General features: G+C 36.3%; 2 protein-coding genes and 1 long non-coding RNA gene across 7 annotated transcripts in view; 1 reads left to right on the forward strand and 2 right to left on the reverse strand.

The window, feature by feature from the left end:
* The first annotated feature begins 26,983 nt into the window (after positions 1-26,983).
* PSMF1 (proteasome inhibitor subunit 1) lies at positions 26,984-53,357 on the forward strand. Of its 3 annotated transcripts, XR_004232218.1 has the most exons (8): positions 26,984-27,274; positions 34,475-34,627; positions 35,909-35,991; positions 40,580-40,765; positions 45,854-46,046; positions 50,060-50,113; positions 51,485-51,643; positions 52,127-53,357. XR_004232218.1 is itself a non-coding variant. In XM_031954159.1 (7 exons), exons 1-7 carry the CDS (start codon positions 27,146-27,148, stop codon positions 52,176-52,178), a joined length of 816 nt encoding a protein of 271 aa, XP_031810019.1. In that variant the 5' UTR covers positions 26,984-27,145; the 3' UTR covers positions 52,179-53,212. The 3 variants fall into 3 exon arrangements, 2 of the variants coding, with proteins under 2 accessions (XP_031810019.1, XP_031810020.1); XM_031954159.1 differs by lacking the exon at positions 45,854-46,046 and having other exon boundaries at positions 52,127-53,212; XM_031954160.1 differs by lacking the exons at positions 45,854-46,046; positions 50,060-50,113 and having other exon boundaries at positions 52,127-53,212.
* LOC116421724 lies at positions 33,105-40,164 on the reverse strand. The gene is made up of 4 exons (XR_004232219.1): positions 40,011-40,164; positions 35,459-35,593; positions 33,804-33,911; positions 33,105-33,135 (listed from the first exon to the last, which is right to left on the reverse strand). It is a non-coding gene; the product is annotated as an uncharacterized LOC116421724 (long non-coding RNA).
* A 12,301-nt stretch (positions 53,358-65,658) lies between the features above and the next one.
* TMEM74B (transmembrane protein 74B) overlaps positions 65,659-72,089 on the reverse strand; it is a 7,630-nt gene continuing 1,199 nt past the window's right edge. For 2 of the 3 annotated variants that reach the window (XM_031954163.1, XM_031954162.1), the window contains exon 2: positions 65,659-68,064. In XM_031954163.1, coding sequence (XP_031810023.1) covers positions 67,239-68,021 — 783 coding nt within the window. In that variant the 5' untranslated portion in view covers positions 68,022-68,064 and the 3' untranslated portion in view covers positions 65,659-67,238. The remainder of the gene's footprint in view (positions 68,065-72,089) is intronic. The other variant, XM_031954161.1, reaches the window with a different exon arrangement.

A 72,089-nucleotide genomic window follows, 5' to 3' on the forward strand; every position in this document is an offset into this window, starting at 1 on the left:
AAGAAATGATAAAACAAAATAAAAAGAATGGAAAAAAATAGAATAAAATGTGAGATATTTCTTTGGAAAAACAACTGACCTGGAAACATATTAAGTAGAGATATTTAAGAATTATTGAGTTACATGAACGTCATGATCAAAAAAAGAGCTTAGACATCACATTTCAAAAAATTATAAAGGAAAACTGCCTTGATATCCTATAGCCATATGGTAAAATATAATTTTTAAATTTTATTTTATTCTGAACTTAAGAAATAAAACAAGCATTTCATTAATATAGTAAAATGGCAGGGGGGGTGGAACATGATTGCACATGAAACTGCAAATCTATTATGTACAACTTGCTATTCCTTTCAGATATATAATATAGTTGTCATGTAACTTTCTCCTTTTCTCCTTTTTTCTTCTCTCTCCCTACCATATCCTAGATATAGCTATCATTATCTATCTATCTAACTATCTATCTATCTATCTAGATATCTAGATAGATAGATAGATAGCTATCATTAGCTATCATATATGATATGATATCATATGATAGATAGCTATCATATAGATATCTATATAGATAGATAGCTAATGACAGCTATATCTATATCTATCTATCTATCTATATGTATGTATACATATATAAAATCATTCTATATATAATTGTTTTTATCAGTTCTTTTTCTAGATGCAGATAACGTCTTCCTTCATAGGTCCTTTGTAGTGAACTTGGGTATTTATAATTGTCAAAATAATTTAGTTGCTCAAACTTGTTACTGAAATAATATAGCTGTCATTATATATAAACATTTTCTTGGGCTGCCTATTTCACTCCATTATTCTGAGCAAGTCTATATATGTTTTTCTAATATCAAATTCATCATTTCTTAGAGCACAGGAGTATTTCATCACAATCATATACCACAAACTGATTCAGTCATTCCCAACTGAAAAGAATCCCTTCAATTTCTACCTCTTTGCTAACACAAAGAAAGCTGCTATAAATATTTTAGAATATATAGGTTCTTTTTTCCATAATCATCTTTGGAAACAGACCTATAATGGTATTGCTGGCAGTTTAATAACTTTTGGGGCGTGATTCCAGATTGCTGTTCAAAATGGTTGGATCAGTTCACAGTTCCACTGAGAGTGAATTTGTGAGAGGTGGAGCCAAGATGACAGTGTAAAGGCAGGGACTCACCCAACCTTTCCAGTAAACTACTCTAAATTTCCTTAAATAATAACTCTAAGCCAATTTTACAGTATCAAAACACACAAAAAGAAGATGTAGAACATTTTCCAACTGAAGGCAACTTAGAAGGTCAGCATAAAAGGTCTGGGTCTACAGGATAGGAATCCAGCATGTAATTCCAGAGCAGGCTGTGCCAAAACAACCCCAGCTTCAGTGCCAGCAACACAGGACTCTGTTGCTTTAACACACTAAATCTACAGTGGGGCAGGGAATTCCTAATAATTCCAGGGCAGAAAAGAGTGCTTGTGCTCAGATCCCTGGAAAGATCTCTGAAAACAGTTGTGCAAAATCCCTAAATATTGGGACAGTATTCCCTTCACCATGGAAACAGAATCCTACTTTAACAAAAAGTTAAAAAGTTAAAGCTAGGAAAATGAGCAGACAAAAAAAAGTTTCTGATCATAGAAAGTTGCTATGGTGACAAGGAAGATCAAAACACACACTTGGAAGAAGATAACAAAGTCAAAATTCCTACATACAAAAGCTTCCAAGAAAAATAAGAGTTGGACTTAAGCCATGGAAGAGCTCAAAAGGGATTTTGAAAATCAAATATGAGAGACAGAAGAAAAATTAGGAAAAGAATTGTGGGGCAAAAGGAAATTTAAAAAGCTAATGAGGAGAAGAATGCCTGAAAAAGCAAAACTGGCCAATTAGGAAAGGAGGTACAAAAGCTCACTGAGGAAAATAATTCCTTAAAAATTAGAATTGAGCAAATGGAAGCTAATGACTTTATAAGAAATCAAGACACAATAAAGCAAATCCCCCCAAAATGAAAAAAATAGAAAACATTTCATTGGAAAAATAACTGACCTGGAAATAGATTGAGGAGAGATAATTTAAAAATTATTGGTTTACCTGAAAGTCATAATCAAAAAAAAAAGAGCCTAGACATCATCTTTCAAGAAATTATCAAAGAAAATTTTAAAACTTGGATATTCTAGGAAGTGGAAGAATCAATCAATCATCTCCTAAAAGAAATCCCAAAATGAAAATTCTCAGGAATATTATAGACAAATTCTGGAATTCCCAGGTCAAGGAGAAAATATTACAAGCATTCAGAAAGAAACAATTCAAATACAGAAGAGGCAAGAGAACACATGATTTACTAGCTTCTACATTAAAGGACTAGAGGGTTTGAAATATAATATTCCAGAGATCAATAGAAGAATCACCTACCCAACAAAACTGAATATAATCCTTCAGGGAAAAAGGTGGATATTCAATGAAATAGAGGATTTTCAAGTATTCATGATAAAAAAAGCCAAAGGTGAATGGAAAATCTGATTTTCAAATATAAGCCTCAAGAAAAGCAGAAGGAGGTAATTGGGAGTATGATATCATAAGGGATTTAATAAGGCTTGTCTGATTATATTCTTACATGGGAAGATGATACTGTAACTCATCAGAACTTTCTCATTATTATGGTAGTTTGACGGATTATATATAAACAGAGGGAACAGGTATGAGTTGAATATGAAAGGATAATACCTTAAAATTATGAAATTAAGGGGTGAGAGAGGAATGTACAGGGAGAAAGAGAAAGGCTTTTACAGTAGAGGGAGAGAGAGGAAGGACAGAGGGAGAAAATAAACCTTACTTCCATTAGAATTAGATCAAAGAGGAAATAACATTCAGACTCAATATAGTATAGAAATCTATTTTATCCTGTAGGAAAATAGGATGATAAAAGAGAGGGCATATTAGGAAAGGGAGTAGTCAGTAGCAAAACACTTTTGAGGATAGATAAGCTAGATAGCAATAGTAATTGTAAAAAGAATTTTGAAGCAAGTTTCTCTGATAAAGTCTCATTTCTCAAACATAGAGGGAACTGAGTCAATTTATAAAAAATAAGAACCATTCCCCATTTAATAAATGATCAAAAAATATGATCTGTGCTCAAAGGGCTATAAATTCATTCATATCCATTGACAAAACAGTACTACTTCTGGGTATTAATACAAAAAGAGTATAAATAACAAGAAAAGGGACCTATATGTAAAAAAATATTTGTATCAGCTTTTTTCTCAGGGCAAAAAATTGGAAATAGAGGAGAGACCATCAATAGGGGAATGGCAAATAAACGGTAGTATATGATAGTCATAGAATATCGCTGTTTTATAGGAAATGATGAACAGGATGCTCTTAGGGAAAAACTTGGAAGGTCCTCTATGAACTCAAGCAAAATGAAATGTACTGTATACAAAGTAATAGCAATGTTCTGGAATGACTAATTATAAATGCCTTTGCTTATCCTTGTCAATACAATTATCCACAATTACTCAAAAGAACTTATGATGAAAAATCCTATTGATACCCAGAGAAGAAACTGATTGTGTCTTAATACAGGTTTGAAGAACATTGTTTCTCTGTGTTTGTCTGTCTCTCTAACTCTCTCTTTCTCTTTCTTTCTCCCTCTCTCTCTCTTAACCTTATTTTTCTTGAGGTTTTTTGGTATTAGAGTGAGAGAGCTGTTTTCTTTTATAACATGACTTTTATGGAAATGGTTTCCATAAGCAAAGGAAGGAGGTTTAGTAGTACCAGATCTTAATATTATAAGGCTATAATTATCAAAACTCAGCTGAGGCTGAGAATAAGGATAAGAGAGAATCTGGAACTCAAAATGTTTAAAAACAATTTTTTTTAAAAAATGTTTTAAATGTAATTGGGGAGAATATTAAATAAATAAATTTTTAAAAAGAAAAAAAATTTTACCTCTGGAAAAAAAAGTGAATGTGTCCCAATTTTTTTTCATATCTCTTCCTTTTTTCCCCATTTATTTATTTATTTTAAACACACATTGCTTTATGAATCATATTGGGAGAGAAAAATCAGAGCAAAATTGAAAAACCACGAGAGAGATAAAAAAACAGGAAAAAGAAGTGAACACAGCATGTGTTGATTAAAACTTTAATTCTCATTAGTTCTTTTTCTGGATGCAGATGGCATTTTCTGTCCAAAGTCTATTGGGATTGCTTTAGATCACTGAACCATTGAGAAGAACCAAGTCCTTCATAATTGATCATCACACATTCTTGCTGTTATTGTATACAAAATATTCCTGGTTCTGCTTGTTTCACTCAGTATCAGTTCATGTAAATCTTTCCAGGTCTTTCTAAAGTGTTCATCACTTTTTAAAGAACAATAATATTTCATTGCCTTCATATACCACAACTTGTTCAGCCATTCCCCAATTGATGGGCATATTTTTCAATTATTTGCTACCACAAAAGAGCTGTTACAAACATCTTTGCACATGTGGGTACTTTCCCCTCCTTTATAATTTGCTTGGGATACATTATTTACTTTTCCTTAGGAACCAGTATTGGTATTGATGAATCAAAGGATATGCACAGTTTTATAGCACTTTGGGCATAGTTCCAGATTGCTATACAGAACATTTTTCATTATCTTTTTCTGTCATCTTAACCAATCTCAGAGGTGTGAGGTGGTACCTCAGAATTATTTTAATTTGCACTTCTCTAAACTATAGTGGTTTAGAGCATTTCTTCATATAACTATAGATGACTTTAATTTTGTCATTTGAAAATTGTCTGTTCATATCCTTTGGCCATTTGTCAATTGGGGAATGACTTGTATTCTTATGAATTCGATCCAGTTCTTTATATATTTTAGAAATGAGACCTTTATTAGAAATGCTGGCTGTAAAGATCTTTCCCCAGTTTTGTACTTTCCTTTTAATCTTGTTTCTATTGGTTTTATTTGTGCAAAAATTTTTCTAATTTAATGTAATCAAAGTTGTCCATTTTACCTTTCATAATGTTCTCTAGATCTTCTTTGGTCATAAATTCCTCCCTTCTCTAAGGACTTGATAGATAAATTATCCCTTGTTCTCCTAATTTGTTTACAGTATCATCTTTTATGCCCAAATCGTGTTAGAGTCTGTTTTCATATTTGTTTTACAATTTCACAATTGTTTTGATTTCTTCATTGGAAAACTGCCTATCCTTATCCTTTGGACTCTGATAAATTAAGCAATTTGATTCTTATTCTTATAGATTTGAAAAAGTTCTTTATATATTTGACATGTGAGACCTTTATCTGAGAAACTATCTATAAAAAAATTCCCCCAACTTTTTGCTTTCTTTCTAATATTGGCTACATTTGTTTTATTTGCACAAAATCTTTTAAATTTAATGTAATAAAAATCATCCATTTTATCCCCACGCTACTCTTTATCTCTAATTTATTCACAAATTGCTTATTGTTCATTTATTTATTCATAAATTGTTGCTCATTAGTATGATAAGTTCTTCATTTTTTTTTGGTAATCTTTCTCTTTATATTTAGATTATGTGTCCTTTTTTATTTTATTTGACCTTATAAGATATTGGTCTATGCCCAATTTCTGCCAGACTACTTTTCAACTTTCCCAACAATTTTTCCTCACAAAATGAGACTTAATAATCAAGACTTAAGTCTCTACACTTTACAAACACAAAGTTACTATAGTCATTTGCTGCTGTAAATTGTAAATCTATTCTGTTCCACTGATCTATTATTCTATTTCTAAACCAGTAACAGATAGTTTTGATAATTACAGTCTTATAATATAATTTAAGATCTGGTACTACTAAACCTCCTTCCTTTACTTTTTTTTATTAATTCCTTTAATATTCTTGACCTTTTGTTCTTCCAAATGAATTGCTATTTTTTCTAACAGTAAAATATTTTTTTTGGTAATTTAATTGGGATGTCATTGAATATGCAAAATAGTTTAGGTAAAATTGTTGTTTTTATTCTATAGGTCCTGCTTGTCCATGAACAATTAATATTTCTGATTTTGCCTAAAAATTTTTTGGTTTTGTTTTTTTATAACTGTGTTAAAATAGTTCCTGGATTTATTTTGACAAATATACTCCCAGATATTTTATACTGTCTAGAGTTATTTTGCAGGGTTTTGTTTGTGATTTAAATAAATGCTGATAAATTATATGGATTTACTTTATATCCTGCTACTTTGTTAAAATTATTGTTTCAAATAACTTTTAAGTTATTGTTTTGGGGATTTTCCAAATATGTCATTATATCTGCAAAAAGAGACAGTTTTATTACTTCATTTCTATTCTGATTCCTTCTATTTCTTATTTTTATCTTATTGCTATTACTAGGATTTCCAATACAATATTGAATAACATTGGTGACAATGGACATCCTTATTTTACATCTGATCTTATTGAGAAGTTTTCTAGTTTATCCCCATTACAAATAATACATGCTGATGCTTTTAGATAGATACTTTTTATCAATTTAAGGAAAAACCCATTTATACCTACATTTTCTAGTGTTTTTAATAAAAATGAGTATTATACTTCTCAAAAACTTTTACCACATTTGTTGATATAGTCATGATTTTGGATTATGAATTATTTTTGTTATTGAAATAATCAATTATGTTAAGTTTTCCCTATGTTAAACCATCCCTGCATTCCTGGAATAAATCCCACGGTATAATATATAATCTTTATAATATATTGTTGTAATCTTTTATCTAGTATTTTATTTAGAATCTTTGCACCCATATTTATTAATGAAATTGGTCTATAATTTTCTTTACCTGTTTTTACTCTTCCTGGTTTAGGCATCAACATATTTGTTTTATAAGAGGAATTTGCTAGGAGCCTTCTTTACCTATCATTCCAAAAAATTTATGTAATATTAAATTAGTTGGTTTTATATCAGATTGTTTGCCTTTTTAATGAGGACAGAAGGGAAGGAGGATGAGAATTTGCAACTCCAAAGTAAAAAAAAAAAAAAGTTAAAAAATTTACATATACTTATAAAAATAAATATATATATATATATATATATATATAAAAGCAAAAACTAATTAATTGGTTTTTAATTGTTTGATAGAAAAGGGCAGCTAAATGGTGCAGTGAAAAGAGCCCTGGTTTTGGAGTCAGGAGGATCTGCATTCAAATGTGGTCTCAAGACACTTAACATTTACTAGTTGTGTGACGTTGGGTACGTCATTTAATTTCCATTGTCTCTTTTAAAATCCTCACCAATGTTTGATAGAATTTCTTTGTAAATCCAGTTGATTCTAGTGTTAAAATTTTTAAGGCAGTTTATTTATAGTTTGTTCAACTTCTTTTTCTAAAATAGGTCAATTTAGATATCCTTTTTCCTCTTCTGCTAATCTAGGTAGTTTATATTTTTGTAAATATTCTTCCATTTCATTTAAATTTCTAAATTTATTGGCATAAAATTGGGCAAAATAATTCCTTATATTTGCTTTGAATTGACCTTCATTAGTGGCATAGTCACTTTTTTCATTTTTAATGCTAGTGATTTTGGTCTTTTTAAAAACTATATTAACCTATGGCTTTTCCATTTTACTGGTTTTTTCACAAAAATAACTCCTAAACTTCAATGACTTCCTTACACCCAGTTTTATTAATATCACCTTTAATTTTGGGGATTTCCAGGTTAGTGTTTAATTGGAAGTTTTAAGTTCTTTTTTCTAGTTTTTTTTCCTAATCATTGCATACCCATTTCATTGATCTGCTTTTTCTCTATTTTATTGATGTAAGTACTTAGAGATATAAATTTTCCTTTGATTACTTTTTATGGTAAAATTTTAAACTTAAATACAAAATAAGAAAAGAAAAAATGCCATGTAGATAGCAGAACATAAGAGATGATTCAATATAAAACTAAATTTCCATTTTAAGAAAACTACATAATGAATACTATAGATTGTTTCAAAGTTACACAGCTTTTCTTTGCTTCCTTGCTGGGTTTTTTTGGTTTGTTTGTTTTATGCTGTGTGCTTTTTCCCCCTCCATCTTACCACCATCCTACAATTAAACATACACACACACAAATCCTTCAATATCTATAAATGTATACATACACACACATACAAATCCATCAATATCTATGAATGTATACATATACACATATACATGTATACATACACACACATATATAACTTTCCTATGCTTATTTTCTTCTATCATCTCTTTCTCTGAAGGTGGATAGCATTTTCTTTCATAAATCCAGGTCTTTCTATACTTTTTAATAAATCAACCAACTTATTATTTTCTACACTACAGCAATCACATTTTATCTGAAAGATTGTCCATGAAAGTTTTTTTTCTGCCAATTTTCTGCATTCCTTCTATTCTTGGCTATATAGGTATTATTTATGAAAGAAAATGTTAATTTAAAAAAATCAAAATTATCCTTTTTATACATTAAAAATGCTCTCACTTTATAATACTGTTTAAGGTCTGATATTGAATCTACTTCCCTTACATCTTTTTCTCCTGGTTTCTTTGAAGTTCCTGACCTTTTTTTTTTTTCTTCCAAATGAACTTTCTTTTTTTTCTAACTCAATGAAATATTTTTTAATTGACCAAATGGATTAGTTAGGTGAAGCTGTCATTTTAAAAGTTATATTGGCTTTACCTACTCATGAACAATAAATATTACTTAAATTTTTTAGATGTGAATTTATTTGTTAAAAAGTTTTATATTTATATTCACATAATTCCTGTGTCTGTTTTGGCAAGTATATACTCAGGTATGTTTTATTAAATATTTTAAATGGTCTAAAACAATACTGGAAAATACTGCTAACACATAGTGTTGTTTCTCTACTTTTCGTTTTTGATTAAATCTATTTTAATTTTAACTTCGTTTGAGATCATGATTACTATTCCAGCTTTTTTGTTGTTGTTTACAACTAAATTCTACTCCTTAAAGCAACATATTGATGAATTCAAATTTTTAATCTGCTATTCATTTCCATTTTATGGATAAATTAATCCCATCACATTCTAAGCTACAATTACTTTAGTGTATTTTCCTTCTTCCTATTTTTTTTTCACTATCCATCTTGCCCTATTTATCCTATCCACCCTAGAAGTAAACATGGACACACACACATACACACACACACACTCCTCTGCTTTATTGCTACCTGATACCTTACCTTCCTATTCCTTAACTTAACTACCTGCCTAAAGAATCCCTCTCTTATGCTCTTCCACAACCTTGCCCTCTTATTTCTTTCTGAATTTAGAAAATTTTTATATTTTTCTAAATACATATTGTATCCTCTTTAAACCATTCCTGATGAGAGTCAAGTTCTAATACTAACTACCCTTCCCCCATTAGCTTTTCTGTATTATTTTTTCTTTTATGCCTCATTTATGAGATAATTACTCTGTTTTATCTTTTAATTTTAATTTTTTTATAATTTTAAATTTTTTTTAGAATTTTAATTTTTTAGAATTATCTCATCATAGTCAGCTCAGCCCATGCCTTTCTTTCAAACTAACCAAATAATGAAAACAATCATAAAAATACTGCTAATATTTTCATATATGCAAAATAAACAATTTGACCTTATTGAGTCTCTTATAATTGGATCTTAATGTTTACCTTATATAGCTCCTGGATGTTTAACATTAAAATTTCCTTTAAGTCCTGTTTTGTTTTGTTTTTTTTTGTCACCTGAAAGTCTTTGAGTTCATTAAATATCTTTTTTTTTTCATTCAGAATTATACTTAACTTTGCTGGGTAAATTACTTTTGGTGGTAACCCAGCTCTTTTGCTCTACAGAATATAGTATTCCAAGACCTATGGTCACTTCATCATAGTAGCTGCTAAGTCTTATGCAATTACAATACAGCTACAATAAAGTAGATCCATAATAAGTAAATAAGTAAATTTTTGTTATTGTTGTTGTTTCCAATATTTTCTCCTTAACTTGGCTATGATTTTCCTGTAAGTTTTCCTCCTGTGATGTTTTTCAAGTGGTGATTGGTAGACTTTTTTTCTATTTCTACTTTGTCTTCTTGTTCTAGAACTTCAGAGTAATTTTCCTTGATAATTTCTTATAATATATCAAAATTTTTTTAATCATAGTTTTCAGGTAGTACACAATTTTTCTTGTATTATTTCTCTTTAATTTGTTTTCTAGATCAGATGGTTCACTTTCCCTTCTAATTTTTTTATTCTTTTGCTTTTGTTTTATGATTTCTTGGTGTCTTAGAACATCAGTTTTTTCCTTGCCTAATTGTAGTTTTCTTCCCTAAGTTTTTGATTCTTTATTTACAATTAGTTGACTTTCTTTTCAATTTTCCTCTGATTAAATGTTTTTACTGTAATTCATAGGTTTTGATATGTTGTCTCATTATTGACATTCTCCTTAATGAAATTATTTATTATTTCTATAACTTGTTCTTTAACCCACTCATTCTTTAAGATTATGTTATTTAGTCTCCAATTAGTTTTTAATCCATGTTTTTGTGATCTCTTATTAAATTTAATTTTCATTACATTGTTATCTAAAAATATACTTTTAAAATTCTTACTTTTCTGCTTTTCACTATAAATTTTTTCTGACCTAATATTTCATCAGTCTTTGTAAAGGTATATTAATCACTGAGAAAAAGGTATATTCTTTTATATTCCCATTAGATTCTCTCCAGATACCTATCATATCTAGCTTATCTTAAATTCTATTCACTTACTTGCCTTATTTCTTCTTTATTTTTTGTTAGCTTTATCTAGATCTGAGAAGACAAGATTAATGTCTTCCACTATTATAGTACTATTATCTATTTCCACTTGTAATTAATGTAACTTTTAAAATTTTAGATGCTATAGTATTTGGCGCATATAGCTTTAGTATTGATATTGCTACATTGCCTATGGTATCTTTTATCAAAATGTAGTTATGCCTTTTATTTCTTTTAATTAAATCTATTTTAGCTTTGTCTGAAATCACAATTGCTATCCCTGCCTTTTTCTTGCATCAGCTGAAGCACAATAAATTCTACCTCAACTCTCTATTTTAACAGTGTCTATCTCTCATGTTTAAATGTTTCTTGTAAACAACATATTGTCAGATTCTGATTTTTAATCTATTCTTCTATCCATATCTGTTGTAAGGGTAAGCTAATCCCATTCATATTCAAAGTTATGATTGCTATTTGTGTATTTCTCTCCATACCATTTTTCTTTATTTTTGTCCTTTTTGACCTCAATTTTTACCTGTATTCCTCCTCACTTACTTCTAACTACTACCTCCCCAATTCACAATCTTTTTTATTAAAGAATACCCTCCTGGAAAGGGTTTCACATGAGCAAAATTGTTTGTGGCAGCCCTTTTTGTAGTAGCTAGAAACTGCAAATTAAATGGATGCCCATCAGTTGAGGAATGGCTGAATAAATTGTGGTATATAAATGTTATGGAATATTATTGTTCTGTAAGAAATGACCAGCAGGATGATCTCAGAGAGCCTGGAGAGACTTACATGAATTGATGCTAAGTGAAATGAGCAGAACCAGGAGATCATTATACAAAGCAACAACAAGATTATATAACGATCAACTCTGATGGATGTGGCTTTCTTCTACAATGAGATGATTCAAACCAGTTCCAATTGTTCAATAAAGAAGAGAATCAGCTACACCCAAAGAGAGAACTATAGGAAATGAGTGTGGACCACAACATAGTACTTCTACTGTTTCTAATATTTTTTGCTTGCATTTTTGTTTTCCTTCTCAGGTTTTTTTTTCTTTCTAGATCCGATTTTCCTTATGCAGCAAGATAACTGTGTGTATATGTATGTATACATATAATGGATTTAACATATACTTTAACATATTTAACATGTATTGGACTACCTGCCATCTAGGGGAGGGGTCGAGGGGAAGGAGGGGAAAAGTTGGAACAGAAGGTTTTGCAAAGGTAAATGTTGAAAAATTACCCATGCAAATATTTTGTAAATAAAAAGCTATAATAATAATAAGAATCCCCTCATTCTTTCCCCATATCTTGCTTTTTCTTATTCTACCCAGACCTCTAAAAAACCCTCCCTTAACATCTCCCCCTTACTCTCCTAAGTCTTAATCTACATATTCTTCTAAAAAATCCTTCCCTTAGCCTGTCCTCTTGTCTTCTTATTTCTTTATAAATTTAGAAGACTGTTAAACCCTTTTAGATACTTATGTTGTTCCCTCTTTAACCCAGATGGCTCCAGCATTACCATCCCTCCATCCCCAATTGCTTCCTCTATATCAGTTCTTCCTTTCATGCTCCATTTGTATGAAATAATTGCTCCTTTTCCCTTTTCCTATCCAATTTTGTTTTTTAGAATCACTCCATAATGTTCAGATTAGCCCCAACCTCTTTTTCAAACTGACCAAGTAATAATAACAGTCTTTAAGAATACGAATAACATTTTCATATATAAGAAATAAATAATTTGACCTTAATGAGTTCCTTATAAATAGTCTTTACTGTTTTCCTTATATTTTTTCTGGATCTCATTTATTGAATTTTCTGTTGAGTTCTAGTCTTTTGGTTACAAATATCTGAAGGTCATTCAGTTTGTTAAATGTTTATTATTTTTCCATTAGGATTATACTCTAATTTGCTGGGTAAGTAATTCTTGGATGTGATCCCAGCTCTTTTTCTCTTCAAAATATAATGTTCCAAGACCTATGGTCTTTTAGTGTAGAAGTCTTATGAAATCCTGATTGTAACTCCATAGTATTTAAACTGTGATATTTAATTTAAATTTAAATTTACTTTTTTTCTTGTTGATTGAAATATTTTCTCCTTAACCTGGGAGCTTTGAAGCTTGGCTATAATATTCCTGTAAATTTTCCTCCTAGGGAAAGGGACCCACATGTGCAAAAATATTTTTGGCAGCCCTTTTTGTAGCGGCAAGAAACTGGAAACTGAATGGATGTCCATCAATTGGAGAATGGCTGAAAAAATTATGGTATATGAATGTTATGGAATATTATTGTTCTGCAAGAAATGACCAGCAGGATGATTTTAGAGAGGTTTGGAGAGACTTACATGAACTGATGCTGAGTGAAATGAGCATTTATTTACATATTTATTAAATAAGAATAAATAAATCTTAGTTATATTGAGAAATAAAAATCTCAAGTTATTTTATGAGGACAACTGCTTTACATATACCTATATATATATTATATTCACTGCTTTACACCTTTATTTTTGCCACGCTATATTAATTTTGAGGTGATGGTCTGACTGTGGAAGAAATTTGGAGAGCCTGGAATTATCTGACCTACTTTGGCATCTTCTTGGAATCCCCTTATAAAATATAAATTCAAAGAATCCACTGTTCACCTCCTGAACAAGATCCAAAGTGAAAAATCCCAAGCATATTATAGCCAAATTCCTGAATTCCCATGTCAAGGAGAAAATATCGCAAGCAACAAGAAAGAAGCAATTCAAATATTTTGGAGCCACAATCAGGAAAACACAAGATTTAGCAGCTTCTATGTTAAAGGATAAGAGGGCTGGTAATATGATATTCTATAGGGCAAAGGAGCTAGAATTGCAGCCAAGAATCACTTATCCAGAAAAACAGTATAATTCTGCAGGAGAATAAATGGATATTTAATGAAATGGAACACTTACAAGAATTCCTCATGAAAAGACCAGAGCTGAATAGAACATTTAATTTTCAAATACAAGAATCAAGAGAAGTATAAAAAGATAAACATGAAAGAGGAATCATAAGAGATTCAATAAGGCTAAATGTTTTATATTTCCATATGAGATGATACTTATAACTCCTAAGATCTTTATTATACTTGGAGTGATGCTTAGAAAGAGTATACGTAGTGTCACAATAAAGAGAAAATAAGGCACAGAGTTCTGAGCATGATCAATTTATTAGCTATGCTAGCTTTGCCAATAAAAGTGAACCAAGGCTGGCAAATCAGAAAATTTTTATAGTATAAAAACAGAATTAATTAAGATTACCCCTACCTCCCTCCCCTAGATGGCAGGTAATCCAATACATGTTAAATATGTTAAAGTATATATTAAATCCATTATATGTATACATACATACATACACACACACACACACACACACACACACACACACACACATATATATATATATATATATATATATATATATATATAATATCCATGAAATTGATAGATACTCATAGTAGTTACAGGAATAGGGAAATAGGAATTGATTTGTAATAAACTACTTGGTATGTTGGAAGAGTAGCAGTATAGAGCAATAAATACCCCTTCTTTCCTATTGGTTGGAGTATTACAAAGACTATGACACATATGATGCTTGACATCACAAAAATCTGTGTCATATAAGGAGTCTGAGTTGAAACTAGTCAAAAAGGTGAATTTAGATCATCATCTTTTTTCTGTAGGAGATCAGCTTTACAGGAGTTCAGCTCTGTAGCAAAAGGAAAGTTATCTACAGCCAATACCCTGCTATATCCTAATGTGATTTATAAGAGCCATACAAAATCAATTGATTAAAAGAAATAATTAATTACAATTTCACAACAGACAGAAGACATGGGTATGCACTAACTATGATATGATGATTTTAAAATAATAAAATCAAGGGGTGAGAAAGATGAATGCACTGGAAGAAGGTAGAAGTAAAAGGTAGATTTGGGTATATAAACTCACATAAAAGAGTCATGAAATAAAGGGCTTTTACAATAGAAGAGAAGATAAAGGGGTGATAGGCAATGTTTGAACATTATTCTTATAGGAATTGACTCAAAAAGGGAGTAGCATACATACTTAGTTGGGTATAGAAATCTTTCTTGCCCTACAGAGAACTGGGAAGGAAGGAGTATAAAAGAAAGGGAAGAGCCAATGGAAAGAAGGATGGATTGAGGGAGGCAGTAGAAAGGAGAAAAAAATAGACTCAAGGATGAATAAAAAGAAAAAAAGATATGGAAGGAAAATATGACAGGAGAGAAATACACTGTTAATCATTATACCTGAATATGAATCAGATGAATTCACTGATAAAACAAAAGCAGATAGCAGAGTGGTTTATAAACTAGAATCCTACAATATGTTGTTTACAGGAAACTTGAAGCAGAGAGACACACACAATATAAAGGTAAAGGACTGAAGCAGAATTTTTATGCTTTTATGCTTCAGCAGCAGTAAAAAACCCACAAAGCAAAAGCAAAAACTGATTTAATTAAAAGACATAAGGGAAACTACATTTTGCTAAAAGGTAGTATAAACAATGAAGCAGTTCAAGTACTAAACATATGTGCACCAAAATGATGTAACATCTAAATTCTTAAAGGATTACAGGAGAAAATAGACAATAAAACTATACTAGTGGGGGACTGCAATTTTCCTCTCTCCAAAATAGAAAATCTAACCCTCCAAAGAAGTCATTAAGGAGATGAAAAGAAATTTTAGATTTATCAATCAGACCAGATGGATTCACAAGTGAATTCTACCAAATACTGGAAGAACAATTAATTCCAAAACTATTTAAACTATTTGGAAAAACAGGCAAAGAAGGAATACTACAAAACTCCTTTTAAATATGGTATTGATGCCTAAATAAGGAAAAGGTTAAGAAAGGATGGCCATCATCCCTACTATTATTCAATATTGTACTAAGCATACTTATCAACAAGAAAAAAACAATTGAAGGAATAAGAATAAGCAATGGGGGGAACAAAACTATCACCCTTTGCAGATGATATAACAGTATAATAATATATGATAACATAATAGCATAATAATATAATACTTAGAGAATCCATCAAAAAAACTAGTTGAAATGATGAACCACTTCAGCAAAGTTACACGATATAAAATAAATCCACCTAAATTATCAGCATTTCTGCATTTTACTAACAAAGTCTAGTAAGAAGAAATAGAAAAATTCCATTTTGAAAAATTACATTTAAAATAATTGTAAACAATATAAGATACATGGGAGTCTACCTGCCAGGACAAACTCAGGAAGTATATAAACACAATTAGAAAATATTTTTCACATAAATAAAGTCAAATCTAAATAACTAAAAAAAAAATCTGAATTGTTCATGGGTAGACTGAGCCAATATAATGAACTGTGCAATTCTACTTAAATTACTTATTCAGTACCATAAAAATCAAACTGTCAAAAATTATTTTATATAGCTAAAAAAAAGTAACAAAATTCATCTGGAAGACCAAAAGGTCAAGAATATCAAGAGAATCAAAGAAAAAAATGTGAAAGAAAATGGCCTAGTACCACCAGATCTCAAACTTAATTACAATTACCAAAACAATCTGGAAGTATTGGCTTACAAATAGACTGGTGGATCAGTGGAATGGATTAAGTACATAATACCCAGTAGTAAATGACCATAGTAATCTATTATTTGATCAATAGAAAAATCCAAGGTTTTGAAACAAGAACTCATTATTTGACAAAAATTGCTGGAAAAACTAGAAAGCAGTTTGTCAGAAACTAGGAATAAACCAATATTTGACCAATAAGGGCAAAATGAGTATATACATGATTTAGACATAAAAGATTATCACCTTTTCATAGAAAATTAAGATAGCATGGAAAATTTTTTTATCTGTTAGAGCTCTGGATAAGGAAAGAATTTATGACCAAACAAGAAATAGTGAGTATTACAAAATGTAAAATGAATAATATTGACTATATTAAATTTAAAAGGTTTTGCAGAAATAAAACCAATTGTGAAATCCTAGTGAGTCTCAACCATGCCCTTTGTGTAATTTTTTGCTGAGAAATGAGAATATGCTTGCAGTTATTTGATGGAATTCCAGGAAGCATAGAAAGGGAAAGCCACCCTCTTCATGGACTAATGAGCTTCCTTTGTTGCTGATATGTCTTTAGTTTGGAAACCTGGCTAGTTACTTGAGTAAATGCAGTCATTCTAAAGGAATGAACACATATTTTCCTTGATGATGGAGCACCCTATACCTGGAAGACTGCTTTGTCTCAAGAGTCTCAAATTAAGTAAGAATATTTAAAGTAGTGTTTTCTTTGTTCTCACCGTATAAATATCCCTTAGTGAGAAATCTACTTTGGAATCTGGGAGGACACTTTGCCTGGAACCTTCCCACCCAGGACACTGAAAGCTGTGACTCAGGATACCTCAGCCAAGAAACTCAAGTGTTGGTGCTTCCCCAGAGTGGTGATGTTATATGTTGCTTGTTTACTTGTTTGCTTGTTTTTTATATTGTCTTTATTGTTATAGTTATCACTGTATTTGTTGATTGTGTATTACTGTTATGTTATGTTTCCTCTTCCTTTGTGTCTTGTTTGAATCAAGGTTATGAGCAGCAATAAACTTGTACACACACACACACAATTTTAAGTCTACCTGTTGATTGCAAATTCCAAGCCTAGATTAGCCTTACACCAATGCAGCCAAAATTAGAAATACAGCAGAAGATTGGAAATTTTAGCAGAAAAATTTTCTAATAAAGATCTCATTTATTACAAAAATTTTTCACACAAGTAAAATTAGATCTACACAATTGGAAAAATATTAATTGCTCATGGGTGGGCTGAGCTAATATAATAAAAATGACAATTTTGCCTAAATGTTGGCTCTTCTCAACAATTCGGTGATTTAAGATAATCCCAATATACTTGGGATGGAAAATGCCATCTGCACCAGAGAGAGAACTATGGAGACTGAATGTGAATTAAAGTGTAGTATTTTCACCTTTTTTGTTTGCTTGCTTAGTTTTTTTCCCTTTTGGTCTGATTTTTCTTGCACAACATAACAATCATGGAAATATATTTAAAAGGATTATACATATTTAATTTATTTCAAATTGCTTGCTATCTTGGGGAGAGAGGAGATAAGGGAAGGAGGGAGAAAAATTTGGACACAAAATCTTACAAAAAACAATTTTGAAAACTATCTTTCCATATATTTAGAAAAATAAAATACTCATTTCTCAAATGGATAGACAGATATATATGCTAAATCACTGTTGGTTAGAGAAAATTAAAACAATTCTACAGCACTACCTCACACCAATCAGCTTGGCTATTATGACAGAAAAGAAAAATAACAAATGTTGGAGGGGATGTAGAAAACTGGGACACTAATGTATTACTAGTGAAATTGTGAATTGGTACAGTCATTCTAGAGAGCAATTTGGAAATATAATTATCAATTCCATATCACAACTTTTTTCATCATGATTTTGATATATGGCAGGTCAGCATAAAAAATTTAATGGGAATTTAGGGAGAGTTTTGTGGGAGTTGCAGAACTAGATGAAACAGAGCCTATGATCAAATACTTCACCCAAATTTTACAATAACATACTATAAACACCTAATAAGAGAAAAAGAAAAAATCCAGATTTCTCCTCTGATACAAAAGGCCAAAATATTTTATGTGGATTTTTCCAGATAGCAGAAATACTGTGCCACTAAAACCCATAATATGGAAGGAATAACTTAGCCCAAAAAAATAGCCCAAAGTACTATTAAACTATGTATATCCTTTGACCCAGCAGTACCACTACTAAGTCTGTATCCCAAAGAGTTTCAAAAAAAAGAAAAAAGGATATATATACATGTCACATATATGTATGTAGATACACATAAATGTCCTATATAGATGTATATTTACAGCAGCTCTTTTTGTGATGACGAAGAATTGGAAATTGAGAGGATGCCCATCAATTGGAGAAGGGCTGAACAAGTTGTGATATATAGTTGTGATAGAATACTATTGTTCTAAAAGAAATGAAGAGCAGGATGGTTTCAAACAAACCTAGGAAGACTTAAATGAAATGACATGAAGTAAAGTGAGCAGAATCAGGAGAATATTGTAAATAATATGGTATGATAATGAACTATGAATCAGCTATTCTTAGCAATACAAAGATCTAAAACAATTCCAAAGGACTTATGATGAAAAAATTTAATCATTTCCAGAGAAGGAAATAATGGAGTCTGAATACAGATCAAAACATAACTTTTTTCAAAAAACTTTTATGGGGGTGGGGGGTGTTGATCTTTGTTTTCTTTTGCAATAGAGTTAATATGGAAATGTTTTGCATAGCCACACATGTATAGCCTATACAAAATTGTATCTGATAAATTTAATATTACCTCTTATTCCTACTGTTTTGATTTTATAATGTAATTAATATGTATGCTGCTTTGGTTTTCAGAATTGTTCTGCCTGAACTTACCTCACTCAAAAATTCAGTCTATCTTAACCTAAATTGGCCTAAAGTTCTGGTTGAAAGGAAGAGGTGCTATAGCTCATTCTCATAGTTCGTTAGCTCCTCAACATTTGCTTGCTAATCATTTTAATTTAGGGCTCATTTGTTTTCTGCAAACAAGAGAACAGCTTAATCTGTGTATCCCCACTTTCGACAATTCTTCTGTACTTGCCTTTCCTTGTAAAACTAGAAGTTTGCTCTTCCCTAAGGGGACAACTAACCATGTGATCCTTATTTGGAAAGTTCTGATTTTCTAACCAAGATTACTAAAAGCAAATGGGGCCCCTTAAGTAATTAATATTCTGTAATTGTCAGGAGAGGGGGTGATCAGCCACACGTGAAGGCTAACTCATTTTCCCCTGTTGCAATAATTCATAAGGTTTCTCAACTACCCAGACCTCCTCCTTTCCTGTGTCTCTATAAAAATGTATGTTTTTTTTTTTTTTTTTACCTGTACCGTCTGGGTCCCTGGCTTTACAAAAATTGCCAGAGTGATCCACTTTATCAGTAACTATATACATCACTGATAATAAACTGTTAGCTTGCCCAGAGAAAGCATGCCTCAGTTACCCGATTATTGGCATTTTAGGTGCCACAGTTTTTGAAGTCCCACCTAAATCAGGGGAGAAAGTTTAGTCCCTTAGACTTCCTTAGTTGAATCTTTCCTTTCTCTTGTTCCAACTGAGAGGAGTATTTCTTCTAGGGATTTGTATTACGAACTGTCTATTCTTCCTGAACCCAAAATCTTCCCTCAGCAAGAAGGTAAGTAGTCCACTGGCTACTTACTATTCGCACTGGAGACAGTTTTATCTATCTTGTATCAAAAGTTGCAACTTTATCTACATTATTTTGATGTTTTGTGTTCAGTGTAATAATTTGGAGATAATTGGTGATACATAATCTGGGTGTACCCCCAGAGGACAATCTCTAAAAGGAAAACTTTTTTCTCAAGGAAGGCCCACCAGATTAATCTGGGGAGAATGATCCCTTGAGGGAATTTGGGGGTGAGATGAGGAGAAGGTATTATCCTCTCAAGGGACAGTCTCAACTGTGGGTTAGCAAATAATCCCTTGAAAGAGTTCCTCCTCAAGGAACTCTCTTCCCCAAATGAAGGGGGTAATACTCAAGAACGAAAAATGGATTTTGAATGTGTGTGTCTATGTAAATTAAGTCACACACAAAAACACACATACAGCTACTAACCTGCTTGGAGAGTTTTGTCTAATGTGGTCTCTGGAGACATCTGGTGACAAAACTGAGAATAACAACAGGCTATTTTCAGTTTAGATATTTTCATCAGTTCAGTTTATGACACAATGATCCTTTAATTTACTTCGGGAGAGAGATAATCTCCAGGTCTGGCCCTAATACTGCCCTATTACCTCATAAACTGTGAGCCCAAACAAAACACTGAATCTATTGGCGGTGTCATCAATGTTGGATTAATCCTATGTCTCCATTTATATAGAAAGCACCAACATTTCCAAATAATCCATGGGTTTCCCCTTAACTAACCACCAGTTTTGGTGCTAAAAGCTGGCATCCAGAAAAGGTAGAAAGGATTTCTGCAAGAGCTTTCTTTAGGGTTACTTGCATAAATATGTATACATATATTGGATTTAATATATATTTTAACATGTTTAACATGTATTGGATTACCTGCCATCTAGAGGAGGGGGTGGGGGGAATAAGGGAAAAATTTGGAACACAAGATTTCCAAGGGTCAGTGTTGAAAAATTACCCATGCGTATGTTTTGTAAATAAAAAGCTTTAATAAAAAAATTAAAAATAAATTCTCCATTTGCTGTGACCAAGGGTTTCACGTATGAATAGTGGAAAACCTGTGTTTTCTTGGAGTTAATTGTTAGGCCAAAAGCAGCAAAGTATTGGTCTATACTTTGTTACATATTAGCCTCAGAGGCTTCGTTAACTGTACAATCATCTGCAATCAAAAAAATCATGTACCAGCCCTCCACAATTTTAGTCTTGGCTTATAGCCTTTTCAGCTTAAATTATTTACCATCAGTGCGGCAGCTGACCTTGATGCTGTTTTTGTCCTCATTGAAGGCGTCTGACAAGCATCATGCTAATAAGCATGGGAGCAATACACTCCATTAGTGATGGGGAAGCATAAGAGCATTTGCCCATCATCCAGAACCTATGCAAGCATGCCATCATGGAACTGATATACAATAATGGTGAATTCAAGACAACCAAATTTTGCCATGATTTTCCACAAGCCCTCACAACTAGCAAGATCAAAGGCCTTGCTTAAATCCACAAACATTCAACATTATATACAGAACTCTATTCTGCTCCTGACATATCTCCTGGAGTGATTGAAAACAAACATCATACAACCATTCCTTAGCCCTTTCTAAAGTCACATTGGCTCTCAGATAGATCATTTTCCAGGTGAAGAGTCAACCTTTTAAAGAGGACTGTCGTTGCAAGAATTTTGCAGGCAATGTTTGAGAGAGAGAGAGAGACCCCTCCATGACTGTCACAGATCAACCTATTTCTCTTTCCTTTATAGAGATGGACAATGGAGGCATCTCTGAACTCCCCAGCAGTTAGATGCCCCAGTGTATAGAATGGACAGAATGGCTGGGCCTATAGTCAGGAAAACTATATTTCTGAGTTCAAATCTAGCCTCAGATACTTGTTAGTTATGTGACACTGTTCGGATCATTTAACCCTATTTGCCAAGTGATCAGACCTTAATTGCTATTTGAATAGAACAGACTTTTGTAATCTCTTAAGCAGCTATGGGATAACTCGGAATCCCACTTCCTATGCCTTAACAACGGTATAAGCCACTGTGGGCCTCCTGCCTTGAAATGTTATGCTTTAAAGGTTTTTATAATTACTAAGAATGTCTTAATGGATTTTAGAAGTTTTTCTCACAATTTTCTTCATATTTCTCACAAATTTCTTCATATTTTAGGACTAGGATTGTAGAATATGTGTCTCTTTCTTTCCTTCTGGGAGAGTGGGAGAAATATGACATGTTTTCATCTCTTAGAATTTCATGTTCCAGAATCACAACTAATGAAGCCATAATTCAACAGAATTTAACTGTTTTAAGCAAGCTAGCAAGCTAGTGAAAAGATCACCTGCATTAAAATGCACTTTACAGCTTAGGAAGTAAGAATTTAGTAATGTCAGGACCCATATGCCAAGTTCACTCCTCTCTTTTTATTTTATTTTATTTTACTATTAGGAGATACCCTGTGTTCTAAAGCTAAAGCTATGCCCTGAATTTGGCATAACAAGGTATGCTCACCCTCTGGATGAATTTTGCTGTAGCTAAATCACAAAATTGGCCCAAGTCAGTCCCAGGTGGTTCCCTGAGCTTGGACAAGCACCTGCAGGAGCCATATCCAGTTCCTGAAGCCATGCTATGGCTATGAAGCAAATTTGCTTTATTGCCATTATATCTCACCATGTGGTTCTTTATCTAATCACAACTATATATATATATATATATATATATATATATCACTGCTTTGGATCTCCTTGGTCCTAGAGGAGACTCCAGCAGGCATGCCTAATTTCCTTCCTCTAAAGAAATAAAGGCTTTTTGTCTATAACCCCTGTGAGAAATTAGGTATTTTATTTTATTTTTCAGACTAAACAGTTGGTGTATAACCTTTGTGACTCTCTGATCATTTATTTTTAGGGTTGACAGTAAGCCAATGGTTGTGATTAACAACTTTTTGTGCTAAAGGAGAAATTCAATTCTATAGATTGTCTGGGATAATATTAAAACACAGATTTTAGGAATTGAGCAAGTAAACCAAAATTTAGAAGAATACGAAGGAAGTAAGAAAGGCTTTAAAAGACACTGGAGGGGTATTTTAAAAAAGAAGCTGAAGTTAAAACATATTGGGAAAAAAGGAAGATTTTCTATTTCATAGAAATAAGGAGAACATAGGAAAGTTCATGGATTTTTTGTTTTGTTTGTTAATAGAACTGTTATAATGAGATTTTACAGCTGGACATTCCCAGGCTCCAAAGCAGGGGGATAGAAACTCAAAGCTGTCTCTGGTCTCATACCATCTCATTCTAAAAGCAAGTAAAAGAACAAGAACTTGATCAGGTTCTTTAGGTGATCTGAAAATAAATTTTAAAAAATTAAAGGAAACTGGGAATTGCTACCATGTATCTCTAAAAATAAGTTAATTGAGAGCGATTGGTTCTCATACTTGAAGTGCCAAACATTTCTGAGATTTTAAATGTTGCCATTAGTGGTTATTAAACCTAGATTTGATTTGGTGAAATATGTCCTGAAACTAAATCAGAATGTGGTCTAAATGTGCTATTCTATTAGGATAATTATGATAAATCAGAATTCAATACAAGACTGTCACTTTTAAATATTTGGCAATAGACTAGCTAGAAGTAGTGGGCCCTTATAATATGAAGTGATTAAAATAAGTAAGTCATGTAAAATAAATAAAATAAAAATTGATATTCTCTATAATACCAATTGTAAATATGGTGTGTGTGTGTGTGTGTGTGTGTGTTTCTCCATATTGTGTTTGACTTTATTTTGGTCCCATTTTAAAGGGAATATGTTCTTTTAGTAAGACCATCATTATAAGTCAAAATTTATTTTACTAGCATTAAGACAAAACGATGGGAAAACGAATAGGTTAGAGAAATCTCAATTAGACTCTAATCTAATATTGGGTAATTTGCTAACAATATTAAAATAAGTTGCTTTACCTCAATGTACTAATCTGTAAAGTGGATAAAAGTAGTGCCTACCTCTAGGTTATTGGGAGAACCTAATGATATGATTGTGAAGTGCCTGATTGATTGTGTTAGAAATATTAAGGAAAAAATCCCATTTTATCTAGATTCTTTTGGGTTATAGATTTGATTGTTTTGAGACTGATGTCAATATGTTTGAAAACCATTTAGAAATATATAAGGTAATGCTTTCTATGAATTTGAGATAGGAAAGATTTCTTTAAGATGTCCTCATCTATAAATTGCAGAATTCTAAGATTACCAGCATAGATAACAGTTTAAAATAGTCAAGTCTGAGAAGTAGTGCTGGATTCTTGCAGCAAACTGACAACTGGGCAAAGCCTCACAACTTTAAGACTTCAAGACCTAACTTCACACATAGGTTAAGGTGTAGTAATTTACTATTAGTTGAGAGCTCAAGTTAAAGGGTAGTAATTTAATTTTAGTTGAGAACTAGAAATTACAAAAAGAACAAATTCAACTTATATCCCCATCATCTTTATCCCTAGTCTTACTGAGGAAGCTATACATGATACTGATAAGAAACTATTATCTTGCCCAAAGAAAAATGTACCTCAGTTTTTCTGCTTTTGCCATTTTATACCTCATAAGTGCTTATCTTTTTAAGAAGGGCGTGGGAGGGAAAAAAATTTGAACTCAAAATTTTAAAAAATGAATGTTAAAAATTATTTGTACATTTAATTGCAAAAATATACATATATACATACATGTTACATGTATACATACATGTAACATGTATGTATATATGTATAAAAGAAATCAGATTTTGACCAACCCTGTTGCTCCAAAATAGACCTTCTTATGTGAAATGACTCATCTCTTACAATGAAAAATTAAAAGTCATACTTCTGCTAGCCAAGACACAAATGGGCAAATGTCTTTATGTGCCCCATAGTCACCAAATACTTATATGCATCACAATTTCCCAGCTAACAACATTAAAGTTTTTATAACAATTATACATAAATTAAATTGTCATTCTTTTGTCTTTCATTTCTGAAGAGGACTAATATATAACATTATAAACAATAAACTTCAAAAGACTTCCAAACTATTTAATGTAATGATCAACCACTGTCCCCAAAAGCTAATGATGAAGCACATATAATTATTAATAGAGAGGTGATGGATAGAAGATGCAGAATAAGGCACACATTTTTGGATTCAGAAAACATATGATTTTGTTTCGCTTGACTAATCATATTTGTTTGAATAACTTTATTTTTCTTTTTTTTTTTTCCTAATTGGAGATTGGAATAGAAGGAAGGGTTACAATAGAAGAAAAGAAAAGTCATTCAAGCAATTTTTTTTTTAATGCACTGGAAATAGATGGAAAAGCAAAAAAATTAAGAGACAAGTAGGACAGCTTTTGAAATTATGATTGTTATAATATATATTTAAAAGAGAGGAAATTTAGGGGCAGCTAGGTGTCGAAGTGGAGAGAGCACCAGCCCTGAAATCAGGAAGACCTGAGTTCAAATATGACCTCAAACACTCAATACTTAACACTTACTAGCTGTGTGACCCTGGGCAAGTCACTTAACCCCAATTGTCTCAGCAAAAAAAAGGAAATTTGTACACGATAGAGAGATCAGTTTCATGAACAATCTCCTGTTATACCATGTAACTGTCCATTTAATTCAGTGTTAGCAAAGTTCAGATTTTTTAAAATGTTTATTTTATTTAAATTTAAATATATTTAAATTACTACTATTGTCAATGAAGCTGTCCTTGATGAATTTACTTGTGATTTTCATTAAAAAGTTATATGGCTGGGGAAGTAGGTATTTAAGCTGGTACTAATTTCTCCAATTTTCTTTTTTTTCATAATAAAGTACAGATTTTTTCCTACATCTTTTCCCAGAATAACTCGATCTTTCAATATCCTCATAATTTTCTCCCTATTTTGCATTTGGTCCAATACAGATGTTGTTTTTTAAATTGTACTTTGTTCTCTTCGGGACCATTTCTACCTCTTAACACGCACAGCCAGGTCATTATGATGTTAAAGTCCAAATATGGTGCTTTTTACTGTCCTTTGGACTAGAAAAAGGTTCATTACCAAATCTTTGCCGCTTGTTTTTATCTTCTTTTGCTGAATTCCTTCCAATTTTTTTATCCTTATATAAATGCTTTTAAAATGACTGCTTAGTTGACTGTCTTGCCCGATTTTCTGTAAAATTATTTTTCCTCCTCCTGCTTCTTTATTCTGAATGTGTTTTGAATTGTATTCATCATCTTCCATCATCCTTCATATAATTTTCACAAACTAACTTGTTTTTAAAAAGCGTTGCTTCTGGCTTCGCCTTTACAAAATTAAATACTTACAAATTATCTTAAATAAAGTATTTGTAAGCAAAATTCTAAATAAAATACTTACAAATGTAAAAATTCTTAAATTTAAAACAAAAGGCTCATGGACTCTCCCTGATATGGGAGAGCATTTACATCTTCATTAATTTTAATATTTATGCCTTTTAAAATTCATATTCCCTCCCCCCACCATTAGCTTGTTTAACTAGAACAGAATATAGTGGTTTCAAGCGCGTTCCATTTTTCTCCTTTTCTTTCTTTCACTTGCTCTGAGTGAGGGGGTCTCCCGACACTAGCCCGGCTGATTGAGGAAGAGGGTGGAGGGGGTGAGGACCGGAAACTCCGGCTTCCCAATTTCCTCCGAAAACACCACCTCAAGCAGTCCCGGAGCCCTTCCTGGAGGCCTTTCCCCCGCCTCGGGCGCTTCGCAAGCGCGCAGGCCGCGCGCGGCCCCTCCTTTCCCCGCCGTCGGCCCCTCGGGCTCCTGGCCCGCCTCCCGTCGGGCTGAGACCGGCGCCAGCAGCACGCGCCTGGGCGCGAGCCGAACGGTAAGAGACGGCAGGATTCCGTTCCGGCTCCGGAACCTGAGGGAACCGCACCGCGTTTCCTTCCGGGCCCCTGGTCGCCGGAGCACGGGCCTGCGCAGTTGGCGCCGTTTCACTTTCGCCACCGAGGCGGGGCCCGCTGGGAGTCCCGGACCGTTGGGCCGTCATGAGGGGCTGACTTGACATTTGTGTCGGCGGGAGGCTGGCCGCGGAGAGGTCATGGTCGGGCTGGAATTGCTCTACGCCTCGGCGGCGCCGGGGATCACCTGCTGCCAGGATGCGCTTGTCTGCTTTGTGCACTGGGAGCTCATCAGCGACGGCTACCAAGGCCTGGGTACCGGCGACCAGGTACGGCCCCGGCCCGGCCCGGAAACCTCTCCCCTCCCCCGCTCGGCCCTCCCCCGCTCGGCCCTCCCCCGCTCGGCCCTCCCCCGCTCGCCCCTCCCCGCTCGCCCCTCCCCCGCTCGGCCCTTCCACACGTCGGGCTCCTCCGGGCCCCAGGCGCGCACCCGCCTTCTTGCCGCGGAGCAAGTGAAGCCTGTGCTGTGGCAGCTATGGCCGCCGCTACAGACATCTGTACCTGGGACCAGGTGCGGCCAGACCCATCCACACACATACACCTGATTCCCATCAAAAAAGCCGTGCCGCGCTTAGCAACGTGCTTCTCCCGGCTTTCCGTGTCTGTTCTCGGGCGGCCACTCGCCAGCTCCCCCGGGAGCCAGGCACGGCTGCTTCCTTGTGTGCCCCCTCCCGTAACGACACTCTCTGCCCTAACCTGACTCGGAACTGGACGTGGATGCTGCCCCGCCTCCTCCCCCCACACTCGCCCTACTTCCCACGGCGCACTACGTGGTACAACATACAGAATCCACCTTCCTTTTCTGAGCTTTTCCGCTGGCTGTCGGATATGCTCTTCCTCGTCATTTCCACCTCCTGGGTCCCCCCAATTCGGTCAAGTCTCAGCTAATGTCCTCTCTCTGTAAGCAACTTTTCTAGTCCTTTTTCATCTTAGAGTTTGCTTTGAGATTATCCCCAGTTTGTCCTTTAGAACCTTATTTGTACATAGTTGTGTTGTCTCTCTCCTCAAGCCGTGAGCTTCTTGAGAGCAGGGGCTGTTTTTGCCTTTCTTTGTATTCCTAGGGTTTAACAGAGTACTCTAACAGGGTATTTATTAAATAACAGGTGACTGGTTTAGGAAACAGGTATGGAAGGCCTTCTTTCCAATGAGTTAAGCTTCCAAAACAGATAGAAACTCTGTTCCCTACACACTCACACTACTGTCCCTTCCCATCTTCTAAATGTTCACATATATTCCATTATTGGAGTTGGAATTAAGTTGGAATTACATTCCATTAAGTTGGAATAAAACCATAGATTTATAGCTAGAAATCGTCTAGAGATATTTTTTAATTCTCATTTAGAGGAGGAAATGCTGGCCCAACAATGAAGTGGTTTGCCTAGTCTGTATTCAAAATAAGCTCTTTTTACATTTTATCGCCTTTATCATCTTTATAGGTACAGAGTGGCTTCTGGGGCCCAAACACCTCATTTTTCACTAACCTTTGGTTACAGCCTTTCAACATTCTTATCTAGGACCAGGCCCAACAGCCCTCCCTCCTCCCCAAAAAATACACATACACACTCTTACACACAGGCCCTTCCACCATTTCTGAATAGGTCCTCCCATATGGCCAAGCTTGTTTTCTCCCTTTCACTACGCTTCAATTCCAAATATTTGTTGGCATATGCTTAGGAGATGCAGTTTCTTTTTCTTTCTTTTTTTAAATTTTTTTTTAATTTTGAGTTCCTTGTCATTTTGAGTCCAAGTAAGAAGACTGGGTGATCACCAGTCAAGGATGCTATCATGGGGATGGAATGATAAAATCGTTGCTAAAGTTTCTTTTTATTTTGAGTCTATGATAGCATTTTAAAATCAAATCAAAAGATTTTGGGTTTTCCACCTAATATCTCTCTTACTGTTGTTTAGCACTAGAGAAAGAAACTACTTTTCCTCCTTGAGGAAAAGATTCAATCCTTGTTTCTATATTTTTTTTATTTATTTTTTTACTCCTATCCCTGATCCTGTTTCAAAATAAGCTCCTTTATGATGGATCCAAGGTATAGAATGAGACATACGTTTTTAGACATAGGCAATATGGGAGTTGTTGTTATTTGCTTGAATATACTTGTGTGCTAGAAGGATTTTTTTTTTCTTCCCCACCTCCACCCCCAATTTGAAGAGATTATAGGGAAAAGAAGGTTAAAGATAGTTGCCTTACCTATATCACTTCCCTCATCTCCCATAAGGAAAAAACAAAAGAATAAAAGGTTATTGAAGCAGTTTTTAAAATGCACATTGGGGAACAGAAGGAAAATCAGAAAGAAACAGACCATGACAGATTTGTTACATGTTGATTTTATTGTATGTTTAAAAGGAAAAACAAGTTATATACATAATAGGATTATGTATGAAACTGCAAATTTCTATCTTTCTATTATGTTGCAGAATGAAAATGCTTGTTGTATATTTAGTGTTTAAGTTCAGGAAAAAAAGTTTAAATCAGCCCCTTTGAAAATAGCATTTGAATTCCAAATTAATCACATGGGTTTTCACTTTCTCTTAGTTTGTGTGTTACCCTTTGATAAAGATGAGACAGATGGCTTTCTTTTGAGATTCATTTAGGGACTTGTTTTTGTTTTCCATCTTTTTGGCAAATATAAGAAATGACTTCTGTAGACTATATTCACTTTTCTTGGAGAAGAGCTGACCATAGTTAGAGACTATTTTACAAACTCTTAAGTATAATATCTTCCCCTTTTCCCCACCAGTTGGTGGAAGGGGGTGGAAAAATGGAGGAACCAGAGTGTCCTTAGTAAATGTTTGGTAGCAACAGTTGTTATTAAAATATTTGAAAGAAATTAGTAAACTGAAAGGTACTCTCAATCAAAATCTTTTTTAAAGTTTATCTTTTCCATGCTTTATTAGCCAATTAATAATAGCTCACATTTCTGTGCTTTACAAATGCTGTCTTGACAACAGTAAAGGATACAAGTAATAGTACTCCATTTTATAGATAAGAAAACTGAGTCTCAAGAAGGGAAATGACTTCTATAAAGTCACAATAGCTAGTAATTACTGGACCTGGGATTTCTAAATCCAAATCTCATAACTCCAGATTCTGTTGTTTCATGTTGATTGTCCCTAGTCAATTTGCTAGAATGTTACAATTTTATCAAGTGATTTGGATGGGAGGTGGGATAATACCATAGGATTATAGATCTAGACCTAGAACTGATCAAGAAACAATCATCTGGTCCACACCCCTCATTTTATAAATGAGGAAACCAAGGTGAGAAATTAAGGTATTTGGCCAAGTAATAAAGATAGTAAATGAGAGAGAAGGAATCTAAACCTAAGATCTTGACTCCAATCTAAGGCTCTTTCCATTATACAATACTGCCTCTAATGTAAACTACAATAAGTTTTTGTTGGTGGTTTTGAGGAGTGTTTTATTTTGGTTTGTTTTTTCAACTTTTTCCATTAGTATTATCAAAGGTTATAGACTGAAGTTATCCTTGTCAAATGGTTTAACTCAGAGAATAGGGCTTAATAGATGGAAACAAAGATGTTAAGTGACTATATCAGGTCACATAATAGTGACAGAACTAAGATTGATGTATAGTTCTAACTCCTAATCTGGTGTTTTTTTGTGGGAAGAACAAGCAAGGAGCTATAGATTAGGTGATTGTTAAAAAGCACATTCAACTCCAGAATTCTGTATTTAGAGTTTTTTTCATTCTTGATGGTAATGACCTTTCTGGTATGAGAATTTCATTTGTAGGTCCTGTACTTAGCCATGATCTTTACAAATGAGACGTAGGTTTTAGTTCCAATGCGAGTCTTCTAGAAAGAAAACTCAGAAACAAACTGATTGACAAACTGTGGTATTACTTATTCTAAATCTTCATTCCTTCAGTAGACTTAGGGCAGTAATAGACACAGAGAAACTACAAAGAGACAAATTTCAGTTCAACATAAAAAATGACTTTCTAACCATTAGATATGTTCAACAGTAGACTTTTGGTTTATAGTTCTCTGACACTAGAAGTGCTCATACAGAAACTACAGGACTACTACTTAGGGATGTGATTAGCAAATATTCATGCTTAAGCTAGGTGGGTTAAACTAAATGAAATTCTTGGAATTTATAAAATTCTATCATTCTAGAATTGAAAGTGTTCATAAAGTCATCATCTATTTCCTTGTCTCTAGAATCTGAATTGGAAGTGACCTCAAAGACTACTGCAGTTAGCATCTAAACAGAAATCCCCATTCAGTTCCTGTTCCATTTTATTATTTTTTTGTAATTAACCACTTCAGAAAAAAAATTTTACTTCAAATTTAAACACCAAAAAATGGCATTTACATATATAGACACAGCAAATGAAAGAGATGAATTGATGTGAAATCCTGAATCTCTATTTCATACTATGTGCTTTAAAGAAAAAGTATACAATAAATTTTACATATTTTATCAGAGCTTCCTCCTAGACTTCCTTCTGTTCTCTTCTGTGCAATTTAAAAACTATTTCAATGGGTCTCTTTTTTTACAAGACTTTTTCTAACCCTTAAACTCCCAGCCTTCCCATCACCGTTAAAAAACCAAGAGAAAGGAAAAAAATTTCAACAAATGAGCAGAATAAATTTATGCAGTGGCTATGTTCAGGAATGGATGTTTCTTTCTGCATCTTGTGTACATTACCTCTTTGTTAGAAGTTGTGTAATATTTCATTGTAGGTCCACAGGAAAGTCTTTGAAAATAGTTTTTCTTTATAGTGTTGCAATTTTATACTAATTTTTCTCCTGGTTAATTCTGCTCTCTTCACTCTGCATTTGTCCATATTAGCCAAGATTCTCTAAAATCCTCTCTTTCAGCATTTTTTAAAATATAATACTGTTGTTACAATCATATACCACAATTTGTTCAGCCATATCTCAGTTTCTTAAAAGGTCATTTAAGATATCCTTTGATTCTAGTTCTTTGATTTTCCATTTCATTTTAATTCCTTTTTCAAGATTAAGAAGTTTATTTTTCCTGTTTCTCTTCCCTCACCTGAATTATCCTCCTATTCCTACTTATTTCTCTGTTGAATTTGATATAAATACCAAACTCTTTGTGTGTCTGTTCAACCTTTTGTTAATCATTTCATATATTGCTCACTCCCCAAACCAGTTCCCCCCATTTTCATATACTCTGCAAGTATGAGAAATGACAAATTCTGTCCTTTCTTCCTCATTTACTAGTGTAGAATTTTTTACATTCCCACCTCTTATCCCCCTCTCAAGCCCTCAGAAAAGAACCAAAGTATCCTTATTTTTCTTATTATCCTTTGAAGATACTAAGGTTCTGAAAGGATACTTGTTTCTTCTCCCCAACCAGAATGTTAGCACTTTATCAACTGGCTACTTCAAACTACTTGAATTAATTTCCCTTTAAGTTTTCTCTGAACTCTTATATTTTAAAAATTCACAGCTCTCTTCTTTTCATCAGAAATGCTTGAAAGTCCTCTATTCCATTTTAGGACTATATTCAGTTTTACAAGGTAAGTTTTTGTTTTTTTAATTGTAAATTCTCTCTTTGGCCTTTTAAAATGTATTCCAAGATCACATTTAGCTTTTAGTTTTTTGGGTTTTTTGGTAGAAGCTTCGAGGTCTTAGGCAATCTTGACTGTGTAATTCCTTAGTATTTGAACAACTTTTTGAATATTTATATTTGGTTCCTGGGATTTTCCCCTTTTTTTGTTTGTTTTGACATTTTTTTTGTTTTGTTTCTTTTTTTTTTAAATAATGTTTAGTGAATTTTCTCTTTGTCCTTTGATTCTGATCTTTGCAGTTTTGATCTTTGATCTGAGCAGTTTTCATTCATTATTTTCTGAAAGACACACGTCTCCCGCCTATATTTGGCAGTGCTGGCAATGGCTTTGCTATTCATGCTCTTTCCTATTGCCCTTTAGGCTTTTAACTAATACACAGTTCTGAGGTGGAAAAATTAATTTACTATAGTTTCTCATTGAATTTCTTGATCATTAATCAGTCTGGCACAAACTTCAGAGTTTTGCTGGAATAGGAACATGGATGCTGGGCATTCTGTCTCCCATCAGGCCTCCCTTCATTTTCTTAAAATGGGGCAGGCCTTGGTTTTTCATTGCTGAGAAGATAATAGTATTCGTTTAGTTTCTATTATACCCATTAGAAGATTTTTTTCACCTACTTGAGGTATAGAGATGCTTATTTAACAAGTAGAATCAATTATCTTTTTTTTAAAAAGAGATCCATATTGGAGACAGGGATTAAAAGTTACAAGCTTGTGTTATAAAAAAAAATTAAAGGGGACCCTGATTATAACGATATCTTGTCTCTCAGAACCTCTGAATCTCTGAAGTAATCTTCAGATACTTAAAATTGAAATGTTAAAATCTAAGAAGCTTCTCTTTTTTTTTCTCTTTTACTTTCAGTAAGCTATTGAATTTCACTTGTTTCCTTTGGTTTAATAAACTATTAAATTTCACTTGTGTTTCCTTTGGTTTCATTTCTGCCCTTTTTAAGCCTCTGAGGCTACTTCTCTTTCAGGCAGATCATTCTGAAAATATTCCAGGGATTCTTAGCTATTTGGGGTTTACAGCATTCCAGCTGTTTGATTTTATAGCCCCTTTCTACCACTTAACTCCTCCTTCTGAAAGTGCTGTATGATCTGTATTTTTAGAAAATGTACTTATATTTTAAGAATTTTTTTTCATTTCCTTAAAAAAATATAGCATTTGGGATATTGCAAGGCCAAGGATGGGAACCCTGAGCTATACAAATGCTGATACTCACCTAGTCAGTGTATTGTAGCAGAAAGAAGATTGGAGGCCTGGGTTCAGTTCTGGTTTTTCCACTGGCTAACAAGGTGGCTTTAATCAAGTCTCTTCACTATGTCTTGATCTTTTAAGAGGTTTGAAACAAATTATTCTTAATATTCCTTCTAGTATCAACAAGAATTCTATATCCTTAAATAAATCTCTGAAATATCAATGCATAATCTCTAGTTATACCTCTGAAAACACAAAGAATAACTTTCATGCAAAACATAGAACTTCCATAGTTGCTAATAAGGAAAATAGATCTGGTTATCTTTATTCAGAGAGAGGATCTTGCTTGGAATAGGAGTTCAAAGCCATGGGTAATTTGATTAGAGAAAAGAACTGCCTAAGTGTGTGTGTGTGTGTGTGTGTGTATATATATATATATATATATATATATATATATATATATATATATATTTTTTTTTTTTTTTCAGTTGCTGTTCTACCTACTCTTTTATAATGTGATGAGTTTTTGCACAAAGCAAATTTTAATGGAGTTGCCCTTCTATCTCCATTTTGGAATCTAACCAGAACACCCAGGAATTAAAATGTTTTTTAAACCATTAGAATGTGCAGTTATCCTGCTCCTAAATTCTAAAAACTCTCATTTTTGCTTATATCCTATCCATTATATCTTCACAGCCAGGTCCAGATGATAAGAAATCTGAGCTGCTGCCATCTGGATGGAATGCCAATAAAGATCTGTATGTCCTTCGCTATGAGACCACAGATAAGTCAAAGGAACTCCTTCTGAAGGCCATCATGGTGGATGATAGCATGATTATCAATGCTTTGGTAAGTTCTCTGCAGTTAAGCCCAACCCTACAGTAGTCTGCTAAATGGAGATATGCCAGCCAGCCAGATGCAATAGATTGAGCATCTACTTAGTTTGCTAAAGTTTCAAGATCTATGTTCAAGGGGATGGTAGGGAGGAAGGCAGAACTTCCATGGTAAGTGAGAAAGGTCTCTTCTTTCAGTTTAAACAAAAGCTCAAAAGGGAGCTGACCAAAAACTTTATAAACCCAAGTGCTGTGTGAACAGAGTGAGGCTAATCATCCAGATTCCAGAACACATTCACACACAGCCAAATATCGGTAATTGATTCGATCAGAACCCAAATTTAAGCAGAATAATGTTTTATGGTCATTGTTAGCTCCATAAGAACAGTGCTATAAATGTCATTGTTATAGCAGGGTTTGGTTATAAAAATCATTGGTGTCATTGCAGAAGATCAGTCAGGGCAATAATGTCTGAGTTGTGACCAGTACTGGAGAGGCAGTATGCTATCATGGAAAGAGCATACTAGATTTGGAGACAAAAGACAGGTTCCATTCCTAGCTCTTCTCCTTAACTATGTGACTTTAAGCAAGTTGTCTGTCTAACCATCTTGTCTGTGTAAAATGAAGGGGGGGGTTGGACGAGATAATCATGAAATCTACAGTTGATTGACACTTAAAAGAAATAGATTTAGGACTAAGAAAAGGAAGTCATACTGTTAGATACAGCAGTAAGTAAACATAAAAAACTTATTTCAACTAAAAAGTGGGGGACATGAAACAGATGTCAGGTAGTAACCTGAAGTACTTTATTAGTGTCCATCTGAAGCTAATAGCCAAAATACTTTACCGAGAGGAAATTTCTGAAAAACCAGATGAAATCTAAAGTCGAGTCCCGAAGTCCTTGTATCAGAATTGTTTTCATCCAAGTGTTATCATCTTTGAAAAAATCCCTGAGAATTCAGAAAACTGAGCATCCTTTAAACTGAATAAAAAACAAATGAGGGAAGGAGATTGCCTTAGGGATACCCCTTTGAATTTATATAATCACTTTTCTTTCCACTGGAAGCATGAAGCCAGAATAGTCATGCCCAGAGCATAAGACAGAATCAGAGAAAATGATTAGAACTGAATCTTTGCTGTTCCAGTACTTCAGAAATGTTCAAATTTTCTTTTAGGAATCTTTTCAACCAGTCTCTTATGTCTAGATAATTTGGGATGGTATATCCTGGATTCCCGCTGGGATTCTAGCAACCTCCTCCTGACTCCCTAACTTTTCTTTCCCTTTGCCATTCCCCAGGAGTGTAAGTCACAACAAGTGGTGGACTTGACCCTGAACGTGGAGGATTATGTGGATGGTGAACACCTGGGTAACTTCCACAGGTACTCCCAATAATTGCCCCTCCAGGCCACTCAAATAGGGTAAGAAGAGATCAGACAATCAGTGGAAAGATAATGTGGGATAATGGGGTAGAGCTGGGTGAGAATGAGACAATCCAAATAATTGTTTGAAACTAACATAGGAATATGTACCTCCCACATGCTGTTATAGCTCTTAGATATCTGTAAAATATTCAGGTTGGCTTTTCCCAGAATGGTTCTGGGATGTCCTTAACAAGGTAAATTTATTAACCCTCAAATTGTATAATATATTCAGTTTTCCTAAAGCTCAAATTTGATCATGTCACTCATTGCCTTCGGAAAGTCTAGTCTTCTTAGTTTGTCATCTTTGACATCCCTCACAATCTGGCTCCAGCCTCAGTACTAACCTTTCACAATTAACCCTGCAGTAAAGAATTATCAACCATTCTTCAAACACTTCTTTGGTTTTCATATTTCTATATCCTTATTCACATCGTTCCTGTTTTTACAATCTCATTCTTTTCCATCTCCAAATTGTCATGTTTCTAGCCATTCTTTTATCATCCAGATCATATTTAAGGCATTTCTCTTCCATTTCTCTCTCTTAACTTTTCCAAACTCTGATACATTTTTCCTTTGTATCCCCTTAGCACTGTATTTGTACCTCCCTTGTGGGACTTTTACAATTCTGACTTGTAATTTCTGTGCCTGCCTAATTTCCTGAGTTAGATACTTCCTGAAATTCAGGGACTGTGTCTTATTAATATTTGTCCCCAATCAGAGTACCCAATACATTTTTGTTGAATTAAATTTAATTTAGCCATTTATTAATTATGTACTATGCCCTTAGAATTATTTGCAGTGGAAATATAATAATAGAAAAGAAATCCTTGAAAGAGAAATTTAATAAAATACCATGTATTGCTGGACAGACCAACTTTCTATGTTCTTTTTCTCTGAAATTATATAAGAGCCTAAAATGATACGGTTAAAGCTTATTCTTGAATTCTAATTAACCTCAAAATAGACTAACTACTCAGAAGGGAATATTGAGGGAAATTAATTGGTATGGTGCTTGTTTCTTTTGAATTATCTGGACAAGTTTCCTTTGCCAACCCATTACCATGGATGTTTGAGAGTTGGCAATGAATGAGACCTATATTTTGATTAGATCCCCTCTCTCTACCTTTCTTGTCTTTCATTACTTTATACCCAAGGAAGAAATAGAGAAGAGCTAATATAAAAGAGCATCCACCATCTGGAAAATATGATAGACTAGTACATTTTAATCTTTCTATTTTCTCATTTCTACCATGCTTTAAAGACTTATGCCAATCAGACCACAAATATTTATAGAGGGTGAGGAATAAGTGAGTATCAAGATGCTTTTACTCCTCACTGCACCTGACTTCGTTTGTCACATTAGATGAAGTAGTAAGCTTCTTTTACTACTGTCAAATTAGTGTAAAACTGGAGAGATAAATCCCTGATTCATCTGTCCTTGTTAATAACCAGCAGTTCAGCATCCAGAGTGAAAAAGGGAATAGCTTTATTTGCCCTTTGTCTTTGCTCAGTTCACATCTGCCAAGTTTGTAGAGTCAAATTTTAGGAAGAACATTGGTAAATTGTTTCTTTTCAACCAGGATGGTTTCTAGTCTGTGAACATTTCATACTAGGAATTACTTGAAGAAACTGGCAGTGTTAAGTTTAGAAAACAAACAGTACGTGGGGGTGTGTAGTATGATTTTCTTCAGACAGCTGAAGGACTATCATTAGGAAAGAGAGAAAGCTTGTTCTGTGTGACTCCGAAGGCAAATCTGAAACCAATGGGGAAAAAGTTTGGGGGAGTCCGAATTTAGGGGAAAATTTTTTTTAGCAATCAAAATTATCTTAAAAAGAAATGGACTGCCTCCCAAGAAAGTCAGTTAACAGAATCCCAGAGCTTAAAAATACCTCAGATTATTTAATCTCAACCTACACCTAAACAGAAATCTCCTTTATAACCATTGAAAGAAAACTAACTACAGACCATCACTGGAGAAGTATTTAAGCACAAGCAATATGAACACTTTCTGGAAATGTTATAGATGACTCTTATCAGGAAAATTCAACTCAACATGTTAAGTTTGTTCTATGTGTGCAAAGCATTATACTAAGTGTCAGGGATACAACAATTAAAAAGTCCCTGCCTTCAATGAACTTACATTAAATTAGAGGTGTTGCATGTGTACAAGTAAAGATGTAGTAACAATGTAATTTCAAAGGGAAGAATATGATAGTAACTAAGGATAACTAAGTGTTAGAATCCTAGTGTTGACTCACTGGAATTGATGGAAGCAATGCCTGTGTGCTTGGGTTTGCACATTTGAGAGTTCACACATTAGCTCACACATTAGTTCACAAGTTTGGAAGATTCACAAGTGTTCACAAGTATGGGAGATTCACAAAATTAACTTTGTAACTTTATGAATTCACACCTCCCATAATCCCATTCTCTCAGAGGAGGAGTCAACCTTTGAGTTCACACCTTTAAAAGATTCGGTCAGTTCAGGAGATTGACAAGCTAGAGACTGCAGTCAAGCAGAACGAAGGATTCGGAGGAGTAGAACTAAGATTCAAAGGGAGCTGGAGGCGACAAAGGACAAGCTGCAAGAGCTCCTGGAACCAAGCAGAGAGATAGGGCCTCTAAGAAAACAAACACCAGCTATTTTGGAAGAGACAATAAAAGATTGTACTTAAATCCCTGGCTGTGTTTGAGGTGATTATTACACGGAACACAAAACCTAAGGCTTCTTCTGGAAAACCTCCCCAAGAAACCTGCTCTCCCAGAGAACCATCATATATTCTAGAAAAAGAAGAGAACATCACAACTAAACAAAGGACTCATATTGAAAATGGTTTGACAACTGTGCTTTGAAGGAAATTAGGTATTCTAGGGCCAGCTAGATAGTAAGGTAGATAAAGCATTGGATCTGGAGTCAGGAAGACCTGGATTAAAATCCAACTTTAGACACTTATTAGCTGTGTGACGCTGTGTGACACTGTGTGACAGAGGCAAGCCACTTTCAATTTCCTCCTCTGTAAAATGAGATAGAGAATGAAATGCCAAACCACTCTGGTATTTGCCAAGGAAACTCCAAATGAGGTCATGTCTGAAATGAATAAAAAGCAAAGTTATTCCATAGGCAGAGGTCATTGGAAATACATTGGGGAGCTATTTGTGCAAAAGCATAGAGATGAGGTAAGATGTCATTAGATAGGAGGCCAGTTTTATTGGAACAGTGTGTATTAATGGGGAGGAGGGTACAATTTGGCTAGAAAGTTACATTTTGGAAGATACTGAGCCATAGACTGAGGAATTTATATTTTGTTTTGGAGGCAGAACAGAACCACTGAACATTTTGAGTTGGGGGATGATGAAGTCAGACCTGTGCTTTAAGGAGTATAATTTTGTTAACTCTGTGGATATTTGAAGGAGAAAGAAGTTAAAGTCAAGAGGCAGTTAGTTATACTAGATGATCTCTTAAGATCCTTTACAATTCTGGAATTATATAGCGAAAGACAAATAATATTACAAGAAATCATCCTTTATCATTGCTTTGAATATTGTGAAGTTTTTGAATAAGGCTTCATTTCTATAATACAGATTTTCCCAATGACTTGCTAGGTTTTGGGGAGAGACCCTTCCAGTCCAATTCAAATATAGAAAATATAGGGATCCAAATACCTGATAAGAAATTGTTCTTCAGTAGAATACATGTGTCCTAAAATATTGGAGCTGGAAATAACCTTTCAAGATCACGTCTGACTTCTCTATAAGGAAAAGAATACCGGCTTAGAGAGAAGTGGACATGCCTGAAATCACATATGAAATTATTAGCAACAGAGCCAGTACTACAATCTAGGTTCCCTAATTCCTATTCCAGAATTTTTCTACCATATGGTACTTGGGAAGATAATTCTTTCAAGGCCCTTATAGTACATCCATATCTTAAATCCTGAGCCATTCCAACAATTTGTAATTGATTGGTAAGAAATACCTGTTCTTCTTTATCTTGTACAGGTGAAGAGAGTTATCAAAGGTTTAATGCACTTAGGATACCCAATAAGTTTGAATGAGAAATGAGACTTGAATCTTCTGAAGGCCTTCCTCCTGGCCTGGTTTGAGCCACGCACGTTGACCTGTTCCCTGTAGTTATTATTTGCTTCCCTTCTATAGCTTTTCCCAGGTAATGCAGCCTCATGACATAGGATGAACACATAATGGGGAGCTGGTGGGTGACTCCTGGGGGAGCCAACAAGTTGAAAGCTTACAAGGTCTCCCTGTGCCACTCAGATCCCCATGTCTCTCCCCCCTTAACTCTTTCTAATGGAACGATAAAGGAGGAAGGGCAACTCAGATGCCGAAGAAGCGTCGCCCAAAAATTCAGAGACGTCAGGCTACTACCTCCTCCATTAAGGGCCACCAGGGGGCCAAACAATATCTGGGAGTTAAGGGTACTTGCCTGCCCAGGAGCTGGGCAGCTAAGGAGGCCCACAGGTCAACTCTTTTTAAAGTTGCTAGCCAGCTAAGTGTACCTGTATTTGACTACCCCTCTCGATCACCCAGGGTCTACAAGAACAGCAAAGAGCTCCAGAAAAGGATTGCTTCAGGCCTCATTTCACCCCTCCGCAACTCTTTGAGCAAAAGTGATTCTTCCACTTCCCCTCGGGAATTTCCGCCTGCCACTTCTAGAGAATACGACCCTCTCCGTATTCCCCCCCACCATCCACATACCAGCAGACAGCCTCCTTGGTAAGTATAGATTTGGCAGCATGTAGCATGGGGGGAGGCAGCAATCTTATATCTTAAGTCCAGCACGTCTCTCCTCCTAAGCTACCTACCATTACTCAGGCATTCATTTGTCCTTATAGTCCTTTTCCTGGTTGGAATAGAGAATTTAATGGCACTTTTCCATCTCCTTCTGTGCCTTCTATTTACCAGGAAGAACTGTAGTAGGCCCCTGGGGAACACAAAAATTATATAAGCCCTATCTATACTTTAGAAGTTTATAGCATTGAAAGGGGAATGAGGTGGACTATGATATATATATATACATAGAAGTGTAATACAAAGTAGCAGCATGTAATAGGAAGAAAAACATCTAGACTATATTCTAAGAAAATATGAGGAGAGGTATCACTTTTGGCTGGAGGGAAATCAAGGTCAGTGGTTGGCTTCTTCACTTTATTTGTTAGTACTCTATCCTCAAATTGTCATATGTATCACTTGTTTTCATGAGCATTTTCCCAAAAAGTTTAACTTGTACATCATAGTTACTTAATAAATAGATACTTGTTGGATTGCATTGGAGGGAGATAATCATTCCTGAGCTGAGCCTTAAAGGATGAAGAGGAATTGGGAGGAAATACTTTATAAGGATGGAGGCAGCCTCCTTAGAATTTTAGGAGTGGGATGGATAAGAGTAGTGAGATCAGAAAAAGTATTCTAGTTTTTGCTGGACCATAGGTGACATGAGGTGGGGAATAAGGTGAAACAAAGTTGAAAGGCTGGGTTGGAACCAGGTGATGAGAGCCATAAATGGCAGGAGGAAAGAAATTAGATTTTTTTTTTTTTAACAGAAGGGAGTTATTAAAATTTTTGCGCAAGAAAGGGAATGTATATGAACATTAGGAATATTGTGTTGGCACTTGTGTGATGATGGATCCAAGACTGGAGAAACTGAAGTGATAGAGATAAGAATTTCTAATTGCCTAGAGGTCTAAACTACATTGGTTTCTACCGTGATTTTGAATTTTTCTATAGAAACTCAAGTAATATAAAAATCCTCCTATTGTATTCTAGATTGGCCAGTGCATTTTTTCTCAAGACCAACAGGTATTTTGTGAGAACCCACTACATGCAAGAACAGTTTTATGATAGAACCCAGTACATTGGAGTAGAAAGGATACTAGATTAGGATTCAAAATCTGAAATTGAGTCCTGGCCCTGAAATTGAAGTCTAGAAGGATTTTTAGTCATAATGTTGCCCTTCTACGATCTAAGCAAGTTTCTTTCCCTCTCTGGTACTTAATTTCTCTTTTGTAAAACAAGAGGATTGGACTAGGAGATTTCTAAGATCGGTGCCAGCCCCAAGATTCCATAACACCAGTGGGAATTGAGGGTTCCTTGAAACTGTTGGCTTGCTAAAAGAATCCTCAAAGTATTGGCAATAATAAATAGTTTGTTTTTTCCAATAGCTTGCTTTTTTTTTTTTTCCTTTAACAATTGGGGTTAGGTGACTTGCCCAGGATCACACAGCTAAGGAAGTGTGAGGTGTCTGAGATTTGAATTCAGGACTGGTACTCTATCCTAGCTGCCACCTAGGTGTCCCTCCAATAGCTTTTTTCTAAGTCTGTTGCATGACAAGAAGCTTTTTGGCATTGCTTTCTTCAGGTCACAAGACATTTCAAATAAAGAGGTTATAAAGTTAGAACATTTACACAGATCAGTGAAATATTGAAAATCTCTTGTCACATCTGTAACATTATATATTCAATAATATATTGAAATGATAAAGAGAAAAATTAGGATCATTTCCTTGCTCTCAACTAGCTTACAACCTAATTGCAGAGAGTCAAGATTATACATATTAAAATAAAACATATACAAGATATCATTAAGAAATACAGGAAATTACTAAATTAGGGCTAAAGATAGTTTTTGCAGTTTCTCCTAGTTAGGAGAGATTAATATCTATGGTTATAAGGCATATAGACAGTCATCGAGAATTAATGAGACTGATCTGGGCATTGAAGAATAGATGAGTTTTGGTAGAGGAGAGAAGGCCCAATCAATTTGTTGATTGGTCAACAAATCTTTAAGGTCACCCTCTCACTTCACCCCTGTGCTCCATCTTTTGGGACACATTCTGTAGTTAAGACTGTGAAGTTCACGAGGGAGACAGACTGAGTCTTAACCATCTTTGTTTCCCTAACACTTAGCACCTTGTCTTCCTCTTTAAAGGCTGGATATCCTGACTTCAGTTCCTCTTTAGAACAAAGTCTTCCCCAGTCTTATTGACTGTAAGCTTTTTTGCCTCAAATTCTCCTAGAATATATTGCCTTTATCTCTGATTACAATTCAGTCTTGTCTCATACTTATTTGTGTGTGTGTGTTATCTTGTTCTTCCTTTGAGGGGCAAGCTTTGTATTTCAGTTGCTGAGCATATAACCTTGGTAGTACTTAGTAGTAAATACAGTTTGAGAGTAGTAAACACAGTTTGAGACTCATTAAATTTTTTTTGTTTGCTGTGAGTTATTTTTGTTAATGGTATTGAATAGGCCAGTTTAATCAGAGTGAAAATGCATGTAAAGAAGACACTGGAAGATAAAAAAATGGATTCATAATATTTTGAGTTGGAAAGCACATTGGCTATCATATATAATCCACATCCATTTTATAGATGAGAAAAGTGAGGCCCAGAAAAGTTTTGATTTGTCCAAGGCGACAGGTAGAAGTAGCAAAATGATGATTTGAATCCAGATCTTCTGATTCTAGGTCCAAAGCTAATAAATCTTCACATTGACTCAGTAGGGCCCAATTATTTGAAGTTGAGAAGCTGGAATATATTAACTGAGACAATAAAGGGCATTTGAAGATTTTTGAATGGGACTAAAAAAAAGAAAATAAGAAAGCATTTCTATTAAAAAAAAAAAAAAAAAAACAACTGATGGCAGAATGAATTAGAGAAAGAGGGTGGAGGTCTTGAGACCTCTACTCTTGTATCTTCCAGCACTCAGACTTCATTCCATACAATGAGTAGACCACCAAGCTCTCAGGTGAGACAGATGGTAACAGTGGCAAGATATTTGTACCCAAGGAAGAAGGAACCATTTGAATATGAGAGAGTATAAGCTCAAAAGAAATACATTTCAGCTTCTTATCAATAAAAGTCTCCTTCTTTGGGCCTAGTAAATGATAGGATGGTCTCTCCCAAGCAGTGGCAGAAATTCCAAGTCTTGAGATGTAACCAAACTTCTCTGTTTTGTGTGCTTCTCCATATAGCTGTATTCTCTCCTTTCATCCCACCAACACATCCTCCTTTGTCAGCACAGATGTCAGTAATGACACTAATTCCATTATTATAACCTAGCTGCCAAGTTGCTTAGCAACCAAGCTAATACACTTTCACCTTTTTATTTCCCCTCAAATGCCCATGGCAGGAAAGTGAGGACCCCCACATGCGGGCTGGAAGGAAGAAAGGAAGAAGGGAATAGCAACATTGGGGCCCTCTCATCTGACTTTGATGGGTGTTATTTACAGAATCCCCTAAAGCAAGAGTTGGGGGCAAATCCCAAATCAATAAATGGCAGTCCCTTTTCTTTTTCCCCCTTTCCTACCATGGGTCATTTGGGGCCAAAAGAGTCATGGGCCAGCCAGCTAACAATTTATCTTGACAGCATCTATTCAACAGATGGGAATGACCTCTAGAGGCAGCAGGTGACTTGAATTCTGTGGGAGCAGTAGCTAGCTCCTACTCCTTGGGCTTTTGAGTCCCCAAAACAATAGAAGAGTAGAATCCTAAACCAATAATTAATGAATCTTCCACCTCCCAAATTAGCTCATCCCCCATTCCCAAAACATAAGACTTATAAGTGAATGAGATATCTAACCTAGACTTGCTATCAGTTATCTGCCTCATGATGTAACTGTATGAAGAAATATGAAGAAAACATTTGGTTGGAATTGGTTATTTGGAGTTCTTTTTTTGCAAGATTGTTCTGTAAAATGAGGGAGTGTAGAAATTGTAGATTTCAGCTTTAACATTCTATGTTCTCAAACCCCTTTCAACCCTGATATTCTTTAGCTTCTGAATATATGTTTCAATGTGAAGGTATTGAGGTGTAATGACAAGAGGGCATTAGTTTCAGTCTCAGAGGCCCCAGTACTGTCGTATCTGTGTGACTCTGGACAAATATATCACTTAACCTTACTATCAGATGGGAATGATGATAACTCAAATACTCCTATATGTTTACATTTTCAAACTCTTAAGATTTACAAAGTCCTTTCCTCACAATTCTGGGCATTAGCTAGATGAAGAAAACTAAAGCTTAACAAAAAAGTTAATTTGTCACAGCTAGGATTCAAACCTATAACCCCAACTTCGATCCCAACTTCAATGGTCATTCTTCTGTGTTATATATAAGACTTTTGCTTCTTTGTAAATCTTAATGTGACATAGTAATTCAAGTTAATTAGAGGAAATTCTTCCTTAATCTCCCTCAACAACCCTTTTGTCCAGCTCACAGAAAATTATGTCTAAACTGAGTCCTTCTCTCATAGACAAAGCTTATTCCATTCAGACCCTCATCAGTGAAGCTGAAAAATTACCAGTGTTGTTTGGTAATCTTAAAGTCTGAGGCAACCACCCCTTAGTTTTTTCCTCTCCAGACCAAATGATATCTTTGTCCTTTGCATTAGTGACAGATTTTTTTTTTTTTATATTCCACCATAGGGTTGACCTTGTGGTGGAGTAGGGAGAAGGGAGTAAGGATTTTGGGAGGGTGAGATTGTGTTCCTCTTAGGGCCTTTGTTGGCAAAAGTGGTAGTCACTAAACTTAGTAGCCTCAAGAGAAATCAAAACAAACCCTTATTTGCAAACAAACTTGTCTCATGATATTGCAATAAAAATTTTCATACAGCCCATGGATTTCATGCCCTTAGCTAGTAGTCTCCATAGCCAGATTCCATTGCAATAAAGAAACTTTGGTCAGTCCTTTTAAATTTTTGGTAATTTGCTCTGTATTCAGATGAATTAATAATCCAAAGAAAATTTTATACCTTGGGAGACTTATTATCTGCCCTCCATCCTATTCCCCACCCTTCCATTTTTAACAGCATTTTACTGGGGTCTAATCTACTCAGAGCCCATCTGGACTTTGTGCCCAGTTGTGAGTGCCACATTTTAGGAGGAACATTGACAAGATGGAACACATCCAGAAGAGGATGACTTCAGAATGGGAAGGGGATTCAGACAGCATCATACAATGATTACTTAAAGGAAATGGGAATGTTTAGCCTTGAGAAAGAGGTAAGAGGTCAGGGCTTGATTGAAATCTTCAAATATCTGAAGAGTTGTTCCACTGGCTTTACCAGAGTCAGTAAAGTTATAAGGAGGCCAATTTCAGTTCTTTATAAGGAAGAATTTGCTAACCAATGGGAACAGCCAACATTGGGACAGACTGAGGAGAAGCAGACACTCTTCCCAGTACTATCCAGACCATAGGTGGTCACTTGTCCAAGGATGCGAAAGACCAGAGGAACAATCAGGGTGGGGGGATAAAAGGATAGAACTCATATCTCAGGTATTGGTTGGGCTAGACAGCATCTAATATCCTTTTCAACTTCCAAGATTCTGTGATCCTATAGTAATATTCTTATCCCTTTGCTTAGAAGCCTATAGCTTTCTTTCATAAAAGAATAGTAGTGATTTCATTCTAAGCTCAGAATACATTGGGTACATCCAGACTGAATATATAAGCTTTTAATCCTGCTTACAGATTCAAAAATCCATTTAGCTTTCCTTCCCCTGGGACTTAAGACTTAATTTGTAATGTTTTCATCAGACTGACCTTGAGCTCTAGGGGACTTAAAATCACCAAGTAGCCATGGATTCAGTTGTGAAAATGGCAGAACTAGGTGTGTAGTCTTTATGCCAGTGTGCCTGTTCATAGATGTCTTTGTGTATGTTTACCCTCCCTGCATGCTTCAGAATCCTCTAATTATAGATGTTTTTTTAAATAAAGTAAAAGGGCCTTTGTTTTAATTGTATGCCAAGGTGTGTGTGTGTACACACATATATATTCCCAAGGATTTGTCATATGAGATATGTTGTCCTGCAGTGTCTTAAGGCTTTTAGCATAGGATCTCTTGCAAATGATGCACTAGAAGCTAGCCATTAGTCCACAAAAGTTCTCTAGGAACAAGACATTAGAAGTCCTGAAAATACAAGTTATTCCATGACAAGTTTTTGCTTAGAATCAGAATCTTAAAAGGGATGATTAAAGGTTATCTAATCCAGTCTCCTACCTAATCCCTTTTGTAGTATCTCTGACAGGAAAAAGTATTAAAAGGTCCTTATGACACCAGGAAAGCAAATGTTTTTGACACTTAGGTAATACAAGTAAAAGAAAAGATTGAAAAGGATTGCATTTCTTTTAAATTGACGTTGGCATGAAAATGCTATTCCCCACTAAAAATTTAACCTGAATATATCCTAAGGATATAGAACAGTGTTTCTCAGCCTTTTTCAGTCCCTGGTCACCTAAGAATCTTAAATCTGCCAGGGCATATTAAGGTTATCCCTATTTCCTGTCTCCTTCCTCCCTTTGTAATCATTAACAATTATATGTTTTAATCTATCTACACATTTACAACAATATGGTATACTGGAAAGAGGAATTACAGTCAGAAGACCAGGTTTTAAGGCCTGCTTCTATTTATTGGTGTATGACCTCTAAGCAAATGATTTCCATCTTTTGGGGCCTCAGTTTTCTTACCTGTAAAACTGGAATACTACCACCTAAGTGATTATGAAGTCAAAGGAGATCAAATATTTGTGAAGATGCTGAATTAAACTAAAAAATGCAAGATAAATGTAGAATAGTTAATCTACATGACCGCTCACATTTCTGTATTACTTTACAGTTTTCAAAGGGTTTTTAATGATATCCATGTAGCTGACACAACAGTTTTTACCTCCTTTTTAGAGAAGAAAACTGAGGTTCTCATAAGATGTGATTTTCCCATAGTCAAACAACAAATAACTGGAAAAACGGGGAATCTAACCTAAATCTTCTGATTCATATCTGTGTGTGTGTGTGTTTGTGTGTGTAAAATAGAATCAATTTAAGACAAATTTTCCCCCAGAATCTGTCATACGAAATATGAATGAGACGTATTATTAGCCTTTTTTTTTTTTTTAATGCATATCTATACATTTTTTCCCAAGAAAATTTCATTTGAGGCATAGAGGCTATTATAGTCAGTCAGATAAGGCACATATCAGTCAAATGTTTGTGTACTACAGCATGCAAGGTTTGCTTTATTTTGTGCATATGCATGCCTATACCCCTTCAACCATTGATATTCCCCTTCACCTTAGTTATATGTTGTGTCCATTGATCAAAAATTGCAAGTGAAGTGAGGGAAGAAACCTAGGTTCTCTTGATACAATTGGGTATCTGCTACCTGCTGCCTGGGAAACAATATCACAAACAGCAGCATCCCAGGTGGTAGATATAAGTGGCCTGCTACATCTTTCAAATGGGTTAGCTTGTGAATTTTGCAGTAACTAACATCGCAGAAATGAGAAAAAGGAGTAAGTGATGTCACAAAAACCCTAGAAGGAAGAGAGTATATCAAGAAGAGGAAGAGTGATCGGCAGTGTTAAAAGCTCCAGAGAAATCAAGTAGGATAAGGATTGAGAATAACTTGTGAGATTTGCGACAATTAAGAAGTCTTTGGTAATTTTGGAAAGAGAAGTTTCAGTTGAATGATGAGGTCAGAAACCAGAAAATTAGGTTAAAAATAGAGGGAGAGAAAAGGGAATAGAAGTACCTCTTATAAGATGGCCATCTCAAGGAGTTGAGCCACAAAAGAAATGATGTGAAGCTACAGGTAGCAGGGGCAGACATCAAGTTTGTAGGTAGTACGTAGCAGCCAATAGACAAAGAGAGACTGAAGGTAAGAGAATAGGGATGATAGAGGAAGCAGTGTGCTGGAGAAGGGGTAGAATGGAATCACTTTTGCATGTTAGCAGGGTTTGCTTTGGTAAAGAGAAGTGATTCCCCTATGTAGGATGGGTAAAGTTCGGTGATTGTGGCAAAAGCATCTGGGAGATGTGAATTGAGGGGAGAAGTTTTCAGCAAATGATAATGATGAAATATGAGGTGAAGTTCTCACTGAGAAGGTAGGGGAGGGGAGGAAGGTCTGGGACATGTCTGAGGGATAAAAAGATTCAGAAAAGCCACTGTGCTGAGTGGGATTGTGATTTAATTAGAAAGTTATAAAAGGATTACCTTGCCACAATGAGAGCTTAGGTGAGATGACATAACCCAGTGCTGTTGGGCAAACCTGGAAGTGGCAGTGGGGAACAGTGTGCCAACTCTTCCCCCTTCAACCAGGGAATGAAGGGGTGGGTGGAGCAAATGGGTAAAAGAGCAAAAGTTCTAGAAAAGGAAGGCCAGGGAAACTGTTTCATCAGGAGGATGCCTCATTTCTCTGAGAGCCAGAAGATAAAATGAATGAGAAAACAAAATTTTAAGATGAAAACAAATTTGTTGCCTACACTAATCAATAAATAATCAATCTCCCCTTCCCCTCCCCATTTTCCTTTAGACCAAATCTAAAAGATAACGACCTCAAGTATATTGTATAAGTATGTGTCTATAGAGCTTCCTATCTACTTAGTATCAGTTTTCAAGTAGTAAATATTATGGGTATGACCCTTCTGTCCTTTTATATGTTCTTTGTTTCATGCACTGGAAACATGATGGTGATGGCCACTAGGAACTTTATCTGGTCACAGGTGCTCTGTGGCCAATGGCTTTTTGAACACTGACCTGGATCAATAAAACCTTTTTCCTTGGAAACATACCTGCATTCATCCCAAATCACAGAGTTCTTCCTGGCTCATTAGTAGAAACTGATTGGAACAGCAACAGTTTGTGGGTTTTTCAGAACTTTAACTTATAGCTTTAAAAAAAAAAAAAAAAAAGCAATCTTACATTAGGCCAGAACTAAAGGCTTACTTAGAATCAGGAGAAAACAGGCCTATGCCCCAAGAAACTAGTTAAATGGCATTGTCACCTCTGTACTATAAGTAGGTTTAAGGACCATTTAATAAGACCCTTAGCACCTTAGAATGCTGCCTTCCCTCTAAGATCCAAGTGCCGGCCCCTGTCTCTCTCCTTACTGCCAGTGTTATGTACGTTGTTCTTCCCGTCTCCTCAGCCCCATGGTCAGCCCTGTCCCTCCCACAGGTGCCAGGTTGACGTTGCACATCCCCTTGGCTCTGGCATAATTGTGTTTCGTTTGTTTCAGGCGTGATCCCCTGGGTCCCTTTGCCGTTGGGGGAGAGGACCTGGATCCCTTTAGGTGAGTGTGGCTGGGGAGGTGGCAGCTCCAGGCTGCTTTCAAGGCTTTCCCTGCCTACAGCTCATCTTCTAATTTTAGAGCTATTCAGTCATGGTTCAGAGTGGAAGGAGGAGGAAGAACTGAGCAAATCAGAAATAATTATAGCTCATCCTACTCTTGACACCAACTTTGGGAAAGAGAGCTTTTGTTTGACAGCAAGATAAGAGTCGTGTCAAGACCCAGCATTCAGCAGCTCTGGAAGGGGAGTTTGAGGGCAGGGAACTAAAAGCAGCTCTACTGCTGATCTCCCAACTCCTTTCCCCACATGCAGGATAGAGGAATGGAGAATGATCTTACCTGACAGGAATATTGAGTTTGGAAAAAAGAACAGTAAATGTATGATTAGTTACCAGCCCTAGAGAAGTTCAGGTGGATCTCCTTCTTAGAAAGCCTCCTGGGCAATTTATAGATTAATGTCTGACCCCACATTGCAAGGGTCCTACAGTTGTTTTAGGTCATATAATGGATATTTTGTGATTTCCCCTGAGTTTTATTGCTTCTGCCTTATGATTCCTTTCTTTACCAAATCATTTGGATTAAATATTAATCTCCTTTGCAAGTTGATGCCAATTTTGGGATCTCTTTGTAGGGAAAAAAAGGAGGGGAATTGAAAGGGATACCTAATAATTATTTGCCTCTACATGCAAGTTTGGAAATACAAATTTAAGTTTCCTCTCCTTTGAAGATTCAGATACATAGAGTTGCATAAAGGAGATGAACCAGAGCACTGATAACCAGTCTCCCATTTTAGAGCAGATGTGGATCTAAGAACTTACAGTGCAGATCCTAATGCAAGCATGAAAAAGAAATAAAAAGCCATTTTGAGTTCTATTGATGGTATAGTTGAGTAATGTTATGCTCTTCAGAGGGCATAAAATAATGGCAATATAACAACACACAAGGGCAATTTAATGAATCAGAAGTGAGAGAACAGTTCTCTTAAATTGGTTGTTGCCCTTTGCTGATGATACAGGTGAATTCTGACTCTTACCTTAAGTTCCATTGAACACCCTTGTTCTAGAATATAGGGGGTGATTCTTTTTGATTACATTCCTACTCATGTAGCCTTACAAAATTGGATTTACCCTTCAGGGCTGAGGACATAGGCTCAGAATCTGATTCATATTTCAATCAATAAGATGTGCTCTCCTACACTAACCACTTCCTATTACTGTGTAGTTGTTCAGCCAGTTTTGCATCTTATCTTTGGCTATCAGAATCAAACTTCCTCTCTCTCCAACAAGATAGGTACGAATGGCAAAATCTTCACCCTTTATTCTTTACCTTCTCCCAGAGATACCCCTGCTCACCCTGATTTCTTTCTTGCTTCAGGGGTCAGAGAGGTGGCATGATTCTGGACCCCCTGAGAACTGGCTTCCCAAGAGCTCTCATTGACCCATCTTCTGGACTCCCCAACCGGCTTCCTCCAGGTGCTGTTCCTCCCGGAGCTCGATTTGATCCTTTTGGCCCCATTGGAACTAGTCCATCTGGGTAAGTATTTTAAGGAGTGCCTCACCTTCAGTGTCAGGAATACTAGCCCCCTGGATTTGATTAGGAGTTGTGATTAGTCAGAAGCACCCTGCCCAACCCATCCCCAAGGTCAGAAAATTGTCTTCAGACTTGGGGGATCTCTCCCTCATCCTTTTCCAATGGGTGGGTACCCATGAAGAAATGAGAAGGCTCCTCCCCTTAATATGTGACCTGTTATAGAAAAAGTACTGACTCTGGAAGCAGAAGACCTGGGTTCAAATACTGATTCTCCTGTTTGTTACCTTTGTGTCCTTGGATAAGTCATTATAACTCTCTGGGTTATACTCAACTTTCCTTAACTATGAAATGAGAACATTCTTTAAAAGCTCCCTTCCAGCTCTAATCCTATAATCTTGTGATCCTTTGATCTTATGACTCCTGGTCACTCAGGAAACTACAAATTTCCCCTTCTCCCCAAATTCACCACTGCTATTTTCATTACAGACCCAGTCCAGATCATCTCCCACCCCCAGGCTATGATGACATGTTCATGTGAAGGCCATAAAAATGTACATCCCAGCCTGAGCATCTTTATAGAGCTGAACCAAGATCATCAGTTTTCATCCAGTCCTGAAGCTTAGGAATCCTCTAATGGATTGGAAGTTCAGCTGGAATTGCCTGCCCATCCCCACAATAACCAAGGCACCATCCATTCTCCATCTCTGCCTTGGAAAACTCACTGCTTATAAATCAAGAAGAGAAGTCAACGTTTATCTCTTTCATCACCAACTTCTGGTTCCTATAGAAAATTTTTGGCAGTGTGTGACCTCACTCCTGCTTCAATCCTGGTTGCAGTGTTCTAAGGACAGAAAGCATTTGATGTATTATTGAGAACTCAAATGTCAATACAAAAATTGTGCTGTTGGGTCAATCTTCCACTTATCTTTTTTTTTTTTTTTAAATGCATATAGTCTTCCCTCCAAAACAAAAGGATTTGATGTTTTATGATTCTAAGACTAGCCTTCCCTTTCTTTTCTCCAGTGAGTACCTTTGTATAATTTTCAAATGCTTTTCTTTCATAAATTACTATTGCTGCTTCCATTACTGAGACTTAATCCCCATTTCATTTGCGATGGATGTTAAATGCATTTCTGGAATCTGTTTAGTGAAGGCAAGTGTGGATGATTTGGGAAAGGAGAAGAGGGATGGAATACAAATTTCACTGATTCTTATTTATAGGAGCCTGGGATTGCTGTCCATGGTGGGACTTAGTCAGGGTTGCATTAGAGATTGGAATGAGAAAGGAATGAAGAAGATAGCTTTTATAACTTGCACTCTTGGGCAATACATCTCTAAATCATGACTTGTTCAGTGTTCATTAGTTCTGGAAGGCATTTTAGAAATCATCTAATCAAATGCCTTCATTTTAATTTATTTTTTAACATATTGTTGGTGTCATTTGTTTTTACATCAATGATTATGTCTGCATGCATTATCTCTCTCTACTCCCCTTGCTCTCCCCAGTTATCCTTCTCTTGTAAACAAAAAACGTTAAGCAAACCCAGCCAATACATCAGTGAATGTTGAGAACATATGCAGCATACAATATACTTAATGTCTGTCTTCGCTAATAGAGCAGAAGAAGGTTCATTTTCTGATTTCAGGACCAAAATAGGTTATTATAGTTGCACAGTACTCACTGTTTTTGTTTATAATATTATACTCTTATTATTTTCCTGGTTCTGCTTGTTTCCTACTACATCAGTTTCTGCTAGTGTAGTGTTTCCTGATGTTTCATTTGAGTTTTTTCTATTTCTTACAATGCATCCTTCATATATCAGTTTGTTTAAACATTGCCCAATCAAAGCAACCCATTCATTTTAATTTTATTTTTAAAGCTTTATTGATCCCATCTGTGTTACATATTTCCAGATGTATGATACACCTCCATGAGCCTTACTTTCTAAAAAAAAAAATTTAAGCAAAACCAATCAAAAGAGCAAAGAAGGCACTGGATCTGACATTGTATGCAATATCCTACACCCTTAGTATACCACTTTTTCAACAAAATGAATATCTCTTCTCCCTTTTCATTTTAAAGTTTAACTAAGGCCTAGAAGTTTAATGGATTTGCTTCTGGTCCCTTATTAAGGTAATTGATTAAAAGAATGGCAATGGTTGGCCAATTAATACATAGTAGAGATGTGTGTATAGCTTTGGGAGAGAAATTGAAGACTTATGTATGGCATTAGAATCGGTGCTTTTTCTCCTAATGCACATTCTCAAATTCTTTCAGATTTTTGAGAAAAGAACAAGTTTTTGAATTGTTAAGTCCTACAGATTAATTTTATTATTGTGAACTATTCCAATTACAAAACTAAAAGCACCCACTATACACACATGATGTTGGGAATACAGAGGGTAATCAGGACATTCCTTAGTCCTAAAGAACTCAACCTAGCAGAAAGCAAATTATAATTTGAGTTTCCTGAAGAGGTCTAAGCAGAGACATGAAAGGTTTGAGAAAGAAAAGTTACGTATATAGTTGATGGTGATGATAAAGAATTTGACACTTGAGCAGAACTTTGAAGGAAAAGAGTTCAGAGATGAGAAGACTAGAATTCATGAAGATTACTGTCCCCAAGAATGGTCTGAAAGAGGACGGAACAAGGTGTTCATCAGGGAACAGTGAATAGTTTAGTTTTGAGTATAAAGAGAAGCTGTATGTGATGAAGGCTGGGAAAAAAAAAAAGGCTCCTGGGTATATTGTAACTAGAAAGAATGAGAACTCTGGTGAACATTGAGAAACTTAACATTTACGAGTGGTTGTGACACTTTGGCAGATAAATGTTTAAGTACATGTAGGGCTACAGACAGGTTTGGTGGAACCGAACATCCCATAGGGGAAAAACTGTTCAGTCATTGCTAAAATTTAGTGGGTGATTTGGGAGCAAGTGCATAAACTCTGGCCATCTGTTTCCTACCACTTGAGGAAGGACTTCCCATTCCTAACCTGTCATCTTGTCCTTCCTCCTGCCATCCCACTCTTCCCACCTGACTTTCCCCAATAACCAAAAAACAACAATAACAGTCAGTTGGTGGGAAGGGACTGTACAGTCTCATGTGGTCTACTTAAGAGAACAAACAGAGTGGCAAACTCTAGCCCTCTGAGTCCCATGTGACCCTGGGCAAATCATTTAACCCCAGGATCCCAGAAAAAAAGAGTGTAAGCTACAGAATATTTTTACTGGCAGAAGTTTTCTTTCCAGCAGCATCAATGAAATCATAAGTCCTGGCCAAAAGAAAAGAAACAGGTCATCAAATGAATAATATCAAGTTCCACTCAGTGAAAATATTGGAACAAAGACTGAATGACTACCTGTCAGAAATGTTGTGGGTGAATTCCTTATGGAGACTGACTGCCAACATCCCTCTCAATTTTAAAATTACTAGTGCCAACAGATAAGTTGCCAGCAAGAGAGTACAACATTGAAAAAGATAATCTTATATTCTAATTATTCCACTTCTTAGCTGTATGATCTTGGGCAAAATAGTTAATATCTTTGGATCTCAATTTCCTCATTATCTGCAGGCAAGCAATGATTCTTTGAGATGCCTCATAGGTCTAAGACCCATGTTTCTATGATTAGCTACCTTTAGAGAAGTAAATTTGGAAGGAAAATGAGCCATGAGTACCTTAGTCCTGGGAGATAAGACACATGGCTAGGGTTAGTAAGTGCTTTCCTCAACAGCTTTCTGGCAACAAGCATTAGGCCAGTGAAAAGCCTTATTCTATGGAATAAGAAGTCTTTAAAAGCATGTGTAAAAACAAGATCTGGCAGCTGAAAATAAGATCTTAGCTTCCACTTTGAAGGCTGGTGGGTGAATGATTTATGTTTATGTAAGATTTAGATACCACCCCCTCCATAAAATCTCATAATCTGAAAAGACAAAGTATTTAATCCAATCCATGCCTTAACAGAAATCCCTTCAATGATATACAACTACTATTCCAGCCTCTGTGGAAGACCCTCAGTAATGGGAAGAACTTATTCCCTCTAGAGTGAGTGTATTCTCTGGGACAAATCTGATGATTATAAGCTTTTTATTTTATCAACTAAGCATGTCTGCAGCTTTTACCTGTTGTTCCTAACTCCACTCTGAGGCCCAGCAGAACAAGTTGAATACCTCCTTCACATATGACCACCTTTCAAATATTTGAAGGCAACTATAATCCCTTTTCCTTCCCCCTACTCCTTGGGGAAAAATTTTTTAAAAATAATAACCTGACTCTCTTCAAACTTTTTTTTTTTTTTACATAAACTAAACATTCCTATACCTTTCTAATTATGTCATATGTCATGGTTTCAAACTCCAGTCCCAACCATTTATTCCTCTGGACAAATGTTAGCTTGCCAATGTTCTGCCAATTTGCAGATTAAAACCAAGTCTAAGAAGAGACAAACAACAGAAGAAAGCAGGAGTTAAATGCCTGTGGGCATCCCAAAGGAACAGACCATAACAGGCAATAAAATAGACTTAAGTTTTCTGATTCAGAAGAAGGCTTGAGAAAATGAATGGACTTCCTCTATCATTGACATAAACAAGAAGGCATAGCAGGGCTGCAATCAGTACAATTACTGAAATGAATGAGATTACAGATCAAAATATTAAAATAAATTTTCAGCTATCTTTAGATAGCTATATCTAAAAAAAAAAAAATCTAAAAATCTATATTGCTACATCATTTTTGTTTTCTGATGATAGAAACATTGATCAAAGATTTTTCCTGGAGCTAAACTGACAGAAGAATTTATGACATGTTCTTATATAAAAGAATCTCTGTCATATTATTTTCCCTCCATAAAGTTTACTGACCAGACTGGCCTGCTCTGTCCTTGAACCCCCTACCCTACCCCCACTGGTATTTATACTTTTTTTCTGTTTCTGGAATGCCCTTCCTTATACTATACCTGTTTAATTCTTTCTTGTTGTTTAAAACTTAAATATTACTACTAAACTCTTTATTTTTTAGGAGCTGGGAAATGTTTTATCTAAACTTGTATTATACCTGAAGCACCCTTCCATTCAAATGTGGGTCCCCCCAGAGGACATCATGTCGAAAATACTCTAGGGATTCAAGTCTATTCAAAAGCTATAGCTTATGAGCCTGCTTCTGTAAATTTTATTTTTATTAGTCAATCAGAAGACTAAATTAAAGTGGGCTCGTTCTCCCACAAAAATACCTGTACCTTTAGAGGGAAAAGTAAACATAGGAATATAGGTAGGAAAACATACATCTAGAGTGCCATGACCAAAGCACATATGTAGAGTCAATTTATATCTTCAAAACTATAAGACCATTTTCTGTTGATGTCAGTATACTACTACTCTGGGCTAGCTCACTACTACTGTCTTGGTGAAAAGGGAGGGAAACTGTTACCTTTACTGAAGCTGTGTTCCCTTTAAGATTCCCTTTTCTGATCTCAGAGATAAGGATCTCCCAGGCTCCAAAGAGTCTAGAGACAGGGCCCACCCTCCAAGATGACAGAAGTAATACTATTCAGAGGCAAATCAACTCCCCTAGATCTTTTTGAAATTCTAAATTCTCATTCAATTGAGAAATCCTGGTCTGATCAGCTCAGGCTGTCCCAGCCCCTCACCAGGATACCCATATAGCAGGCTTCTTTCTGCTCAGCTCCTTACAGAAGGCCCAAGCAATTTGCTAGGATCCTGCCTGCTGATTCTGAGTGTAAAATTCCATTTCCCAATAGGACTCTGCCACTACAGAAGTCAGTCTCTTAGCAAACTGGTTTCTACCCAATAATAAATTATTATTATGAATATTAAATTATTCATTTAATAATTCGGGAATAAGTGAATTCTTTCTTTCATTTTAAACCTGCAGCCGATTGATTAAAAGGGGATTTTTAACAACTCTCTTATTGCCACTCATCACCTCACCACCAGGAATTGAGGAGATTCAAACTTCCTCATTAGGAGATGAGTATTTTTTCACAGGACTTGCTCCTTGACAGACAGTCTCATGGTCCAGACATGAATGAACATGCTCCACCTCCTTTGTAGGTGCCTGCTGTGGCTCTATAGGGCACATGTCTGTGGACATTCCATTTTCAACTTTTGGCTTTTGTTGGAGCCCTCTGCTAAGATGTTATTTCTTCTCCATCTGAGGAAGAGTGGCTTTACCCCCTCCTTTTTAGCTTAAAGCCCCAGAGGCTTAAACTTTAATTCTTTGAGGGAGGCAGGGCCTTCATACAGCAAATATCAAACTAGGGAAAAACTCTTGGGCCTAAGAAAAAATTCTGTCCTCAAAATCTTGGTCATTATGGCCTTTTCCTTTCCAAAAGGAGTTCGCTCATTCCTTGAGAAGAGGCTTTTTTGGAGTATAAAACAATCAGCTAAATATCACCCATTGACATTGTATGATTTTTTTGTTTTAGCCTTAACTTTTTGTTGACAAGGGCAAGTGTTTTTATTCCACCTTTATCTGACTTAGAATTAGAAAGTCTGGATTCTCTTTTAGAAATCCTTTAACCCTAAGGCCAAATTTTTATGGGCCCCCATAATCCCATACAAATGACTTTGGGCAAGCACAAAAACTAATCCTGGAGATCTAGGTCATTGTCTCCCCTGCTTCTTCCACAATCCTGCCTTTATCATATATATATATGACCAACAACAAAATTAAGCTTTATCTACATCTACACAATAGGTGATTAATAAATGTTTGGGGCATTAAGTGACAGTTCATTCTATATATTTTAGGTAAAATTGCATTGTATGGGAAAGAAGAGTAGGGGCTCTAGCAGACTATTAGGATTATCTTTGATCTAGGACTTTTTCCTGCATCCAGGCCAAAGCTGATCTCCAAAGCAGGAAATCAGAAGATGGTTTTGGATACCAATGATTTTCACATTGAAGAACCAGAAAAGTGAAATTCAACTCAATATTTATTAAGCATCTGTTTAATACTTAAGGCCCTGTACTCAAGGCTGGGGCAGAGAGTAAGCAGCTGAGTAAACCCCGAAAAGTGCAATTAGGTAAGCATAATAATTAATTTTATCATTTGAAACTTTCTACTATTTTCTGGAAAAGATATCATATTCCATCCCCTTTTGAATCTCTAGTCATCCTTAAAAGCCAACCTAAATGTTACCTCTTCCATAAAGCCTTCCTTGATCTTCCCAGTCAGTAATGATCTTGTTGGACTTCAAGAGGGACCCCAAAATGATGGAGTTCCAGATCAGTGTTGCAAGGTGTATCAAAGGAATTTGTAGGCTCAGACCCATCTCCAAGATAGAGATGCAAAGTTTATTATAATTGTAATGCCAATGAGAGTGGGCAAGATAAATTTATAGAGGAAAGGGAAATCAGGTGCTTCATATGTAACTGATATGCTAATTTTATGGCTTAGAGGTGTAGTTGAAGGGAGAGGTCTGGTTCTGACTTTGGCCCAAATGCAGTATCTATAGTTCCTGGGTGGTACTCCTTGGGAACCTTCTGGAAGTGTGTTTTTAGGCCTGACATGTCTCTAAATCAAATGGATAGCATCCACTTTTGTTCTCTGCCCGCATTAACTTGAAGGCACCTCATTATTGTTGCTCATTAGTCTCAGAAACTCCGTATCACTGACCAACAGGCTGTTATCTGACATCCAGAAATATTTATGGTCTTAGCATACTGGTTAGATAGAGTAAATTGGAAAATTATAGCCTAAGGGGGAAAATATATATCATTTTTAACTACATCACTCTTAAGGCCAAGTGGCATTGGGTTATTGCTACATCCTTCCTAAAAACTGTAGCACATCAACCTCCTTTGAAGTCTAGATTCCATATAAACACTTTTTTTGCAGTTTTGTCCTACATTTGTCATACAACATTATTCATTATATATATTTTTGTTTATGTCTTCCTACCAGACTCACTCCAAGGAGAGTAATGATCACATCAAAACTTTGTCTCTTCCAGCAACTAATAGTACTCTGCACATATAGACAATAAATAATCTGTCTGACAGATAGCAGTACTGAATTTGATGAATCAAAATATGGTGTTGAATCAAATGGACAGTGAATCTTAGGATCAAACTACACCTTTGGTTGTGTATTGTCCTTAGTAATAACTTTAGACATGACTGGATTTTTTTTTTATGGGCTGGATTAATAGAATTCCTGAATATTTTTAAACAAATTCCCATCATCTCCCCCTAGATCTCAATAAAAATTACTGTCTTTTTCTAAAGCATTTTCTTAAATGACAAAAATCAAGTATTGATTAAAATCCCTTGACCTATTGCCAGGGACTTGCTTTTGGGATTTGAAGACTAAGGGTTAGAAGCCCAATTTTACCATTTATTAGCTTTATAGTCCTAAGCAAGTTACAATCTAGTTTTCCTATCTGCAAAATAAAGATGCCTCAAAATAATGCCTGCCTCACATGAATGTTGTAAGGAAAATACTATAACTGTAAAATGCAACAAGGACATGAGCTGTTTTTATTGTAGTAAGTAGTAGTAGCAGTAGTAGTAGTGTAGTGGTGGTGGTAGTAGTGGTAGTAGTGGTGGTGGTGGTGGTGGTGGTAAACAGTAGTGGTACCAAAAAGCACTTGTGTGGTAGTCAAAGCATTAAATGTAAAAGAATAACAGCATGCTGATAACTTGTCCCAAGACTATCTATCCAAACTTTTAAAAAAAGATGATGATAGAGGCAGCTAGGTGACGCAGTAAATAGAGCACCAGCCCTGAGGACCTGAGTTCAAATTTGATCTCTGTGTGATCCTGGCCAAGTCACTTAATCCCAATGGTCTCTCCAAAAATTTTTTTAAAATTTTAAAAAGATATAATGATAATGCATTTCTATTTGAATTTCAAAAAGATGTGAATTAGAAAGTAACAGATAAATCCAACAACATTTTTATCTTCGCAGAGCCCTTTAAACATTTTTATTTAATCTTCATAATAGCCTTTTGAGATATGTGGAGTTAGAGATTATTGTCCCCATTTGAAAAATGAGGAAATTTGGATCCAAGCCAGTTATGCAATATTCATAAAGTTGCTGATAAATCCAGATAAATCCAGCACTTGATTCATTGGATCTTGGCATTGCGTCACTTTGTTTAGAGGGCATAGTGGATGAAACACAGGGCTGTGAGTTAGATAGACCTGAGTTCAAATTCAGCTTTAGATTGTGACTTTGGACAAGTCACTTAATCCTGTTTGCCTTAGTTTCCTCGTTAAATAAATTGGAGAAGGAAATGGCCAACCACTCCAATATCTCTGCCCAAAAAACACTTAGTAGGGGTCACAAAGAGTTAGATACAAATGAAATGACTGAATACTTTGTTTACAGGAGAGAAGAGATGCAAATTGAAAATCAAAGGGGCCCAGTTTGGATTGGGGAAGTCAAGGAATGGTTCATAGTGCAGGTGGGATTTGGGCTGAGCCTTGAAGCCTAGAGAAGGAAGAAAGTGTTTCTGGTGAGGAAATAATGATTTATGTTCTATGGGTATTCAGAATAGGACACTACTAAATAGGTATATTCAATCAGGCTTTATCCTGTAAGCTATATTCAAAGAGGATATGGTTTTATCTTGTGGTGCATCCAAATTTGTGTAGTAATGAATAATTTTATGACAGTGTACCTCTCTTCAAGCATAGTTCTAGTCTTTTGGGACATCAGGATGGGTACTGAAAATAACAACAATGATAAGAACATTTGGTCTAGGTGAGTTGCCATTATGAAGCTATGACAAGGTCATCACCTCCTCTGTCTGGGCCTCAATTTTCCTATCTGTCAAGGGAATTGAGCTATATTCTCAAGTTCCCTCTGACTGGTATTCTATGTTCTTATTTTAATGGCCCTCTATTAATTATTTCCCATTAATTTTGTATGTTATTTGCATATAATTATTAGTATCTTGATCATTCTTTAGACTGTGAACTCCTTGAAGTCAGGTACTGTCTTTTCTCTTTGTATTCTTACATTTAGAGCAGTGTCTGGCACATTACATTGTAGGCATTTAATAAATATTTATTGACAGACTTCCTTCCAGCTTTGACAGTCTATGTTGTAATGTTCCTTTCAGCTCTGACATTTTGTGTTTTAAGGTCTCTTCCAGCCCTGATAGTCTGTATTCTGTGTTCTAATGTTCCTTTTAACTCTTGACATTCTGTGTTATAAGGTTCCTTCAAACACTGATATTCCGTGATTCTATTAGAGGTAATCCTTGACTCAATTTCAGTAGCTCTGAAAAAATGGTGGAAAAGCCCAGCTATTTCAGTACCCTGGCCAGCTCCCAGCTAGGCAGTACAACTTTTATTCTCCTACTAAAACGTTCACAATTTAAATTGTCAGTGTCAATTTAAGTTGTCAATATTGCATAACAGTGAAAGCACCTCCCTACACTTTTCAGTATCTCTCTTAATATTAAGGTCTTGCAGGCCTCTCCCTTCCTTCCATCAATATCAGAGACAGCCAGGATCACTCTCTCTCATGGAATCTCAGAGCTGGAAGGATTCTAAGTACCCCAATTCCTCTCAATAAGGTTCAAAGGGAAAAATAATTCCAGATCAAAATTTCAAGACTTTGAAATTCTTCCTACAGATTTCTTGGATCTATCTTTATCTATAATAGTAATATGAATAATACCTTATTTATATAACATTTTATGGGTACAGGGCCTTTGCGTCTATAATGGAAAAAGCACTAAATTTGGAATCAGATTCCAATTCTGCTGTTTACCATTCCTAAGGCTTTCACCCTCTCTGAGTATGTTTGCTTATCTGTATAAATGAACAAAGATCCAGACTGCCTCAGAGAGCCTTCTAGCTATAAATCTATACTCTCTAGGACTCAGTATCTTCATATGTAGATTCTAGAAAGAGAGAACTAAATTCCTAAATCCCATCTCTTGTGATTCTATACAAGGGCACTTACCATTATATTGCATTGTGATTTAGGGTTGAGAAGTAGTGCAATGTAGTAAAAGGAACACTGAATTTGAAGCCAAAAGGCATGTGTTTGAATTAGGGCTCTCCTGTTTCTAAACTGTTATCTTAGATGAATAATAACATTTCTCAGGCCTCAGTTTTCTTGCCTGTAAAAAGGGGTTTTTGACTCGATGTTTCTAAGGTACCTTCCATCACTAGTAGTGGAGTGGTATGAGCTGAGACACAAAGGTAGAGAAAAGGGTAAAATAATTTGACTGGAGCATAACATGATAGTAGAGTATGAGAAACAGTGGGAAATTAGACTGAAGAAATGGGTTGGAGCCATTGTATGGGATATCTAGAAGGCCATATTGAGGAGTTTGGACTGGATGTCACAGACAACAAGGAGTCCTGGAAGGTATTTGAGCAGGAAAGGAATTTGTCAGAAGCAGTGATGAAGATGGATCTGGTGGCACATGTAGAATGGATTAGAGGGGTCGACATTAGAGGCCAAGAACCCCAGGAAAAGAAAAGCTTTTAACTTCTTAGCCCATCTGTGTTCTTAGAATAGAGAAAGCCACAAGGACATAGTAGCTTCTGCCAAAAGCAAGGACTTGTGGCTTCATCCAGGACAAGAAGCTTAGGGATGGAGGTGGGGTTAAAGCAGAAAATCAATATACTGATGTCACATTCAGGGAACAATGCAGTCCAGAGCTTCCTAACAGAGACCTTCATCACTACACCAGCATTTTCTGGCAGAGAATCTTCTGGCTTGAAGCATCTTCAAGAGAGGATACTGTTACTGGTACTTGAGTCAGAATCAGAACAGGCCAGATGGGATCAGGTCCTCAGAAAATGAGTAATAAGGCAGCTTAGAGAGGACTGAGAAATTCCAGAGCTAGACAGTATTTAGCAGCAGTTGTGGAAAGTTAAATTATGACAGTCAGTTCTCTCTGCTTCTTGGACTCTCATTTTCCCATGAGTCTTTTAAGATCTACTGAGTGAAAAAAGAATCCACTAAGTACCAAACAGCTGTTTAGTAGAGAAAATCATAAAGTGAACTCAGGACTTTTCCTAGTGGGGATGGAGAAGGGTGAGCAATGTAATTCAGTTCAGTAGACATTTGTTAAGCATCAGATGTTTTTACTAAGAAATGCTGCAGCTAGTATCAAAGGTCTTGGAGTTGAATTTAGGGCTTCAGTTTCCTTTGGATCTCTAAAATCCCTTCTGGTCCTAAATTCAAAGCTGTGACAATTCAGATTTTTTAACAAGTCTCTATCTTCTTCCCTGCCTTCCTCTAAGACAAAGTTAAAAAGGCAAAGTAGCTTCTGCCAAAAGCAAGAATTTTGTAGCCTCATCCAGGATATGTATGGTGAGAGTGTGGCATAATGCCTTATACTTGGGCCTAGGTTACTATTATAGGTATGACAAAGTATGTCCTCAAGGAGCTTGCAGTTTTATTGGGGAAATGAAAGAGACAAACACACAAATAACTGTGGTATAAGGAAAAGTGAGATGTCCAAAGTGCTAGGAGGCTCATTCAAGAATGGAATTAAAATCACTTTCACCTGGGAGATTCTGGGCTTTGGTCAAGGAAGAATTCTTAGTAGAAAGAAAGGGATTTCAGTAGGGAGAATGGATTGAAAGTTCAAAAGAAATTCTCTGGGTTTGGGAAGGGGTTGGGCTGAGGCCAAGGCCAGGGGAAAAAGAATCTGGAATTAAATTGTTAAATAGCCCATTGAGAAAAACTTCAGGAGACACCACCCCAGGGATTTATTTCTTTTCATAGGAATTATAAAAATTAATGATTTCTTATTCTACCTTTGTAGTGGAAGGACCATTCCCAGATTAACCTTCTAAAAATTGCTTGTAACAGCTCATTCCTTTGCACAGCAGAGTTAAAGGAGCCTTGGAGTCAGAAAATCAGGATTTCAGCATAAGTTTGGCTACTCACTAGCTGTGTGACCTTGGAAAGTAAAACTCTAATCCTACAAAATATGATGATGATGAGATAACTACTAGCTTATACAATATTTTAAGTTGTGAATATATATATATAAAGTTCTTATATTTAATCTTCACCCCCCTGGTAGCTATTCACATTTTACAAGAGAGGAATCTGAGACTCAGATTTAAGTGAATTGCCTACAATCACATAGTTGATAAAAGTCAAATTATTCTAATTAGGATTAGAAGCCAGGTCTTCCTGACTCCAAATCCAGAATTCTTTCAAAAAGATATTTGTTTTTGTATCCCTAGATCTATTTTTTCTTCTCTGAGGCAATCAGAGTTAAGTGACTTGTCAAGGGTCACACAGCTAGGAACTACAAGTTTCTGAGACCAAATTGGATTTGGGTCCTTCTGACTTCAGGGTTGGTGCTCTATCCACTCACTGCGCCATCTAGCTGCCCCTAGCACAGTGTCTTGAACATAATAGGCACTTAATGTTGTTTGGGGAGGGAGGATGTGCATTTTTTTAAGTTTAGTTAAATCTAAACAAAGGAGTTGCACTAAATGGTTTTTAGAGTCTACTCCATTAAAAAAAAAAAAAAAAGTTTATAATTTTAAAATATGGTTCTTTTCCAGAGTTCCAATGGGGGTATGTTACTCCCTTTTCTTCCCTTTCCATCTTCCACAGGCAGATGACCCAGCAGGTTAGGCACATCATAGAAACTCACTGGAGAGTGTCACAACAGGTTGGAACCCTGGAGTTTTCTAGCCTTTTCCACTTAAGTCTCAATTACTTTTTAATCTATAAAATGGAGGTTTTAGTACTCATATTACCCATCAGCAAATGGATTAAGGATAAAATGAGATATAAGTAAAAAATATCTTATGACAAGCACTAACTAAATGTAAGGGAGAGTATCTTATTATTTAGGAGGTAACTGCCTAATTCTATTAAATGCTTTCTCTTGAACAGTTTTGCAATGCAATGCAAGGCAGATTTCTAAGACTCAGATTTAATCTTTAGACAGCCCCTAAACACATTTCATCACATCCAAATTGATTTGAATTGATGGTCCCAGATTTAACAGGGTTTGTTCCCCAAAGAGGTCTCCTGTCACACAAATTCATACAGTTGGTATGATTATTTTTATTTTTTATTGTTGAATTGAGAGGTCCATATCCCTTCATGAGGACATCGGTTTAAAATAATTCACATTGTAGCTAAATATGAGAGGTTTTGTAAACTTGGGGATTTGGCCAATCCTCATTGAACCTAGGAAGAAACTTGACACACTCACAGAACCCCATAAGCATGATAGAATTTGGAATCTCATGACCATTGTAGATTTCAGAATCCCGTGTTGGAGAAAGTTTTATTATCCCAAGGCATTGTTCTTAGTCAATCACACCCCCTTTACATATCAGAACCAAATCTAACTGAACTTGACTAGATGTTTCATAAAGCCCCCTTTCAGTTTTCATATTCTGTGACTCTATGAACAATTTCTTATCCCCCACCTAAGTCATAAACAGAAACAGATATCTGCCAGAGCCATTGTCTTCATCAATCCTTATAAACCACTTTCCTTTCCTACAGATCTTTGGGGATAGCCTAGAGGACATCTCTAGACTCTTCATCATTTGAGGGATAACATAGATGTACTTCTGCTTAGAGAAAATGAAATGGACTAGAGAACATCTTCAGGTTCCAGGAAATCTGACTTCAAACCATCCATGCAATAAAAATAAAAAAAAAAATAAAATGTGCTTTTCATCTTTTCAGCCCTCTCTTTTTGAGGGAGGCTCAGAAAGGATTTCATCTCTTGCTTTCCAGTTCAACATTCTTTCAATTTTCCAAAGATCCAGTTCCTTTCAGTACTGAAGTTATTCTCTCCCAAAAGTAGCAGAAAGGATCTGGAACTAGGAGTAGGGTTTGGGAAATCTTGTGTGAAAAGTAGAGAGTATGGAAGTGTAATTAATTCTAAAATTCAATGATTCTGGAGAGATGGACAAAACATTTTTCCCCTAAAAGGAAGTAAGGTGGCATTTTGCTGGTATGGAGAAGGTTTATGGATTCAATATCTATCTTTTCTTCTCCTAGAATCATAATGGGCATTGCAAAGAAGAGAAACTTGCTCACCACATGAAATACTCCCCAAACACATCATGCTCCTTGTTTTAAAGAGAACCTCATTCTTCAGGTCTGCAATCCTGAAATATTTGCTAAGAAGTCACTATTGCTAAATCTGATTATGTCACTGCAGAAAATTAGACCCTAAGATCTGAAACAAGACCACCCTGTGCCTTTTACGCAGGAAGGGTAAGCCAGGAGATCATGGCTGCTTCACTTTGGGTAAGAGGAATAGGCAACTGCTGGTTACAAATCTTACAAATCATTATTTTCCATGAGGTTGGAGCCTAGAATATGGCACAGGTAACTAACTGCTAGCCGCTTTGATGTTCTTTCCATCACTGAACCATACTGGTAGCAAAACACCATTGGACTGGATTGTCACCCTTAGCACAAGCTTGTTGATAGTACCTTTGATTACCTCTGGATATACTCTGGCCCCACCCAGAATCTGAAAGCTGGAATTCCAGGGCCAGTTGTCCACATAAATAATCTTCTCCAAAGGAAGTAAAGATAGGTAATTTTAGATACTGACAGGACATGCAAACCTATCCTATCAGTTTACCCATCCCTATCACAACTGTGCTACCCACAGACTGTGCCACCATCACACATGTTTAGGGGAGGGGAGAGAGAAGTGTAGGTTCCTGGATGGATTGGGTGAGAGTGTGTCAACTGGACGACCTCATTTTCCACCAGCACCTGAACCCCATCCCCATTAAGCTGCCTCATCCTCAGGTTTATAGAACCATAAGTTTTTCGAGGGCCTCTGGACTCAGCCAAGTTTCTCCTTCGGTAGAGTTCCCCTTTGACGAGAGACACCATCAGTAGGATGGACAGCAGCATGCCCCCCAAGGTAAGGAGGCCCAATCCAGCAATGATACACTTGTCCAAGTGGGAACCCAGACGGGCATAATACATTTCCAACCTCTCCATCTCCCGAGCCGATACTGTGTCTGGGTTCACCCTGGCTTCCCGGGGAATAGCATAGGCTACCACCACCAACAGGATTCCACTCACCAAGAAGACTAAGGCAAAGATGAAGCCATAGTCTACAGAGTGGCCTGCGGTCTCCGTCCCCATGCCCTCTTCTGACCTTGGAGAAAGGTCGTCTCTCTGGGAATGGGGGTGTGAGGAGCCATCGCCATGTGGACTGGATGAGCTGCCAGGAACAGCCTCCTGTTGACTCTTGAAACAGGTCTCCTGTTCCTCCTCCTCAGAAAAGCAAGTATTCTCGATTCCCTCTCTCTGCAGGGGTGAGGGGCTGGGCCTCCCTTCTGGTGCTGATGTCCATTGTGAGAGTGTTCGTTTGGGGGCCCTGGGCCCATTGCCAAGGGTCCTTAGTTCCAGGGAGGAAGAGGAGGCCATTGGAAAGTAGTTATCCAGTTCATCCCTCTTAACCCCTCAGCGGCTGGAAGACAGAACAAACCAGGCAGGGACAGAGAAGGAGAGGGAGCAAAAGTTGTGTCTGTGTCTTAGAAAGAGATCTCAGAAAATGAAGGGAGCCTCATACTCCATGCACATATGTATACATGCACACGCACACACAAGCAGCAAAGTACAATACGTATGTATACACAAACACACAGAAATACATAGATTAAGGATTGGTCGTCAATTGGATGTATTCAAACTCCACTGGGGCATCTCATGATCCTACCACCCCTCAGAAGATGGTCTTCAAGAGTTGCTGTGGCTGAGAATACTCATCACAGGTGACCATCCTTATACACTTAGCCAAGCTGGCCTTCAGAAGAGGCACAGACTGTCACCAAAGCTTCTGCAGCTCTTTAGGACCCACCACAGTTTGTTATCTCCCTGTTACCATGAAGTATTGAGGGACTGTGGTGGAGGAGACATGACACTAATAGCACTTGGACTGATTAACATCTTAAGGTTTACAAAGCACTTTATATTAATTATCTCATTTAATTCTCACAACAGCTCTGGGAGGGAGGGAAGGCAAGAACTAATAAACCCATTATACAGATGAAGAAACTGAGACACAGGGAAAGAACTTGCCTAGTATTTATTCTAATACTACATCAAACTGCTTCCCCACTAATGTACATTTGTGTGCACAGTTATTCACAAATATGGCCATATATCTGAATGATGGCCCAGATATCTGGACAGAAATATGCACATAAATATGTATATGCACATGGACACATAGAGTCACAGATTCACACTCAGATACATACACAGAGACGGTTTCTGATTAAACTATCAGAAGAGGGAATGAAGTAGGTAAGAGAGACAGCAAGAGATTGAAGAGTGTAGTACATAAAGAAATGAGATCCTCAAATCCCAAAGCTGGAAGGGCCATTTACAAGTCATGTGGATTAACTCTCTATCCAATTCAAGAGTTATTTATTCATCAAGTCTTAAAGTTCCAGGGGAAAATATAGACTATACTAAGCAATTCACATATCTACTACATTTAGCATTCTCTCTTTCTAAGGGAGAAAAAAAGCACTAATCCTTGCCCCACCACCCTGACCTCTCCCACCCCACACATACATATACACACTCACTACTACCCATTTTACACTCATAACTAGGACCACCCATTTTACAAATAGAAGACAGGACTCCCAGTTAATCACACCCCAGGGGAGTAGCAGAGATAAGAAGCCAAGTAGCCTGATTCCATCCCAAGAAAGCTTTCTTCAGCAGGGCAGATTGCTGCAATTCAGATCATCAAGAAATATCTACCTCTGTCATGGCCAGCTCAAGGAGACAAGGAAGTCTCTCCCTATTTATGAATTCAAAAACTCACAGTCACATTTCTGTAGCACTTTACAAGTGTCCTGGCAGTGATATAGACAATATAAAATTGATCTAGATTTAAGGCTAGAAGAGATCTTAGTAACATCTGATCTAACCCCCTCAATTTCCTGATGAAAAAACTAAGATAAGTCCTTCACTCACAATTATACAAGTGGCAACATAACTGACTTTCAGATCTGTATCCTCTGAGTCCATATCTAGCAGGTTTTTGTGCCACACAGTTATGGCCATTTTATAGGTGACTAGATTAAAGGAAGGATGATGTGCCTTGTCTTGGTCACATGGGTATGTAGACCTAGGATTCAAGCCCTGGTTCTCTGGTTCCAACACCCATGGGTCCTTCCACTTTACCACATTGTTGCTAATCTAATTAGGATTACCATCAGATATGCCGGATCATTCTTAATGGTTCTTTCTCTGCCATGCCCCAATCTTTACACCTTTTTGTCCTTGGTTTTTCCTCATCTTTCCTTCCACCTACTTTATCCTCCTTTCTTACTACAGAAAGGCCCCCGGATTTAGGACATCTGGGTTTGCATGTGGACTCAAATTCTCATTAGCTGTGTGACCGTGCACAAGTTGTTATAAACCTCTCAAAGCCTCAGTTTCTTCATTTGTTAATGGAAGAAATACTTGTGTGAAGACTAAGCCTGTTGTAACAGATGATAAAACTAGTTTTAGAGTAAGAAAAGTTCAAATGTGACTTATAACACATGCTGTGTGACCGCAGACAAATTACTTAACCTCTCAGCATCTGAGGCAACCATCTAAACTTACAAGTTGCAGAAAAAGGTAACAATCTTTCCTAGTATAGGCGCTCTTCATATGGAGCTGCTTCCATAGATAAAATCACAAATGCAATAAAAAAGAATACTTCTACTAAAGCACTTCATGGGACTGCTATCAGGAAACTACTTTGTAAACCATATTTTTATTATTTCCTTTTTGAACTCACATTTTTGGTGGGTTGGATGGTGGCCAAGAAGCTGCAGAAATTCATAGACTTACAGATTGTAAAAGGAAGGGTTGGACTAGGAAACTGAGGCCTTAGAGAGAGGAAATGATTTGCCCAGGCCACAGGAGCTGGTGGCCAAGCCCAGACTAGAATCTAGATCTGACTGCAAGCCAAGCTGGATTCTCAACTCCGCGGGACCAAGCATCCATATTTCTAGCAGTGTTTATAAGTCTTGGTATATCTGGGTGGGCTGACTAGACACCTCAAATACAGAGTGTTCCCTTCAAAAGAACTCTTTCTAAATTCATGCTGCATCCAGTGGGGTTTGATTTCAGTAGCTTACTCTGTACAGTGTGTGCCAGACAGAGATCTATTCAGAAAAGGAAAATGGAAACTATATAGGAGCCACTGTGTCTCCAGCCTTGCCTGGCTCCCAGGGCCCGGGGAAGCCCCATACCCTCCACCAACACCAGTCTGAGACTGGCCCAGAAAATTACATCCCATCTCCACTTTCTAAACACACACATACATTCACGCTCATACACATACAGTAATTTAGCTCAGGTTCCTGTGCCAAAAGGTAATCCAATTCATCAACATTTTTTTTTTTGAATTGGCATCTCACTCAGTTCCAGCTCAGAACTTTTTTTTCTTCAAATGACAAGAGATAAAGAAGCCCTGAGCTAAAATGAAGCTATTACCTATTTGCACTCACACACAAACACATAGACATTGACTCCTAGATATACACATGCACCCTAGAAACAGAATCACATAGGGAAGACATACTGTCATACAGAAACACAAGACAACAGTGTTTTACATATACTCTCATATGAAGGGATAATTGCAGAAATAGACATACTACATAAATGTGGGGGTTAATAAGCAGGGGGCTAGATTTGGAGTCAAAAAGATATTTTAATTCTGCTTCCATCTTGTGACCAGGGACAAGTCTGACTTTCCCAAGCCTCAGTTTTCTTGTCAGTGAAATGGGAACAATGATACCTGAAACCCCTGTCCCCCAAAGTTGGGCTGATGGTTAAATGAGAGTATGTTTGTAAAGCACTTCGCAAACCTTAAAGCCCTATGTAAGTGCCAGGCACTCCTCACATTGTCAGAGAGAACGCGGATCTCGGAGAGAGACAGACACTGTGTCTCATGCACACAGACAGACAAGCTCTCGCTCAGAAATCCAAAAGCACACAAAGGTGGGTAACACACAGGAACACCGTGTCGGGCCCATGCAAAGACAGCTGCCCGCACACGCAGATACGCGGAGACAAAAGCCAGATACAGACACACGCAAACACCCTCTGGCACGCACACACATTCGCAGAGACTCAGTAGTTACACACACAGGAATGGGAAGTTGGAAGCACACACACGCGCGCGCATCCTCCCTTCTGCGCTGGCTCACGCCCCCTCGCTCCTGGCCTCCTCCTGCCTGCCCCTCCCGAGCCCCCGGCCCAGCCCCCGGGGGCGGGGGGAGGGGGACAGGCTGGGGTCCGAGGCCTCGGGAGAAGAAGCCGGGGGCCGCGCTCTGGGCGAGGGGGGCTCGGGACCCACCCGGAGTGCGGAGCGCTCAGAGCCGCCGGCTCCGCCCTCCCCCCTGCGCCCTCCCTCTGGGCGCCCTCCCTCTGGGCGCCCTTGTGCTTCCAGACCGAGGTCAGGCAAGGGAAGGTGCG

Source organism: Sarcophilus harrisii, chromosome 2, assembly GCF_902635505.1.
Source record: "Sarcophilus harrisii chromosome 2, mSarHar1.11, whole genome shotgun sequence".
NCBI classification, from domain to species: Eukaryota; Metazoa; Chordata; class Mammalia; order Dasyuromorphia; family Dasyuridae; genus Sarcophilus; species Sarcophilus harrisii.

Bases quoted from the DNA above. Each gene is read 5' to 3' on its own strand.
- PSMF1 (XM_031954159.1), top strand. From the start codon at position 27,146: ATGGTCGGGCTGGAATTGCTCTACGCCTCGGCGGCGCCGGGGATCACC. The intron at 27,275-34,474 runs GTACGGCCCCGG...ATATCTTCACAG, and splicing joins GCCTGGGTACCGGCGACCAG to CCAGGTCCAGATGATAAGAA. The intron at 50,114-51,484 runs GTGAGTGTGGCT...TTCTTGCTTCAG, and splicing joins GAGGACCTGGATCCCTTTAG to GGGTCAGAGAGGTGGCATGA.